Source organism: Falco peregrinus, chromosome 4, assembly GCF_023634155.1.
Source record: "Falco peregrinus isolate bFalPer1 chromosome 4, bFalPer1.pri, whole genome shotgun sequence".
Lineage (NCBI taxonomy): Eukaryota > Metazoa > Chordata > Aves > Falconiformes > Falconidae > Falco > Falco peregrinus.
Window position 1 is genome coordinate 118,816,339 of NC_073724.1, and position 71,240 is coordinate 118,887,578.

A 71,240-nucleotide genomic window follows, 5' to 3' on the forward strand; every position below is an offset into this window, starting at 1 on the left:
CGAAATATTTACAGCTTGCATATTAACCCTGGGTTTGAGTGTTTTATGACTGACTAGAGGAGTAGGATGAAACCCCAGTAAATGCAAAATTGAAGCCCTTTAGACACTCACTGAAAATTTCAGCAGACCTGTAGGGTGCGAGCTGTAAGAGAGATTCATGCCAAGGCATTTTTTTTGGAGGCAGCAGTCTGGGTGAACACGTGCATGGGTGCAATGAACGCATGCATGGTGTAATATAACATAAAATGACAGACTCATAGAGTGCTTTGGGTTGGAAGGGACCTTTAAAGGTCACCTAGTCCAACCCTCCTGCAATGAGCAGGCCCCCCTCCCCCCAGCCCAGGCTGCTCCCAGCCCCGTCCAGCCTGGCCTTGAGCCCTGCCAGGGATGGGGCACCCACAGCTGCTCTGGGCAGCCTGGGCCAGCGCCTCGCCGCCCTCACGGGGAAGGGTTTCTTCCTCATGTCCAACCTAAATCTCCCCTCTCTCAGCTTCAAGCCATTCCCCCCTGTCCCACCACTCCCTGCCCTTGCCCAAAGCCCCTCCCCAGCTTTCCTGTCGGCCCCTCCAGGCACTGGGAGCTGCTCTAAGGTCTCCCCGCAGCCTTCTCCTCCCCAGGCTGCACAGCCCCAGCTCTCCCAGCCTGTCCCCACAGCAGAGGGGCTCCAGCCCTCTGACCAGCTCCGTGGCCTCCGACGGGCCCGCTCCAACAGGTCCGTGTCCTTCTGATGCTGAGGACCCCCGAGCTGGACGCAGCGCTGTGGGGGGGGTCTCAGCAGAGGGGAGCAGAGGGGCAGAGCCCCCTCCCCCGCCCTGCTGGCCACGCTGCTGGGGATGCAGCCCAGGGCACGGGTGGCTTTCTGGGTGTGAGCGCACATTGCCAGGTCATGTCCAGCTTTTCATCCACCAGCACCCCCACACCTCCTTGGCAGGGCTGCGCTCCATCCCATCCTCCCCCTGGCTGTACGGATAGCAGGGGTTGTCCACATGTTGCTGTGCCATGCACATTCACTCCTAATTTTGCAGAAAAGAGAGGAAACGTTACAGGGAGCACAGTGAGGCCTTCTCACTTCAGATAAATTAATTGTGCCCATACTGCCTGGGTAAACAGTGTCATGTAAATATTGATGCCTCATATGTGGTCTTGTAACTGGGGTGATACATATAGCCCTGACCCACAGAGAATGGCTTGTTTGATGCGATCAGTGTGATACAGTTTGGGGAAGATGGGAAGGATTCAGCCACATGAAAAAGAAGCTAAAAGCGACTTTGGGTTTGAGGTTGGTGACTCTTTTAAAAAAAAAAAACAAACAAAACACCACAACACAAAGCAAAACTAATCAGCAACTTAATGCCAGAAAAATTAAACCTCTAGCTCAGAAGCAATATTTTAAAACTCAAATACACTTCAAAGTCATCTGGGTATGGGGTTCCAGTGCAGCTCCCAGCATTTTGTCCTTTTCTCAAGCACAATCAAACCTTTGTGTTGTGTTTGGAGGGAAAAAAAGTGACAAACCATGCTGTTTGGAGAGTACTGGATTTCACTGTGCTCCTGTTTGTGGGGATGCTTTTCGAAGGGTACAAACTTGCCTGTGTCCTGTCTGTATGTGCATGCATGACAAAAGAGAAACACAATCAATTCGCACACTGATTTTAATAATTACCCTTTTTATAAACAGTCCTCTGAGGCTTTTATCTCTTGGAAGTGGAGGAGTTCCCTGGAGTGCATCAGCTGCCAGGGGAAGAGGCATTTTAACTGTCAGCAGCAACCCACTTTGGGGAGGATGCGCCTCGTGTTTCTTGGGTACCAGCCCCTTCCCTCGCCCTACATCCATGTGTCTTTCCTGGCGAAAACCAACCGCTCCAGCATCCACTCTCATTTTGGGGTGAATCCAGGAGATTGAGTTATTATTGCAATGATCAGCTTCACTCCCCATTAAAAATCTCACTCCGTTTAGTAACTACCACTGGGCAAATGCTGTTATATCCCGTTGGCTGCTAGAACTGCTCTGTGCAAGCTCAGATGGATACGTACCTGGCAGCAGCGCAGAGTTATACCTTTCTTTACATAAACTAAAAGTCAATTTTCCCCTGGGGCAGAGGATTTTCCAGCACTTCAAATCACATCCGCCTTGTTTAGTCTCTCCTGCCTTTATCATTTGTTCAACAAAACATCCGTCTGTCCATCCCCACCGCACTGCTGTACACCTCGGCGGGTATCCAGTGAGCTGGGGGAAATAATCCCGCGGTGGCAACCCCTGTGAAATGAAGTCATGGGCTCTCTGGCCGTGGGTCCCCCTTCCCCACCTCCCCCCAATAATACGTTTTGTGATGTGGATTTCTGTCGACAGAGCGAGACGCCCGGCTCTCTCCTCCTGATGAACATGTCCCGCGAGGACAATGATGGAGTTCCTGCGAAATTTTTACCACTGACCTTTTCTCCGCTGTGGAGCGGGAATGCGTCTCCCAGTGAAGGCTGGGGACAGTGGAGAGCATGTTATAATGCTGGAAAATGTGACTCGGTCTTTGTGGAATGCCATTCCTCCCTCCCCCCCCCTTTCTTTCCCTTTCCTTCTCCCCCCCCCCCCCCCTTTAGAAAAACGCAGTGCTGAAAACTCGAAAATTTAATGCAAAAAATTGCTGTCTGCTGCCCCCCTCCCCTTCCCAGCTCCGTCTGAACAAGCAGCCAAGCTGTTAAATGCTTTTACCTGCTGTGTCCAAGTCAAAAGTTAAATAATGTGTGAATGAATGTGGAAGGAAAACAAGAGGCAGAGAGGGAGCGCGGGAGAGAGCCCCTCTTACAACAAGATAATTGTTACATTATGAGAAACAAATAACACGCTGCTCCTCTCTGGGTCTGTGTCCGTGACATCTTGACAGGTACATCTGAAGTTAATTACGTGCCTTTCGCTGTGTTTTGCTCCACCGCTGGGGCTGGATCCTGCAAACACGTGCCCCAGAGCATCACACCCTGGCAGCCAACGCTTGCTTTTCAGAGGTCAGTGAGTTTGCAAGCGGGGTCGATTTGCTTTCCTGGGCCATCACTGCTGCAAAAATGCCATTGGCAAGAGGCTGGAATATCCCAACTGGCCGTGCATGGTGGGTTGCATGCTGGTGTCACGGGACCTGCCTTTCACCCATGCCCACAAAGAGAGGTTTATGGCTCCTGCTGACAGGAGAGGGCTATGTTATTCTTCCTAACTAAATAGTGCAGTTGCCACATCTTTTCTTCCTGGGGCTTGTTTGTGGCTCCCAGATGCTGGAAATGTTTTGCTGTCTAATCCAATGCATTCCTCTTTGCATAGAGATGCTGGTTTAACCCTGCATGTTTCCACTGTTGCTGAATCTCCTTCACCACATCTCAGGTACAACACTCCCTTCTTCTGCAAACCCTCCACCAGATCACCCATCCCACCTTCATCCCCATGGGGGGTGTCCTGAGCATCTGAATTATTTTTAAGTGCTAGTACTTGCATCAATGTGACAAATGAAAGGGCTCTTGGTCCCTTCTGGACATGGATTCATCTCACTTGCATCAGCCACCAGATGTCTTTTGGTACCCTGAGCTGCCTCTGTGTTTGATGGAGAGTTTCTTGGAGAGCAGTTCATCTGTCTTCTTCCATGGCTGCATTTAGGAGAAGAGGTTGTTCAAAGTGTCCCCCTCTCTATGCTGACTATGAGAGAAGCTGGACATGACTACCTCAGATCGAGGGGACATGCTGATGAACATGTTTGGTCAGATGTTTCCTGCCCAATGCATAGAAATGTGTGATGCACTCACTAAAGACACTGATTTGGTCTCCTCTTTGTTTTAATATTGCTTTTATTGCGGTTCACTTTCAAAGAAATGAGGACTTTGATGAGTGGAGGGGTGATATGGGATTTCCTTCAAACTCTTCCCCCAGACATGCATTTGTCATGCTGGATCTGAATTTCTTACGGTGCAAAGAAAGGAGATTGTACATGCATGGTACAAAAGGGCGACGTCTCTTCTCCAGCCCATGTTCGGTGGGATGAGCCCAGGGTCACCAAGGCTGACCCAGCAAAATGGGTTTGTCTGCATTGCTGACCAGGAGGACATCAGAAGTTGAGCTTGAGACCTGATGGTCTACATGGCTCGCCCCCCTTGAGCTTACTCAAAAGTTCTTGTGGGGAAGGAGTGTGAGTCTGAACCTGTTTTGGCCCCTTCTGTCCCATGCATAGACCTATAGCACTATCCCAGCAGGCTTCACACCCTCAAGCATCAGTTTCATGCTAGAAAACAACCACTCCGGTGGTCTGCAGCACAGCCCGCATATTATTTCAGACAGATTAACTTGGCCAAAACACACAAAACTGTTGTTATGTCTTGGGGCTGGAGGGGCAACATAGGAGCTGGGGGAAAGCCGGCACTGTGTGCGGTGTAGGGGGGATGTGCTCCAGACAGGGGCAGCCCTGAGTGGTGTGGACACCCACTGGCCCATACACCTTGGCCTCTGGGCCAGGGACACTCGCTAGGCCTCTGTTATTTGGCAGCATAGACATGATTTACTAATCCCACTGCTAGGAGCTTCTGTGGCTCTTCGTATTGTCTTCATCCATACCCCAACATTAGCCACAGCTCCCTGGGTGAAGACATCTGGCTATGTCCACACCACCTGGCTACACAGAGTGCAAAAGTGCTGAAGATTTTCCATCCACAGTTCAAAGAGGCATTTTTTTGGGCTATAGCCTGGTCCTGTGGACCTGCTCTTGGTCAGCATGTGGTGGGTGCTCCCCTGGAGCGGGTCTTTGGTTTGGGTTTGTTAGGAACTGAAACATCAATGCAGATGCAGACCCTCCCCTTGGAGAAATGTGATGGTGAGGAAGACCATGAAAAGCTCTCCCCTCCCAAGTCCCACCCCAAGCTTCAACTCTGAAGTTCAAATAAAACTAGCAACTTGAAAGAAAACCTCATCCCAAAGCTTCCCAGGGGCAGCTTCACCCTTGCAGCCGTAGTGAGACCACAGGCTGTTTGCTCTTGCTCGGGGCAGCGTACCTTGCCCTACTCTTTCACCGATGCTCAGCAGAGTCTCACTTCCATTTCAGACACCAAATCCAGATGATCTTCATCTGCCCAGAGTTTTTCTTTTTATTTGCACCCCTCTAACAATGATGTTACTATTCCCCTGGCCATCTTCATCAACACAAATGAATGTCTTCTGTGTCTTTTTCTCGGAGGATGAATTTTGATGAGTCCCTTCAGCTATTACTTTGAGGTACATTATGGATTTGCTATGATCAGTGCTTTCTGACTTTCTAACTAGGTTGAAAATCTCCCACAAAGAAAATAATCTTTTGCGAGTAAATAAGCATTGCCACACACTCCACAACAAATTTACGATCTGGATACCCTCAAGACTTCTAAGTAAAGACCACATGTATTTTTTTTTCAAACATTTTATTTGGCAGGTGTTCCTGGAAGACCAGGGCTCAGCGGTGGGGTTGCAAACTGACTGAACAGCACCCGTAACTGTGCTTATGAGATGGCAAGCATTTTTAAGGCTCTTGGAGAAAACACCAAAGAAAATAGTTTGAAATTAAGTTGACGGTGCTTTCTCAAGATTTCTTTTCCCCCAGAGGCAAACTATATCACACAAGACTCTTGTCTTTCTATCGCTTACAGACAGAAAGGAAGGTAACTCATTTGATGTTCACTCCCCTGAGTAGACCTGCCTCTAGCCTACCATGTATTTTTAATATTAGTCCTAAAAACATTCCAGGTACAGTTCTAGATGTTGGAGGGATTTCAGAAATGCTTTTGTGCTGCATGCCAAAATGCTAAAAGCAGGGCTAGATTGTGTCATCAGTTTTCAATCAAGTCTCTCTGTGCCTCTTTTTCTAAGTTGCTAAAAAAGTTGCACATAAAATGGTGAGCAAAGACTTTCCATATAACTTAAAAAATGAGGTTCCTCATCGCAGCTGCTGTAGGTGGTTTTGGTTGTTCTGTGGAAGGACCTGGTCCTGTCTGGGTTCATATGGCAGTGGCAAGAAGAGGGGAATACTTTTGCTTGGCTTAGTTTGCACATTTGCTGTGTTTTGCACCAGATTTGATCATCATATTTTACAATTCCATCCCAGGCAGGAAATCTAGACTATGGATCAGTGGCTGCCCTAATTTTTATTGGCAAATCATGATCTTTATTGGTGGAATTATGAGCTAGCTGGACTTTACAGTCTTTGTGTAATGAAGCCAATATATTACTACTAGTGTGATGTTTTAAATGTAATGTAGCAAAGAACAAAGGTAGCTTTCTTCTTGCTTTCCTTCTCTTTCTCTTTCTTTTTCTTTCTTTCTTTCTTTCTTTCTTTCTTTCTTTCCTTCTTTCTCTCTTTCTGTCTTTCTTTTTTTCCTTCTTTCCTTTTCTCTTGTTCTTTTCTCTTCCTTTCTTCCTTCCTTCCTTCTTTCCTTCCTTCCTTTCTTCCTTCCTTCCTTCCTTCTTTCCTTCCTTCCTTCCTTCCTTCCTTCCTTCCTTCCTTCCTTCCTTCCTTCCTTCCTTCCTTCCTTCCTTCCTTCCTTCCTTCTTTCCTTCCTTCCTTCTTTCCTTCCTTCCTTCCATCTGTCCGTCTGTCCATCCTCCCATCCTTCTGTCCTTCCATCCTTCAAATCATTTAGGTTGGAAAAGACCCTTAAGATCATGAAGTCCAACCATTACCTTAACCATACCAAGTCCACCACTAAGCCATGTCCCTTCTGCATTGACAATAGGTCAGTCACTCCAACATGGACACAGTCACCTTGACAAAAGAGCTCGGTATTAGAAGAAAAAAAGAACCAATACTGTCATGTTGAAGTGTTTTTTTCTGGTGCAGCTGCGGTGAGAACTGCATCTCTACCCAGCTTAGTCCCACTGATCTGTGAGATGGAGGTCTAAGTTCAGAGATCACAGATGCAAAAGTAACTCCGGATTTTCTGTTGCATTTTACAAAGCAGAGATCCACATTTCCAAAAACATGCTGTAGACCTAGTGGTTATGCTAGTCTGAAATGGAAAAAGCTCCCAATTGCCCTTTGGAGCATCCTCTCTCCCTCTACTGACTATGGAAAAGCCAGAGGATCTCAGACAATTACTATAGCTCCTTGAAATTAGCTGGCGTGAATAACTGCCCTCTCTCCACCTCCCCTCAGGCTTTGCCCTGGAGAGTGGAATGAGGATGGGAAGGTCAAGGAAAGGAATAGGGACATGGGGTGAAATCATGGGCTTGGCAACACCCTCCAGTCACTGCTGGAGCAGGGAATGCAGTCCCAGAATCTCCATTTCTAAACCAGGATCAAACCCACTAATTCGCTCAGCAGTGATAAGCTTCAGCAGGACTTCGTGTTTCACTTCCAAAAAGTTAAAAAAAAACAAACCAAACTCAACCCTTTTTATGATTCTTTTTGGTGTTGGTTTTTTTTTTTCAGGATGGGAGTGATCACAGTGGTGATACAAAGAATGAGAAGGATCAGACCCCCGGTGCTGCTGGAGGTGGTGCTGGAGCCAGAGGAGCACATCTGGCTTTTCAGCTCCTGGGATGGGTTGGCAGCACGAGCAGCAAAAAAAAAAGCACCATGTTTTATTTGTAAACCATGCAAAGTCAGAGTGGTGTCACCGCAGCAGAATAAACACTGAGTCCCACAATACCAGTTTTACGGTCTCCATCCAGACCAAAGCCTTGCTTTAATATTGCTTGCACATAATCTTCAGTTTGTAACATTTACCTAATTCCTTATTGTTAAAAACCCCAGAGGAAGAATAGGCTAGTCCTAACCTCTCCTGGACCGCAGCTCTGAGCTATTAATCTGTCATGTCAGCATATTTTATTAATACTGTTTTCCTGCGGATGATAGGTGGAATACATCATAAGTCACTTACCATCTGCTGTGTAAGTGCGTTGTAAAGTATCTTTCTTCCATAGATTATTGCTTTGATAGATTAGGGGTTTGTACAGCCATGATACCTCATCCCATCAATTTTAAGCTCCCAGGAGAGCCTTCATGGCTGAAGTATCTGATCAATGCAAAAGTCTTTAACAGCATCTCACTGTGCCCCCGCAGGCTAGGAAAGTGCTATTACACCCGCTTTCCAGATGAGGACACAGCGTCCCGGTTTTGTGCTGCATTGCTTTAATTAAGAGCCTTTTCTCCTTCTCATCCATCCCTAGGCAATAGGGAGAGATAAAGAGGTCTAGAGGGGAACATCCTTTTCTCCAGACTGCATCGGGGAAGCTTTCTTAGAGGTGCCTTGTAGCATCCCAGACACCATCTGCTCTGCTCTTTTGGAGCTTGAGCACATCTACACCACCAGCTTTTATGGGCAGAGCTGCATCAGCGCAATGGGTGACATACAGACCATCCCAGAGCAGCAGCGTCCGTAGGAGCAAAGCTCAGCCAATGCTGTCAGAATCCACCTCACGCTGATTTAGTTGCATTTAAACCTGCATGCTTAAGTATAAAGAATGGAGTTAAAAAAAACAGAGAGAGGCACCGCAACAGAAAAGGTCTATTTCCAGCCTAGAGAATGTATCTAAAGAAGGTGGGCTGAACTGGAAGTGTGCTTGCTCCATCCCACCATAACTGCAAAATAGTGTCACTCCCTTTCATTGCGCTTTTTTTGCCCCCATAGTTACAGAGATGGGGAATCCGTGGGCAGCTGATACATCAGCGGTTCCCATTCTTTCCCCCGTGATGCAATGTGTCCTGCTGGTGGCTACTGCCCCCCACCCTTGTCCATGACGTAGCTGTGTCAGTGCTGTGCTCAGCTTTATTGAGTCCTTGCCTTGGTTCCTCCTTGAAGAGATGCCTGAAGAGCTGCCTGAGCTGGTGGTAGTCCTGAGACACTGAACGGATGAGTTTGGCCCCAGGAACCAGTGGTTTCTGGTGTGCTGGACCTGCTGTCAGACTTGAAAACCACATGAACTGAAGTGGTGCTTTTGGGAAAATGCAGTCTTTCTGGAGGAGGGCTTGTTTTCCAAGAGCTGATCAAAGGCCTGATTCAGCAAGATATAGAGCAAGGGGGACAAGGTGCTTTTGAGTGACATACATCTGGTAAAAGTTAAGGATTGTGGGGTTTTGTATGAAAGTATGCATTAAATGCAGTAAGAAATTCGGTGTGAAGAGCTCAGGAATAGATCAAATACGAGATACCCATGAGGATGGGGAATAAAGATGTCAGTCAAAGGAATACGGCATATCAGCCTGTAGTCCAAGAGATGCCGAAGAGACCATGGCAGTTGGGATGGGGCATTGCCCAGCTGCATTTTCCCTGCATCCTGGTCTCCAGATACCCTAAACCAAAGTACACCACCCCTCCTTGCTGCCCCTAAGGACTCGTCTCCCACACTTCAGCATGCTCAGCACTGCAAAGCCTTCATCTACCTGAAAGCACTTCAGCATGCTCAGGGTTAAATCAGATTTGGTATCCAACCAAGACCTGGCAGCTGAATTTCAGCCCAGCATGAGTTTTTACGATCAAATTATAGACCCCAGAAAAAGAAAAAAAATGCCAAAAAAAAATCCAGTCCGAGGTTTATAATGGAAATCATGACAGAGCCGTGATTGTAGTAGCAGGAACAGCATCACTGTAACACAGTCATAAACTGGTACTGTCCTGCAGGGTATTATAAAAAGGAAAAAAAAGGCATCTGAAGTGCACTTGGTACCCCCAAAAGGTCTAAGGAGGTGGGTGCCACAACGGGGATGGGGAAAGGGCTACTTGCCAAGATGAACTTTAAAGATTAAATCTCTCCCCTGGTGCAAAATGGCATCCACAGCGTCTCCGTGGCCCCATGTTGAGGGAGGCGAGGTGCTGAACCGGCCCCTTTGCAGGGCTCACACCAGCTCTTTGCACCCCTGAGACGGGGAAAATTAAACGTGTCCATTTCCAGGATGGACCGCTGTCTACATGCAGGTAAACTCAAACTTTATTGGGCTAAGCAATGTTGGATTACAGCGGTTTTTCATAATGTGGGTCTAACAAGGTGGAGGTGCAGCCTTTTCCAACATTTAAGTACAAAAAGAAGTAATAAAGCTTCTGGATCTCATCTTTATTATTATCTGGCCATAAAGGGAGGCAAAGCATTTGTGAGCTGCTTGCAAATCCCAGCTTCTGAACTCCTGCTCTAGATCCTGGGTTTGCAACAGTTTTGGTCCATCCTTTCCAGGACCTCTTAAAAAGATGGAGCAGAAATGATGTTTGGCTCCAGCAGAAAGTGAAAGCCGAGAATGATACAATAAAGGAACAATGGTCACATTTTATTGCCTTACTCACCCATGGTTTCTTGAGTATGACTTATGGAAGCTTTGATTTACACTGGTGCAAGCTTTATCTGCTGCTGTCTTGGCCAGCTCATTCTTAATACCGAGACCTATGGGCCTCTGCTGACTTTCTTAGTTAAATAAATTAAAGAAAATATAAACGTTAATGGAAGCCACTTTATTTATGGCTAGATTGGAGCACTGTCTCTTACACCATGGGTCCAATCCAAAACCCATTAATCCAAAGCCTACTGACATCCCTGCATCAGGCCCTGTCTTTGGGCTTTTACTTCTCACTACGGAAGGGGCAGTTAAAAAATAATTTTAAATAAGATTACATTATCCCACGAAAGCCATTCTGCACAAAACTTTCAACCCTTGGCACCTCTGGGGAGGCAAAGCATTCAGGATATTTTAGTGGCTGTTGTTTGAAGGCTAAAGATACTCCTTCCACAGCAATGCCTCCCCTCCTTTTCCTCTCCATGCCAACCATCCCACCCTCTAAATATCTCCGCGTGAAACATTTTGCAATGCATCATGTGCTGTTTGTGGCCAAACACATTTTTGGCTTTTCTCTGATACAGAACCTCCTTCCAGCTCTTCAGACACTTTCTCAGATTGTTCCTTGCCAAACCTTTAATTCTTTGGCCTGGTCAGATGGGAGAGAGATTTCTGCTGCTTTCATGATCATCATCATCATCATCATTATTATCATTATTATTCTTCTATTGCTATTGTTTATTCAGAGATGCTTTCTGCCACATGTACTTGGATAACTGCTGGCTTGCCATTCCAGTGTCTGCCATAATGCATTCTGTCGCCTTGCCCCCTCTATTTCACCTTCTCCAGTTCAAAAAAATCCCACCAAATAGCCCCAAACCACAACAAAAGCAAGAAAACAAAATAACACCCCAACAACAAAAGCACACTTGCGTGCTCTTTTTGTGCTGAAGACCAGAAGAAAGGAGCAGCACAAAATGTTAAAAAAGTGGAAAAATATAGGAGTTGTCCCACAGAGTACTTGGATGAGTCAGTAATTGAAGCTGTTGTGTTTTCACATGGAAGTAGCAAGTTCTGGGTGTTTTTTGTAGCATAAAGTCTTACTGTTATCACAGCTGTGGGAGGGATAAAAGGAGCAGCGAGGAGGAGGATCAGCTCCTCAGTGAATATGAATTATTATACTTTATTGAGGCTGCAGCTTTTCATGTCTGATCGTGTTCTGTTGATATTAATAGAGCTTTTCCACTGAGTCAAGTGGGGACTGGATTCAGCAGCTGAAAGGCAAGAAGAGAGCATTTGGTTAGACCTCCACAGTGGAGAGGGATGGGGAATCTACCCAAAATGGTTACAGCATCAACCTTCCAACCTCTGCGTGAGCATAAGTGCATCCTTTGGGATGGCATCCAGACTTGGTGGGTTTATAGACAGCATGGTCCTTCCCTACCGGGTCTGTTAAAGCACATGCACACCCAGACATGGTATCCCTGGCTCTGCAGGATTAGAAAGCTGCCAATCTAACAGATCGAGATAATTCAGGGAGGCCTGATGCCTTTGTATCCATGTTCAAAAATAAAGAATAGTATTTATATTGCAGCAGTGGTGTTTGGGGGCCCTGGCTTGCTTTGCTCCAGGCAACTTGTGTGCACGTAGTAAGAGCGATTTTGTACCTAGGACAGTCCACTGTCCCCAGGAGGAGGATGGGAGAGGAGACAAGAGCAGTGAACCTGCACACAAGCAAGTGGGGAACTGGGGAAATCCAAAATTAACCCATCCATTTCTCTCTGACATCTGTCATCCCAAACATTACAAAGACGACATGCCAATGCTGACTCTCAGTACCACCCTCCACACCACCACATGCCTCCAGCAGCTAAGCTTGTGGCGTCTTGGTGAACTTCATGGGTCGTTGAAGGGGGTTTACCAAGCTGGCGCACCATGCTCCTATAGCCCAGCCTACAGGCCACATCTGGGGACTGCTTGCAGTTTGGTTGCACTGTTTCTTACTGAATTAGGATAACAACCCTCAGTTCCAGGGCAAATGGAGTGTTAGGCAGGTGGGCTGGGGTGGGATGTCCCAGAAGCAGCACTATAATCCCACCTAGGTCATGTCAGCATGGCCACCCTCTGCCAGGCACAGACTCTAGAAGCATCCAGAATTCTCCTTAGACCCATCTCACAGTGCTTGGTGATGAGCAAGGATGGAGATGGGGTCAGAAGAGGGGATTTTGCATGGTGCCTTCAGACTTTTGTGGCTGCTCTGCATGCAGCTCAGCATGGGAAAAGTCTGCTGGTATTTTGCCTTCCTCCTTCACACATGTCAGCACTGGTAGGCTGCAGGGATGTGGCCAGGTAAGGCGGCTCAGACAAGGCCACATTTCTCCTCCCCATTACCTCACCTTTATGAACTCCCTATAAGCACCCTGCCAAGCCCTTGACTTTTTGAGCAAAGTGACAAATGGCTTTCAAATCTGCCTTGCATTTTGCTGAGGAGAGAAGGAACTTCATTAACATTTACCCTGCCAATTTTCTCAATTAAAATAGCTTGGTGAACTCTGTAGACTCCATGCAGTTAAGTGAATAAGTGATACGTAACAGCCTATGTTTTTCGAGAGCAGGATAGTGTCTGAGCGATAGCGCAGCAACGCTACAAAGAGGCAAAGGAAAAAGCGCCTCTCTGTGTTTTTATGCCATCCTTTAATTAACCTGTGGAATGGCTCTGGAATAAAATTCAAGTAACTCAGTGCCTAAGTCAGACCCTGAATCCATACTACATCCTCAAAAGTGCTATACCTTGCTCAGCACGTATTTCACAAAATTTTTATGATGGACATACTCCATCATGGAAGAGGAACCAAAGCCTGTAATCAGGTGTTTGTAGGTACACAGAAAGCCTAACTGAACTGTCAAGGTGGAAACAGAGAGAAATCCCATCAGGGTCAGAGAGAAATCACTCAGGAAAAAAAAAATCTCCGCTGACAACAAAAAGGACTAATCTCCAACAATTTCCTGGCAGTTTTACATAAAAACAACCAAACCTGGGTGTTCCTGGGAAAGGATGAAGGGTTTTCATAGGAACCCCTTGAAGACCATTCTTTAATAAAACCAAAGGGAAGGGAAGATAACTCAAGCTGGTTGTCTTAAAAATATCTTAAGGATATCTTAAAGGATGCCTAAGAAAATCAGAGACCAGGTTTTTGGAAGCTGGGCTCCCGGCAGAGCAAGCAGATGAGCAGCTCTGGGTCACCATAGCTGTGATCCAGCCAGGCAGGTTTTTAGGAGAAACTAGCACCCTAATTTAGAGAAGAGCCATGTATTAGCGGGATATAAATGGGGTGTGGATGCTTGAAAATTGGATCCCACCTGAGCTGTCCAGAGGAGCTTCAAATTTACATCTCCAAGAGAGGTAAGGGGTGAGCGACACAGATCATAGAATCATAGAATTATAGAATCATCTAGGTTGGAAAAGACCTTTAAGAACATCAAGTCCATCTGTAATATTTTTTTGTAAAAATATAAAAACCTGGTGTTAACTATCGTTTATGATTACATAGAGCAGAGTGTGTCTGGGAGAGGTTTTCCGTGTCCAAATGGTTCCAGGCTGAGTTTCAAAGCATGGTACCTTGTTTGATACCTTGCCAGCTCTTGTCAAATTAGGTCAGAAGGCGATTATTGCCATTAATCTCCTTGCTGTCCCAAATCTCCATCAAAAAGCTCCTTTTTCTCACAGTTGCAAATAGAAATACTTGGCTAAGCTGAGGCATTGTGGGTTCCTTTGGGATACTTCCCCCAGCCTGGGGGCTGTACAATCTCCACTCAAAGCTGTGGATTGCAACTAACCAAGGTGACCCATGTCCCATCTCGGGTTTGCTTTGTTTTGCCTTGTCTGAAAATGTTTCTTCAGCAGAGCAATTCGTGTCTAAATCTTCAGACATGTTCAGCCCCTTTGGTCACAGCTGGGTTTGCAGAGGTTCTCAGCTCCCCCTTAGGCAACAGAAATCCTGATTTTGCAGGATGTTCACACAAACAGCATTCAAATATCTGCCCAGGAGCTGTGGCAGCAGGATAATAGAATCATAGACTCACAGAATGGTTTGGGTTGGAAGGGACCTTCAGGACCACCCAGTCCCACCCCCGGCCAGGGGCAGGGCCCCCTCCCCCCAGCCCAGGCTGCTCCCAGCCCCGTCCAGCCTGGCCTTGAGCCCTGCCAGGGATGGGGCACCCACAGCTGCTCTGGGCAGCCTGGGCCAGCGCCTCGCCACCCTCATAGGAAGGATTTCTTTCTATTATCTAATCTAAATCTCCCTTCTTTTATCTTAAAACCACTCCCCCTTGTCTTATCGATACATGCCTTTGCAGGGCTGTCTTGAGCCCTGCAAAAAGTCTACCTTCTTTTCTGCAAGTCAGTCTTGTCTGAAAACCTCTCCAAAAGCCCTTTGGATAACCTGGCCCTCATGCTGCCGCGCACGAGATGTTCCCAAGACCCACTGAGTCAGAGCAAAACCTGGCACAGCTTTCTCCTCGTCCCTGCTTCCCATCACAGAGTCTGAATGAATGTCGGGATCAGGGACTAGATTAAAAATGGGCAGAAATAAGGATGTCTAACAAATGTCTTGCTCACAGATGAGGTGTTTTTACCCTCAGCCAGCATTTACAAAGTTGGGACCATAATGGCAGACACTCCGCTGAACATTTTACAGTATTCCTCCTATTCCAAAAAGACTATTCAGGCGCTTTATCCCTTCCAGTTGGTTTCCATCTCTCCACTCTTGCAAATCACTGTTATCAGTTGGCCTCCTCTGTGAGGAAGACTCCAGCTTCAACACCGCAGCAAAGGAGGGGTTACTGGACTTCTTTGTAGGGAAGAGAAAGCACTACCCCACCCTGTAGGGATCATTCAGCTTTGGAGAGAGGAGCTGACAGCTGTTTTTTATTAGGATGGAGGCCTTTAAAAAGCAGTGTTGGAGTAGGGGTGGGACCTTTGGTCCGGAAAGGAAGCATGTTCTGCTCAGTCCCAGGGCTGGAAGGTTGGGCTTGCATGGTGTTCGGCCAAATGGCATAAGAGTCAAGAAGCTCTGCTTTGTTTTCCTTCTGGCTGGTGAGGGGAGCTGGACTGGTGCAGTGGGACAAGAGTTGGCCACTGCTGTGGCTGGGACTGGGCATGGACTGGGCACTCCTACAGCATAGGTGATGAGTGATGATATTAAAGACAAGGTGAAGGAGACAAACACCACTGAAACTCAGGGAAAATAAACTGTTGGCTACAGCTCTGAATCCTGCTCCTTTGCAGGCATATAAACAGGTTGTTAGTGCACAAAAATCCCTGCTACTTAAGGGCAGGGTAGGGGGAGAAGAGAGGGATAGTAAAGCAGAGCTGTGAGGCTTCGGGCTTGCATTTCACCCTGGAAAATGCTATAATCTTCTGCAAAATGTCTGGTGGGGGAGAGATCTCAGGTTGCTGTGATCTTCCTGCTTTACAGGGGTGGCCTTGCATGCCAGAGGAAGGACAGAGTGGCCTCATCCCCTTTTAAAGCTCTCTATCCCATAGGTACAAAGGAGTTTGTATATAGCCTTTGTAGGATCTAGTCTCCATCACCAGGGTTTGGGCACTACAAGGAGACCCATAAAGTCTTCACTTCCCTCTGACTGCATCTTCTTGGGACAAACCCCTCATTTCTGTCATTTGCCTTACAGCTGCTGAGACATAACTGAGCTGCATCCCCTCCGTGCAGGTGGTGGTGTAGCTGTGGGCTGTGACAGATGCTCACACATTGCTCCTCTGCACTCCAGTCCTTGCTCCGTGCCTGCCAAAGTGTATTCTTGTTTTAACCCCCTGTCTGGCTTCAGAGCAACCTCCTGTTAAAAAAAAAATAATCCATGCATCAGAAGCTATTTTCCTCTTCCTAGAGATGTAGCATTTCTCCCTGGATGCTGTATGGACAAGGAAGGGCCATATCCCATCTTGTACCAGTATATTTACCCCTCAGGGGTACCAATGCTTGCTATGAGGCAGTCCGGAAAAAACACTCAAGTATAATGCACCATTCTTGATGTCATTTGGAGGAACCTCAGTTACTGAGTCATTACTTTGATATATGCTCCTGCTCTTCAGCATTTTGCAAAAGATTTTAGCATCAAACCATCTTTGTTTGTTCTTCCTGCCAGAAGAAAAAGCATGTGGCTGAACACTCAAAACTTTTACAATAATGATTTTGGTTATTTTTTTTTTTATTAGGTGGAGAAGCCTTAAAAAAAAAGTCCCTATCAATGCTTGAAATTAAAACTTAAGAGACCCAGTGGAAAACTTACACCTCCTTCAACTAGTATCTACATAGGGTAAAAGGCACAAACCTGGTCACTGACCTATAATTTATTATTAATTGGCATTGCTCACCAAAAAAACACTCACCAAAGTCTGGGCAGGGGTTGGGGGACCTAAAAGAGATGTTTCCCAGTGCAGAGTGTGGATGTGGTCACCCTGTTTTGGGCAATGGAGCTTAGGTTTCCATGCCAGTTGTGCATCGGGCCAGTAAATAGCCACTAGCCCGAAGTTATTTATATTTATAGCTGGAGCCTGTGTCTGAAGATGGACAGAATACCTGTTGAAAATGGAGGAATGGCATCCTGTCACGGGGCATGCAGTCAGGTGCCTGGCACCTTCCAGACGCTGGTCCCCGTTATATAATTTAAAAAAAACCTCCAGGACATTTATCAATGGCTCCTTTGACTGTCACGTGCAGAACACATGCTAACGCCGGGTGAAGTGCTACCCTAACCCCCCTGCGGGTGAGATGGCTTTCGTGGCTCATTCATAGCACATCTTGAAACTCACTGATAAAACTGTAATACCATACCCCACAGCACACATAACTATGTCATATTAATAAATATTTGCAGAGTGCCACATCTTGGCACAGCCCTTTAGAGGTTTTTTTAAATAAAGGAGCATGCCCCCCCTGCTCCGGGAGAGCTTACACTCAGGTCCTGGGTCTGCCTATGTGTCATGCTATCCTAAGTCATCTGCGGAGGGTCTTCCCCTCTTGCGGGGAGATGGAAGAAGAGAGGGTAAGGAGACACATGCATAAAAATGAATGATAAACGATACTACCGAAGGCAGCAGGGGTGGGCTCAGGGCATTAGTAATGCACTATTCCTTTTTTGCATCTATATAGTTGATAGAAATCCAGGTGAGATCCTCAGCACCTGGATGGCATCCCTCTCCCAGTGTAAGTGTTATGGTGCATGTAGCATCAATCTGGTGAGGTCTGCAACAGAATTAGGACTTTTGCAAGGGGCTGCAGGACACATTCCTTCTTGCTTCTGAGTTACATGTGAGGCCAGGGACAGATGTAGCTTTGGTCTGGGTGGCAGGAGTCTCACCTGTGCTGCTTTGGAAGTCTGATGTCTCAGCTCTGTAGGCACTCCTGGTAAATCCTGCAAGGACTTGCTGGCAGATTCAGGAAGGTTTCAAGTTTTGGAGGTTACTGCATCTGCTGCAACAGATGACAACAAAGACTCATTTTCCAGCCCAGTATCTTTCTGACATACTAAAAAAAATTTTTATACCTCCCCAAATATATTTCTAAAAATTGACAAGAAGATGATTTTCCCAACATTTCTGTAAGTCTAGTAATTAGGTCAATTAGCAAATGCAATCCAGACAATATCATCCAAATGCCTCCACTTCTAATAATGGGTGGATACATCCATACCCTACATAAAGCCCGTGTCTTTGCAGGCTGCGAAAACAAAGAGGGTTGTTTGCTCAACAACCACTTGTTTCCCCTGGGGCTTATATGCTTTTGGACAGCCCCAGCTCTGGTTTATTTATTGTCACACTGGTGTGGCCGGTTCTTTTTTACGAAAACCCCATGGAAAATGGTGAATCAATTTGTCTTCTGCCGATGAAAATGGTAACAGCTTTGACCCACAGAAGCAGCAGGAAAGATAATGATTGCTAAACTTTTAGATTTAGGGCCCTGGTTCAGCACTCAGGCCCTGTGAAATAAAACCCCACGTGCACACCAAGGCAGCTCCCCACTTCCCAGGTGTCCATAAAGCATCCACGCTGTGCCACCAGACCCACACCCTGCTGTGTGCATGAGGAGCCGGAGACAAAGACCCGCAACGTTTCTGCAAGGAATACCCCCGATTCATCAAAGCACTTAGAGCCCAATGTGTCACACAGAGATTAGGAGGATTTAAACATGTGCTGAAATATTTCGGCATATCAGGGCTGGGGGTGGAGGCTGCTTGTCTGTGCATGAAATTGTCTCAGATTAAAGGTTTGGGCTGGTTTTAAAGTTCCTGAAGCTCTTCCTGAGTAACTTCCTATATGCGTGTGGTTAGTCCAGAGCATGTTTACCCTATATCCTTTATGTATACATCCTTTCTCACTAGCCTTCTGGTTTCTTACTCTTTATCCCACCTTTTGACTTCTATCTCCTATGCCCTTGTGTCCTGATGAACACCGTGGACAAGCAGCTCTCATGAACGCCACAAGGAGTAGATACTTGTGCTCCCAGTGCCATTTTTTTGTAATGATTCCCCGGCATGTTGTCCCCTCGCAAGAAACCTTAAAAAACTGTTAGGGCTCAAGACAACCACGCAGACTGGAACCTTCTTTCCTTCTTTCCATAGCCCTCCTCCCCACCATCATTTCTGGCCATTCAAGTCTCAGCACCGATATTTAGACCGTGAAGGTCTGGTGATGGGACTTGCCTTGCTGTGTGGTGTTTGCACAGCTCCGAGCACAGCAGGTGCCTACTGCAAAATCAGGAGTATATAACTACTGCTACTTACTGCTGCTGCTCCTATTGATTAATAACAACTTCGTTTTCCCAACAGCCCTTTAAAGATTAAGATAATTCGGAAAAAGGCTGTTTATACAGAAATCAGGGTGTTTGCACAGCAAGCCGGACTGCAATAGATATTCCAGGCTATTTCCCCATGTAAATAAGTCCTCCTTGGAGAACTCTGACAAAACCTCCTCCTCATAGGTACGTGTTTCTGGGGGGCAGTGGGGTGGGAGGGGGGCTGGGGAAATGGGTCTTGAGAAGTTTGAGCACTTATGGGCAACTGTCACACAAAGAAAAATGGACATACTGTGCAAAGCTGCTGGCAAAACTGGGTCTTAAACAAGTAATATAGCAGCCTTGGGAATTTGGGATTGTGTATACAGGGTTCTTTGCAGTTCACTTAGGAAAGCCCATTAGCGACTTGTGTATATGAACGCAATCTTTCCGGCACAGGGACACGTACATAAAAATATTATCCTATATAATAGCTGTTCCGAAAATAGACCTTTAGGAAATTTATTCTGAGTCTCTTGGTCCTGAGACTAAAGCATTTATTCTCTTCTTTCCTTTCACCTGAAACCCATAATTAAACTGCATGATTGAAATGACACTGGTACTTTTGTAACCAGCATCCAGTTGTTCACAGCCCACAGCTGACACAGACGTCTTAAATTCAGACTCATGAGGCTTGAGGTTGAGAAGCCAGTGGTGTTTTCTTTCTCAAGGGTTTTTTTTCTTAACTCTTCTATTTCTTTATCTCTTTTTCTCTTTTTCTTTTTCTCTTTTTCGTTTTTCTCTTTTTGTTATTTCTTTTTCTTTTTTCCTGTTTCTTTCTTCTTTTCACCTTTTTCTTTTCTGTTTTACTTTTTTCCTCTTCCTTTTTTCCTGTTTCTTTTTTACTTTTTTCTTTTCTCTTTTTTTTCCTTTTTGCTCCTTTTCTTTTTCCTTTTTCTTTTTTTTCCTGTTTCTTTCATCATTTTTTCCTTTTTATTTTCCCTTTCCCTTTTTCTCCCTTTCTTTATTCCTTTTTTCTTTCTTTTTATTTCCTTTTTCTCTTTTTCTTTTTCTCCTTTTCTTTTTTCCTTTTCCTTTCTCTTTGTTTTCCTTTTCTTTTTTCCTTTTTTTTTTCCTTTTTCTCCTTTTATTTTTCTCCATTCCCCCCCCCCCCATTTTTTCCTTTTCTTTTTCCTTTTCTCCTTTTCCCTTTTCTCTTTTTTCTCTTTCCTTTTCCTTTTCGCGCCTTTTCTTTTTTCCTTTTCCTTTTCTCCTTTCCTTTTTCTACCACGCAATCGCCAATCCTCCACCCCCGATACTGGCGTGAAAGCGAAAATCAGATCCCAACATCTGAACTTTCCACCGATAGAAGTAAAAGACAGGTCAAAGAGAGGAAAAAAAAAACCAACCCGGACTAAGCTTGGGCAGCCCGAGGGCTGCCAGCGGGACGCGGTGAGGCAGGACCCAGGAGCGCGGGCAGCGGTCCCCCAGCCCCGCGGGAGGAGCAGCCCACCTGCCAGCCCCGGGCAGCAGCAGCAGCGCTGTGCCTTACCGGGGAAGGGGCCGCGCACCCCCGGGCTCAGCACCCTCCGCCGGGGCAGCCCTTTAAAAGTTTCCGGTGAAAACACGGAAAACACGAACCGGCGATTTTTCCTGCTAATCATTAACCGCTCATTAGAATAACGCCCCTCACCACGGCGGCACCGGCTCCAGGTCCCGGCCGTCCCGGGGGGTCGACGCCGGGTCCCCCCCCCGGCAGCGCCGGCCGCCCCCGCGGAGCCGTGCGGGGGGCGCTGCCGGGCGGGGGGCGCCTCCCCGTGCGCGGAGCCCCGCGGAGCCCCGGCCCTGCCCGCGGGGGGATCCGCGGGGCGCGGAACGCTCCTCGCCGGGCCCTTTGTTATGCTAATCCGGGCTGACATCACGCCGCATATCAAAGCCGAGGGGGCCGCATATAAGGCGGCTCCGCGGGCCGCCCCGCCAGAGCAGCCCCGGCCCCCGCGCAGCCCCGCCGCGCCCGCGCAGCCCGGGCGGAGGTAAGCGGCGGGCGGGCGGGGGGTGGGTGTGTGAGCCGCTGCCCGGAGCTGTGGGAGGGGACGATGCCCCGGCCGGAGCCCTCCGAAACGCCGAAGGTGTGGGGGTGGCTGAGAGCAGGGGGTCTGCGGGGAGAGGGGAGAGCAGGCGGGAGGCTGGGAGGCTGCAAGGGGAGAGCCGGGGGGATGCAGGGAGAGGGGAGGCTGCAAGGGAGAGGGAAGAGCCGGGGGGGATGCAGAGAGAGGGGAGGCTGCAAGGGGAGAGCCGGGGGGATGCAGGGAGAGGGGAGGCTGCAAGGGGAGAGCCGGGGGGATGCAGGGAGAGGGGAGGCTGCAAGGGAGAGGGAAGAGCCGGGGGGGATGCAGAGAGAGGGGAGGCTGCAAGGGGAGAGCCGGGGGGGATGCAGAGAGAGGGGAGGCTGCAAGGGGAGAGCCGGGGGGATGCAGGGAGAGGGGAGGCTGCAAGGGGAGAGCCGGGGGGATGCAGGGAGAGGGGAGGCTGCAAGGGAGAGGGAAGAGCCGGGGGGATGCAGGGAGAGGGGAGGCTGCAAGGGGAGAGCCGGGGGGATGCAGGGAGAGGGGAGGCTGCAAGGGGAGAGCCGGGGGGATGCAGGGAGAGGGGAGGCTGCAAGGGGAGAGCCGGGGGGATGCAGGGAGAGGGGAGGCTGCAAGGGAGAGGGAAGAGCCGGGGGGGGATGCAGAGAGAGGGGAGGCTGCAAGGGGAGAGCCGGGGGGATGCAGGGAGAGGGGAGGCTGCAAGGGGAGAGCCGGGGGGATGCAGGGAGAGGGGAGGCTGCAAGGGAGAGGGAAGAGCCGGGGGGGATGCAGAGAGAGGGGAGGCTGCAAGGGGAGAGCCGGGGGGATGCAGGGAGAGGGGAGGCTGCAAGGGGAGAGCCGGGGGGATGCAGGGAGAGGGGAGGCTGCAAGGGGAGAGCCGGGGGGATGCAGGGAGAGGGGAGGCTGCAAGGGGAGAGCCGGGGGGATGCAGGGAGAGGGGAGGCTGCAAGGGGAGAGCCGGGGGGATGCAGGGAGAGGGGAGGCTGCAAGGGGAGAGCCGGGGGGATGCAGGGAGAGGGGAGGCTGCAAGGGGAGAGCCGGGGGGATGCAGGGAGAGGGGAGGCTGCAAGGGGAGAGCCGGGGGGATGCAGGGAGGTGGAAGATACGGTGCGTGCAGGGAGGAGAATTGGAGGCTGCATTAGCGACCTGAGGCCCGGTGGGGTGCAGAAGAGAGGGGGAACCCAAGGGCTGCAAGGGAGAAGAAGACCTGGAGGGTGTAGAGAGACCAGAGACCCATGTGCTGCAGGGGAGAGGGGAGACCCAAGAGCTGCAAGGGATACTGGACGCCCCGAGAGCTGAAGTGAGAGGGGAGGCCCGGGGGCTTAAAGGGAGGGGGAGATGCAGAAGGGTGTAGGGTATAGCCTAAGATCCGGGGTCTGCAAGGAAGAGGGAAGATTCAGGGCTGCAAGTGTAAAGGGAGATGCAGGGGGCTGCAGTGGAGAGGGGAGACCAGGAGACCGTGGGGTAGCAGGGACACCCAGGGGTTACAATGGTGGAGGGAGATGCAGAGGGCTGCAAAGGAGAGGGGAGACCTGAGGGCTGGAATCGGCTCCCCTCACACCCCCACCCCACCCGCCCCCCGCCTCCATTCCTTGCCCCTGCTTCCCATCCTTACTGCAGGTCATCTGGGGATGCGCTACCCCTAAACCAGGCTCCGGTGCTCCCGGGGAGAGCTGCAGGCTGGCGGCGGGGGCAGGTGGATACCTCTCCTTCCTGGGTGGGAAAGTTGCAAAAATGTGAGATGGATACTCACATGTTTTTATGTACTTCATATTGTGCTATGCCTGGGACCGGGCTCTCAGAGGTGTCAGATAGGAGCGTTTTCTGTCTGCAAGAGTGGGGCTGGCTGCACAGAGGCTCGGGGTGAAGAGAAAAAAGCCTTGAGCTCAAAACAGCTCCGTTTTTTAGGAGTCCGCAGGCCACTTGCTGCTGGTTTGATCAGTGACCCAGAGCTCTCCAGAGCTGTAAACATCACGTCTGCCCCAAAGAGTCTCCCTCCCTCCCCTCCCCTTGCAAATTCCTCTTGCAAACGTAACCTGTGCTGGGCTAAGTGGAAAAAGGCATTATTACCTCCCCAAATAACAGGGGTGCGATTGCAGGCCAAGCTTGCAGCTCTTGGGGGGTGGGGGGGAGCGTTAGATCACTTCTATTCATCCCTGGGGGCTGGGAAAAAAAACAAACTGTGACTTTTTCAAGGCAAGGGGCAAAGCAGAAGATGATGTTGGCTCATCAGGGTTAGCGAGAGGGGTTTAAACCATCTGAGGCATTTTACACCCAAGTCTTGTGTTGTTGAGCAGTTCACGGGAGGGAGATAAGGGGTCTGAAATATCTAAACAGACACTAAAAGTCACGGGCAGGATTAGGGATTGAAGGTTTCCAGTGTGCTTGTGCTGGGGTGGGAAGAAAAGAGCTTCCAAAGATGAAAAGATACAGAAATATCCTGAAACAAGAAGTATGCCTGGATGCTCGTGGGAGCACTGCCTTCAAGGGACACATCAAACCCCAACCCGTGTGGGCATTAAAGCAAAACAACCCATGGCGATGAAATCCTGCCTCCCTTGTAGTCAGCCAGAGTTTTGTCTCGGACTTCAAGGGAGCCGGGAACTCGCCCCTAGAGGTTATTAAAATCCTTTGTAATAACAGCACTTCTCTGGTAACCCTTTACACCAGGCGCTGGGGTTGGGATAGCCAAAAAGCAGCCTAAATGGAAAAATACACTGCAGATGGCAGAGAAAACACTCAGAAATTTTCCTTCCCCCCTCTCCAACCCAATTGCTCCTCAAACGAGGGTATCGAGGCAGAAAGCTGCAGCTGGGTTATATCCAGAGCTGGGGGTCAGGTGGGACATGTTTTTCCCAGGGTAAGGGGTTCCCCGAAGTGATGCTGACTGCTCCAGTCATTCCCGGTCCCATCCCAAACCACTTTGAGGGGGAGACCGGGGTGGGGGTGGGGGGGGTGGGGGTGGGGAGAGACCGGGGGTGTGTGTGGCAAGGGGGGGGGATGCGTGGTCACAGCTTGGGGATGCCAGCGTGCCATATGATGGGCTGTGAGAATCCAGAGGTGCAATGTGGTGGGCAGGTTTTCCAGTTTATTTTATTATTGGCTTTCTCGTGGGGTGGGAAACCACCGCAAAGACCACAAAGAGCAGCCTGGAGCGGTGTCTGAAGTGAATAACTGAAGGGAAACCCATTTACTGCTATTAATACCACTGCTAAAATAAGCAAGCTGTGCCCTGGAGACAAAGAGGACCCCTCTAAGAATTTAAGTCCTGCACCTGGTTTGTTTATCTGTTTGGACTGAAGAAGGGGAAAACAACAAAAGAAAAAAAAAAGGGGGGGGGGGGGGGAGGGGGAAATCTTTGAGAGCTTTTTGTCTCCTCCTGGCTGCTCTCCAGAGACAGAAATGTGATTTTATGTTTACGAAGTTGCAGCCCTTTCCTTGAGCTCCAGGTGCCCGAGGACTTGGAAGAAGTGAGAGGCAGAGTTAATGAGGTGAGAAGGAAAGCAGAAGGGAAAGAGCAAAACACATTTGTTGTAACAGATCAGACCGAAACATCTGCAGGGCACGGGCACCTGCGTTAAGTTGGGAAATGCACTTTTTATAACTTGTCTTCTCTGCAGGAAAAAAAAAAGGGGGGGGGGAATAAAAAAAAAAATCTGGAGAGAAGGAAGGGAGAGATGAATAGCTGAAGATTTGGGCTCGTCTAAAGATATTTTTTTCCCCTTCTTCCCGAGCAGTTACACAAACCTTTTGGAGAGGGGGGGTAAAAAAGTGAAGCAGCGAATGAAGTCTTGCCATGTGCAGGGTTAAATGGAAACACACAATCAGACCATAACTCAGGGTGTAATTCAAGCCATACGGTTTGTCTGTCTGTTGACTCGAAAGGTTGTATCAAGGCTTGGCGAGGGAGGAGACTGAGAGGGAATAATCCAAACTTTTTCGTGATTCATAAACCACTCCTTTGCAATTTGGATAATAGATCTCTCTCTCACAACGACTCACTAAACTTCAGAGTTAACTGTAGCTTGTGCTCTTTCTCTCTTTCCTTTCAGGTTGTTCATCTCTGAGGACGAGCAACACCCAAACTGAAGGGAAATACATTGTGCAGAAAATTAAGAAAACTCCTTTTTTTTTCTTTGGAGAAGCTGATTTCCTTCAGCAAGTGGGGGACGGTGGAGAAAATGAAGCTGAGTCCGCAATTCTTCTTAGCTGGTTTTCTGTCTTTGATTCTGCAGACGGGACTTTGCTATGGGATAAAATGGATGTAAGTACCTGGCTATCTCTCTGCATTTTTAAAGTCTGTGTAGGCATTGCTGGTTTCGTACCCGTTTTTGCAACTGCTGTTTGAGGCACACCGTAAAGCCGTTTAAAGAGCAGTGAGCGCTGTATTTCTCCAGGCATTCATTGATTTCAAGTGTGTGTGCTAGGGGCTTGTGCTAACAATACGTCTCCATCTTCTCGTCAAAAAATGCATGATTTAAGCTTGCTTTTTCTTCTCATTGATACCAAAGGAAAGGCACACACTTCAACGCTCACATGAGCCACTTAATGCAGTTTCTAGCGTTAGCCCCTGCCGCTCTGGGAAACTCTTCCACTGGGACCACTGGTCGTGCTGCATAGGAGCTGAGAGCAGGAGGCAGGCAGCTAAGATAATGCCACCAATCTCCAACCACAGGGGATGCTTGACAGATAACATGTTTTTTTTGTGGACCTTTTAACCTTTGGGTTTTGTGAAGGGTGTTAAAAATGGAGGGGGGGGGGGGAGGAAGTGGGGGAAGGAGGATGAAGAAATATCAAGGAACGTGGTCAAGTCTGGATCGAGTTTCCTCAGAGGTAATGTCACTGCAAACAAAGTGAAAACATCACTATCATTTCTTTGCTTAAGCAAGCAATCAATTAGTTGCTTACGGCAAAATAAACAAACCCCTTCAACACCCATCTGGTTTCATGTCCTCGATGAGTGATCTGTCATTTCTACTCTTGTTTGAAGTTGTGTGCAAAATAAATACGGGGTTGTGGGCTTAGCCTCAAATGAGCATCTTCTGTAAAAGAAAAGACACAATGAAATGCAATGCCATTCTGTTATGTAGGGTATAGTCGAGGTGAGGATCTGCAGGTTAGGAGGGGAAACTGGGACAAGAGGTTCCTGTTTTGTGCCTCCTTCTGCACAGCATCTGTGCTACATCTCATTCCCATTCCACTGTCCCAACAGTTGTCATTTGAGTCTCTCCCCATGCCGCCTTTTATAAAGAGTCTCTTAAATCTGGATATCTGCAAATTAAGATGTCTTGTTGGAGCCAGTGTTTTCACTGCTCTTACATGCAGCTGAGGGGAGAGAGGACCTTCCAGATGGCGATTTGTCCTCTCCAAAGAGAGACATCCAACACAAATGTCCTCTTGGAGATGCCATGCAGGGAGCTGGTTGAAACCACACATCCACCTTTTATATGGATAAAAAGAAGCAGGGTGAATCCTTCCACAGGGTGTTTAAATGCACGTGGCCAGGTAGGAGGAATAGTCACTTACTTTAGGGCATCTTTCATTTGCTGTCTCCGTACTCTAAGGACCACCTTGGAATTAGAGGAGAGTCAGGATCTGACTTGCTCTTCACTGTCTTGGCTTTATACCTTGTAGCAGTCACCTCTGCTAAATTAGATAGCCCAGCTATTTCTTTCTGCCAGCTTCGTTGAGTATTTAGGCTCTCAGATCTGCATACATCCAGAATCTTGCACAGGGCAGGCATCTTCTCCTGGCAGGGCATTTAGCAACATGCCCATGGGCTGGCAGAGCCTGGACTCGCTTGTAACCTTTATTTCTATGCAGCACAGAAATAAAGCTGTTTTGTGGCACCCTGATTCATCAGGCACTTATGTACAGACCCATAACTGAGCAGAGGGGCTCGCTCATGTGCTTGGCTTTAGGCTCTTGCTTAAGCAAGGTGCTAAATCCCAAGCAAAGGGCTTGGGTTCTTCCAAAGGGCAGGGTGAGATGAGCTTCAGAGGGAACCTGATAGCATGGTGACAAGCCATAGACATAAAAGAAGGCTGGAAGGCAGGGCAAGATCCCTAATAGCTTTGTTGGTAAAAGCAGCCTTTCGGCTGGTAAGTGGTTAAGCTGGGAGAGTTGCTTTTGGGGATGGGGTAGGGGAATAAGAAGCTGGAGGAAAGAAGGTGCAGTTGCTGCTCCTCCCCTTCCCAGCAGACATATCCCTTCTATCGAAAAGCAATTGGGAAGATGAAAGCTGGGATTAAAATGGCATTTGAAGCATGAGCTGCATCCAGATGCGCTGCTGGGGCTCCCCTCACACCTGTTTAAAACCTGGTGGAGACCTGCACTCCCTGTCCCGGGGCACTTCACCACTGGGATGCTGCCAGCTGGGATTTCATAAAATTATGGGTTTTTTTTATTTTCATTTGCTGTTTCTCCTCCCTTTCCCAGCACTGTTTTTCTATGGAAAAATGGGCCAGTTTTCCCCCCTTCCGCATCACCTCTCTTCCCTGCTGCAGCAGTGCTGCGCTGCCATCCTTGGGGCTAGGGGAGCATCCTTGGAAGTCTCGTAGGTAAATTCTTGGTGGACAGAGACTGATGCTACCAAATACCGAGTAAATACCTCAGAGCTGCAATCCCAGCCCTGGACTCACATGCTGGGTGCAGTACAACCAAACCCTGCCCCTTCCCACTTGTGCTTATAGGTGGAGGGGCAGAGGAGGAGAAAAGACAGGATGAAGAGGGAGGAAAGTGCTATGAGATGTTTTCAGTCATGGGCTTGTCTCAGCAGCCTGCCTGCTGTGTCGTTGTTGGCATGGTGCCAGAGACAAACTTCAAAGAGGATTTGGGAAGGGAGGGGGAAGATAAGGAGGTGGCTTTTGCCAGCCTGGGGAAGAGGGAGTGACTGATATGAAAGGCGATAGGAAATTCAATTTTGATTCAGTGTGTGATGTAATTGTGGGGGGAGGGGGAAAAGAAAAACACACTTTCCAGCCGCTTAGGACTTCCCTGTAACACAAATATCCCTTGTAAATTAGCAAAAGTGGGGAGAACGTAAAAGGGAGCTATTTGTTTTATTTTATTTGGCTTATTTTTACGAGTTCTGTGGTCCAGATCCCCAGCTGCTATAAATCAGCACAGTGCCCTTCCCTGCCATGGAGGCGCGCACCGCTGAGCAATCAGCGCAGTGCATGGATGGTCAGCATCTCGTAAACCAGCTCTTGCTGCTGGAGAAGCTTCATATTTTGGCCTCTTCTATCCAAGTTCCAGGGAGCTGCTCAGGTGAAAAGTCAGGGTACAAACAGATCTTTGCAGGATCAGAGCTGTCATGGAAAGGCAACCTTTCCATTCAATGCACATGAGATCCTGAGTCTTATTTTTGCATGCAGGTTTTTGGGAAACACTTTCCCATCCTCTTTTGGAGTTTTTTGCATCGCTTTGTGGTCCTCAGTGCTTGTTTTTCATCACAGAGGCTGGGGAGGTAAGGCAGCTGTCAGTTTCAGTGGGAGATGCCTTAGGGCCAGTGCATGCAGGAACTCTATTGCCTTATCTATCTCTTGCACATCCTTTAGCTTTCTGAGGAGGGCTTGGGTTTGGCCAAGCAGGTTGCTGAAGCAACTTGGTTCTGTAGAGCCGAATAACAGATGAACACTAGAGGGAGTTGTGGCCAGATGTGCATGCTGCAGAGGTCTGCAGATGTTGGGATGTCCAGGCAGAGTGGCTTTTGAGGCACTTCTGCCTCCCTGGGGGTTGGCATCTCCTCTGCCCACAGGCCAAGACACAGATTGGGCTGTCCTTCTGTATTGGGGCTGGAGCGCACCCGCAGTGGGTTTGCAGAGGACACGAGCTGGGGGCAGTGTGACCTGCTGGGGGGCAGGGGGCTCTGCAGGGGGTCTGGGCAGGCCGGGCCGAGGGGCCGAGGCCAGTTGTATGAGGCCCAACAGGGCTGAGTGCCGGGCCCTGCCCGTGGGTCACACCAGCCCCCCACAGCGCTGCGGGCTGGGGGCAGGGGGCTGGGAACTGCCCGGCGGGGAAGGGCCTGGGGGGGCTGGTCGGCAGCCGGCTGGGCATGAGCCCCCAGTGTGCCCAGGTGGCCACGGCGGCCAGCAGCGCCCTGGCCGGTGTCAGCAGCAGCGTGGCCAGCAGGGCCAGGCAGTGCCCGTCCCCCTGTGCCGGGCCCTGGTGCGGCCGCCCCTCGAGCCCTGGGCTCAGCGTTGGGCCCCTCACCCCCCAGGCAGACCCGGAGGGGCTGGAGCGTGTCCAGAGCCGGGCAGGGGCTGGGGAAGGGGCTGCGGCACAGCTCGGGGGGGGTGGGGGGAGCTGGGGGGGCTCAGCCTGGGGAAAAGGGGGCTCAGGGGGGACCTTCTGGCTCTCTACAGCTGCCTGGCAGGGGGTTGTAGTGAGGTGGGGTCAGCCTCTTCTCCCAAGGAACCAGTGACAGGATGAGAGGAGACAGGCTCAAGTTGCACCAGGGGAGGTTTAAATTCGATATTGGGAAGAATGTCTTCCCTGAAAGGGTTGTGAAGCACTGGAACAGGCTGCCCAGGGATGTTGTGGAGTCACTATCACTGGAGGTGTTTAAAAGATGTGGAAATGTGGCATTTTAGGACATGGTTTAGTGGTGGACTTGGCAGTGCTGGGTTAACTGTTTGACTTGATCTCAGAGGTCTTTTCCAACTTAAACGATTCTATGATTCTGTTGTCACCTTCAATGCAAGAGTGTTTGTAAAGAAGCCAAATGCAGCAAGTGGGCTTTTTTGCATGGCTTGCAGGAGCAACCCATGACAGCGAGTGGTGATATTAGGAATCCCATCATTTTTAGGTGGATCTTGGTCACTTTGGGGAGTCCCTGCCTATGCCTGTTGTGGTAGCCTGGACATGCCCCATGCCCTCTGGAGCCATTGCTAGCTGAGTGCCTTTCCCAGCTAGGATAGGAGGTCATCCTTGCTGCACAGTTCCCCTGGTTAAATCACAACCCTTCAGGAGCGAAAGGGTGCATAGCCATGCGTTTTGATGAACCCAGGGATGTCCCCCAGCTCACCATCCTGGAGCAGCACCACAGCCTTCCTGCAGCCAACAGAAAATGGAAGAAAATGGAAAGATTTTGTGTTTCCCAGCAGCGCCTGCTTCTCTGCTTTAACCGGGGCGGGGGGAGCTAGGACACTGGGACACGGACGCCTGCGAGGAGACCGTCTGCCTGGCAAGGGGGCTGCTAGATGAGCTGCTGTGAAAGGACTGCAGGATGGGGACGGCAGGAGGGGAGCAGGCTGGGGTGAGGAAGGAGGGGGGACAACAGCTTTGAAGTTTGCTCTTCGCTCCGTAGGCAGCTTGGGAAAACTTGACAAAGCTCCATGGCCTTCCTCGGTGCTCAGTGAGCCAACTTGCCGCTGGCATCGACTTCAGTCGAGCTTGGGCTGGAAGTCAATGGCCTTGTGCCCACTACTGCCAGCGCTGGATTTGGCACCGTATCTGAAAGCAGCTCTTATTTTAGGCTTTTACTTCAGGGTTGGTCCCTCCTCCCCCCACCTCCTCTCTATTTCGTTTTGGGGTTGTGGCATTTTTGGTTTGGGTTTTGTTTTGGTTTGGTTTTTGGGGTTTTTTTTGCTATATAAATCCCGCTTCTCTGTTTGAAAAGGCTTTGCAGAACCAGTGGAAGCATTTACCAGGGGATGTGGTAGCTTTCCCAGAGCTTGTGGTCCCCAGACCAGGACTAATGCAGGGCATGGTGGCAGGGACATGGGCTGCCTCTGACTACCAGGAGCTTAGAGAAGGTTATTGTAACAGTCCTGCAAGCCTTTTCCAGTTGAAAACCTGAGAAAATGAGGCTCCTACAGATTAAAAACCTTCAGTGAGATCAAATGCAAAAAAACACCCTGTCTATGCCTCTCTTTATTGAAGTTTATCACACATTTTGACCTCCACAGCCATGCAAGTTTGTCTAGATCTTTTTGTTTCACTCAAATCCCTGCAAGATTAAAGGGTTTAAGAACAGGCATAAAAAAGAGAGTGTCTTCGCAGAAAGTAACGTGGGAAATTTGGAGCAGAAGTTCATGGTTTCACCAGTAGTCCCTCTGTGAGACCTTCCTCTGTCACATCACACAAGGGAGCATGGGGAGATGCCCTCCAGCGAGAGCCCGTATCAGAAAAAGATGAGATCCTTCCACCTTTTAAGGGTGTTTTAAAGGGCACCAGTGCTTCACTGCTCGATTCAAGCAGTTTTTCTCCCTTTGGCTTGACCAGGAGCAGTGTCTTACTCACAGCCATCCTTGTAAGCCAAATAATGTATGGCTTTCACTGATACCTGCTCAGACCTGAAGGTACTTCTCCCAAGCTGCTGCTCCTCCTATGAATAGTCTTCTCATGGAGCCCAGATCTGCAGGATCATACCTCTCAAAGGCCCATACCTCTCAAAGGACCCAACACTGCAGAGCATTCATGTTTTCAAATGAATTTATTAACTGCCTGAGATAATTAAAAGAGTAAACGAAAGTCATAATCCATCCATGCATCACATTTCCTCTCTAATTACGTTTATGGTTTGCTGTCAGTATCCATAACTTCAATCAAAAGTGCTGATATGCTATATATAAAGCAGGAGATGTTTGGTTTAGAGCCTGTTTATTTAAAGGGATGGGTCAAATATGTATATTAAAAAAAAACCCAAAACAACCGCCCCTCAGTTGTCCTCAGCTTTCTGGAGAATGAAGGATGAGGCAGGAGAGTCAAGGGAGGGGAGCATGACGTTAGCAGGAGGAAACAGTGAAAAGCAGCATTTATAGGGTGTTAGCAGGTAAAATCCCCATGTGCTTCTTCTCAGATGAAGGGTATGAGTCCCAGGAAAGATGCTTATCAGAGACTTTTTTTTCCCAATTTAAGAACTAAAAGCTGTTCTTCTAACTACGCCCTCGAGGGCTGCTTTATTCTGGCTGGCGGTGCCCCTTTGGCTCTGGTTTCCCTCCCAGTGCTGGTGGTCAGTGGAGACTGGGTGGAGGTAGGATAGCGACCTGCCACTGAACCCTGCCATGGACAATGCTCTTCTGGGGGAAGGTGATCTCCTTTCCTCTGCCCCACAAATGGACTTTGTTCCCCAACAATGTCCTTTGGAGGTGGTGAGCATCCCTCTCTGGTACTGCCAGAATTTGGGGAGCAGGGAGGGTTGGTGCCTTTCCACAGGGAGGGTTTAAAGCGACAAGGGGTGGAGAAGGCATTTCTGAATGCAGGGTAGACTAAGCAAACCTGGGCTGTCAGGGCATGGGCTAGATGACCTAATAGGCCTCTCACATTCCTGATCTGTGATTTATAAATGCACTTTTTGGTCTCGGCAAGTGACTCCAGTAACTGTGAGTTTTCTTTTCCATCTCCATTACCCTTTACTTTTTCCTCCCGGTGCTTGGAGATGTTTCCAATTATAGGTTCTCACAAGCAAAGGCATGAAGTTCAGGCCTGGGAGATGTTCAGAAAACACCTTCCTGAGTCTCGCATTTTTATTCTTGGTGGGTTCCCTGGAGCTCGGCTCAGTTGGTGGGAAACAGCCATTGCTGTCATTTACTGCGTTCTCCCCAACGGGGCTGCGATCTTTCCTCTCTTGACCATCTGGCAGATATTTCTCCCTGTTCCATGAAGCAAATTTCTTTTTTGTTGCATTGTAAATCTGCTTCTCTAATGGTGATCATTTCAGGCCATCTGTAATAACATGATCTTGTTGTATCACATCCCCTTTTTTCACAATGGGGATGAATTTCAGTCTGAATTCAACTCTCATCCCAACTTGTAGGTGCTTATTTCTGCTGTTCCTGACTTGTCTGTAATGGTGAGATGCAGGTGCCTCAGTGGAGGCTTCCAGGTCCTTTAAAGATCCTGAAGACCTCTATACAGGATTAGAAAATGTGGTACAGGACCTAGGAAGTCTCTGCATCCTTCTGGAGGGCCAGGTGAAACATCCCAAGACCTCTGAAGTGTCCTTTGGCACCTCTGATTAGAAAATTGAGGGTGGTGCCCCATAGTACAGCAACTCTCAGAGACCTGGAATGTTCCTCATTTGCCCAAAGTCCAGGCCGTGAAGCTCTCTTATTTCGTGTGCCTCATGCTGCCTGCTTATTTTGCTGCTGGGACATACTGTGCCGGAGTATTTATCATTTCTGCTCTATTAGTGACGAGCTGCATTGGCCTTTTGCCTGATTTGCATTTCAGCCCATTCCTGAGAGTTGCTGATAGGCTTTCTGGGATAAGTTTTCACAGGTTTCTGGTGCCAAGTACTAGGGGTTGGACACATCTCACCCAGCTCTGTGTCTATGCAGTCCAGATGTCTGCATCTGAGCTTGGTGCCTGAGTTCCCTCTATAGACAGTGCAGAAAATGAGCACTTCTAGGGTGTGATGTTTTCCTACTGTAGATCTCAAAAGTACATCAGGCTAATTACTCCCTAGACATGGCTTTTTCTTTCCATGGGCTGAAGAAGGCCCCTGAAGGACTACCATAAGACCCACACTGTAGAGGTTTGCAGTCAGGTGACATTCACACTGTCCAGGCTCATGCCTCTACTTTCAAGGACATGATGTATCTGAGATACCTTAGCACCAACAGTATCACCCACAGGTTTTGTCTCCACCAGCTCAGGTCCAGCACTGGTTCCCATCTGAGGCAGGATGAGCTGCCTTCTGGAGCTGCCCCTCTCAAGACAAGGAGCAGTGCATGAGCAACAGCATGCAAGGGACTGAGATGAACTACAGGGCAGAATTCTGACATTTAAATACTCCACTTTTTCCTTTCCCTTGAAATTCACTGGCCAAAACTTCTATTCGCGGTATATTTAATGGACCTCTTTAAATATATGTATGATGTATATATTTACATGACTAGCAGAGTGGTGGTTTCCCTTCCAAGTTTACCACTGATTATCTAGTGCCAGAAATGCCAAACTCTAACCACCTGGGAATTTGTCAGTGCAGACCTACTCAGCCCCAGCAAGGATCGTAGCTCTTCCCTGCTGGAAGAGCAGTTGGGGTTAGCAGTTATGCACAGCCCAGAGAGAACTCCAACATACACAGCAGCTGGTTCAAACCAACCTTGAGGGAGCTGGTGGAACATAGATGTGTTTTCCTGAAAACCAGAGATCAGAGCTAAGACCTCTGATCTTGGTTAGGGCTCAATTTTAGCTCCATTTCCATCTCATTTAACTTCTGAAGGATATGGATGTTACAGTAATAAAGTGAAATGCACCCCGAAATGTGTCTGCTAATAAGCCAAACTAACCAAGATGGCTTAGGATGAAACTGAAAGGCAACACATTTAACAAGGAGAGAAGGAAATATGTGTTAAGGCAGTTGTGTTGCCAGGATCAGATGCCAGTTACTGATGCAGCCAGCTAGAAAGTTGTTTTATGGGAATGAATAACATTTATGACTACCCTAAGCAGGTCATAAAGATACAGAGAGAGTTACACACCAGGCTTCTGCTGATCGCTGTGGGTGCTTAGGGAAGAAAAGCACAGCCCTGTATGATGCATGGCAGCGTTTTTTGCCTTTTTACCTGGAAACATCGGCAATTGCATGCTAGAAGAACCAGTGGGGTCTTTGGGGTGTTGTTGGTTTCTCCCGTGGTAACATAGGTGCTGGTGCTGGTGGATCGCCTCTCAGTTTTGGTCATGGTACTCTCCCTGAATGTACTGTCATCGTGCTTCTGCACTACATTTTTTGAGATTAGAGAAATGGACTTATCTACGTGCAACAGTGATGGAATTGGTGGAGGCCCTTGGCCTTAACTGTAAGGGAAAGCATCTGTCTTGCAAACTTGGTGGCTTTTCCCTAGGCTATGCAGGGGATTTTCTCCATAATTAATTACATGACATTTAGCATAATCCTTAGAGAGTGTGTGAGACAGATGCTGAATGCAAAACACTGATAACACCAACTTCACTTCCCCCCCCCCCCCCCCCCCCCGAATACCACAGTCTTGGAAGATCCAGCTTTCTGTTATCGTGGAACTGATGGGTCATTTTTTACTCTGTTGGGAGGTCCATCCTTTTCATTCTTCAGAAAAAAATCTTTCCATAAGGATTTACACATTCAGTCAACTTGGCATATGCCCCAGGAGCTTTGTGCTCCCCTAGACGATGGAGAGAAATGCACGCTTTTGGAGGGTGTTTCTTCCCACCTACTTTAAACACCTACTTCAGATGAGATAAATCACTCTTCATAGTTGCCCATCCTTCTCACCAGCTAAAACTAAGCACCTATTTACAGGTAGATAAAGTTAAGTCAGATGAACACAGGCCAAAGCATTCACTGGGTTGGAGGTAGTGGAGAATTTAATAGTGACCTGAAGATTAACTTTTTTGCAGGTTTTAATGCCTTTTTGCATGTGCTTGTCTCCTCAGAGCTCTGTCCAAGACTCCTTCAGCTTTGGCCCTGAATCAAACCCAGCACTGCAAGCAGCTTGAAGGCTTGGTGGTTTCCCAGGTGCAGCTGTGCCGCAGCAACCTGGAGCTAATGCAGACCATCATCCAGGCGGCACGGGAAGTGATAAAGACCTGCCGTAAAACTTTCTCAGACATGCGGTGGAACTGCTCTTCCATTGAGCTGGCTCCTAACTACCTGCTGGACTTAGAGAGAGGTAAACTGCACTGCTGGCTTGGCCGGGGACATGAGTGAGTAGAGTCAGCCAGTGTGTGTATGCGTGCTGGGGTTGGGAAGGGTCTTGCTACCAGGGGCGACATGGAGAGCTTGCATAGCCTAGTTGTCCTGTTTTCTAAGACCATGTTCATTGTTACGGTGCCACTCATGCCCAGGAGCTCTCAAGGCCAAGACCTAGTCTCCCTCAGCTCTTACAAAGCATGCCACCAGCCTGGTCTGCTCATCTCATGGTTAGGAGGACTCATGCTGCATTTGCTGACAGCCATGGAGCTGTTGTTCAGGGCATGCAGGCTTGTCAAGCAGCACACGTTACACGTGAGGCTGCAGTCAGCTTTCATGGGCCAGAGCATCCTTGCATGCTCTTGCTGCAGGTCTTTGGCCTTCCACCACCTCCCCCAGCTCCATGCATGCCTGCTCCATGACCTGCCAGCAAGCTACATTCAGCACAGGGGGAAAGGGCAGTAGGAGAGTCCGTGGCAGGGGCTTCTTCATGTGCTCCAAGAGCAGATTATACCACAGTGCACAAGCTGCATAAGTCCATGTGCCTTCTTACCCTGCTGGGATGTTGCCTCATGCTGAAGAGCTCAACTAGGAGGTGTGCCTCAAGCTGGTGATGCCATAGGAGGTCTCAGCTGCAGTGAGTTGGTGTGTTTGCTGCTCTGTTGGGCACAGATTGTGTAGGTCTCTTTTGGAGGAACATTTGGCTGTCCCAGGAGGCTGAGCTGGAGTTCTTGTTTCTTCCAGGCACAAGGGAGTCAGCATTTGTGTATGCCCTTTCTGCTGCTGCCATCAGCCATACCATTGCCAGAGCCTGCACCACCGGGGACCTCCCTGGCTGTTCCTGTGGTCCCATCCCAGGTGAGACACCTGGACCTGGGTATCGATGGGGAGGATGTGCAGACAACCTCAACTATGGTCTTATCATGGGGTCCAAATTTTCAGATGCTCCCATGAAGATGAAAAAATCAGGATCACAAGCCAATAAACTGATGCATCTGCACAACAGTGAAGTAGGGAGACAGGTAACAAAACCACGAGAGTTATTGTAATTGTACAATCATCTGTAGTGGTCGGTTGCTCTGTAAGGTTCAGTGCCTCTATCAGCTAGCGAAAGGAGCAGGTTTCTCCCAGATTGCTCTGAACTCCTTTGGCCTGCTGAAGACTGTGGCTTTGTAACTCACTCTGGGAATCAGGAGGTCCTGAATGCTATTATCAGCCCTGTATAACCGTGGGTGGGAAGTTCATTGCCACCCTTTCCACAGCCAAGGATGGCTCTGGCTTGCTTACCCCAGGAGGTGTGGTAGGGATGGTTCCCGTTGTGCTCTGCCAAGGGCGTTGCACAGGCGAATTGCTGTGTAAGCGTGGAGGATCATCATCTGCCAGATGCATCCAGCAGCAGCTGCCTCCCAGCCATTCCTGCAGCCAGGAGGGCTGATTTTTCCTTTTCAAACTGCTTCGCTAGTGATTATTCCCATATCTGGCAGAAGCCGCTTTTAACAGCTTGCATCCAGTGGAGGGATAATGCTTACCATGTGCAGTGCTTGGTGTGCACCGAGGTGCAAATCCCTATCGCAGCCCTCCATGCAGCTGGAGAAGTGGGTGGAGGACTGTAAAGCTGACCCCTGCACCCATCTCTGGGGCTGCAGCAGCTCTCTAGGCTGGTCCTACTACACAGCTTGGTCCTTCCAGGCTGCCTGTGCTTGGGCACTGGAGCAGAAAAAACATGGAGCACGTTGAGCTCATTTGCAGCTTACTGTGTAGCTACAGGCTGAACTCCCCTTTGCAGAGCACAACCATGCCGAACTTGCCTCCCCTGGGTTTTTTTCTCTACCATTCCCACTCTATCTGGATTTCTTTTATTTTCATAATGTCTTGAGGGTTTTTTTTCATTGCAATGGGCCAATTTTGGTTTGGGACATTGCATTGCCATGGCTGGTGCATTCAGCCCTGCCTGGCAGCATCCTACCATGTCCCACAGAAATGAGACTAGTGCAGAATCAAAGTAAAAGGCTCCTTTAGCCCCATGGCCAGCAGAAAGGCAGGGTGAGGGCACCCTGAATTCATCAGAGCCTTGACATCTCTGTTACCCAAAGCCCCAAAGCTGCTGGAGGCAGAAATGGATGTTAAATACTTATTTAGGGATTGCTTTGATTTTCAGCTCTTTAGGTATTTAGAGGGTGGAAATGCAGCCCTATATTGTTATCTGACCAAAATTCAAAATACTCTTCTGTCTGCTGGCTGCAGAGGTGCCTTGGTAAAAGTAGCCCTGGGCTGACAGTGATCACCGAGGTGCTCTGGGATCTCATTCCCTTCGCACAGTAGCTACTTTAGAGTTACTGTGCAGAAATCAGAGCAGCAGTCCTTTTCTGTAGCAGTCCCTGCTAAGAAAGTGCCTTCTTTAGCAAGCTTGTGGGACGTTCAGAGGTAAGAGAAGGGCATTTCCTAACTCCTGCATTCCTTTTTGCAGGTCTTGAAAGCCTCTCTTGAAATGAAATGTAAGTGCCATGGAGTTTCTGGGTCATGCTCTATCAAGACCTGTTGGAAAGGCCTTCAAGAGCTGCGAGACATTGCATTGGACCTCAAAAACAAGTATTTATCAGCCACCAAGGTCGTTCACCGGCCCATGGGCACACGCAAATACCTCGTGCCAAAGGATATTGATATCAGGCCGGTTAAAGAGACAGAGCTGATATACCTGCAGAGCTCACCCGATTTCTGCATGAAGAATGAAAAAGTGGGGTCACACGGGACCCAGGACAGGTGAGGGTTTCTTCAGCAGGTGCTGACTGCACTCTTGAGTCCCAAAGAGGGAGGGGCAGAGGGGAACGTGTGAATAAGAGGCAAATAACTGGGCTGGTAGCACATGCGTGCAGGTAAAGGACATCTCTAACATACGGTATGGTCTACAGATGCCTAAGCCTGCTAGTGGTGGCTGTGGCCAAGACAGGGCTGCAGCCACCTTTTGCATTATACAGGCAGGTACAAGATACCTTTTGACATTTCCCAGGCAGCTCACCTCCACGGGAGCTTGTAATGATCAAGCAGCTGCTTTATGCTGTGTTGAGTCTCTCCAAGTCATTTCTTGCAGTCACTGCTGATGTGATGGGTTATTACTCTACTGTGAGGCTCCTCTAAGTAGCCAAGTGTCAACCCAATTAGGACCAGTGCTCCTAAGCAGTCCTGAAAAATCTCTGGAAACTACGAAGGTGATTTTTTAAGATTTCTTTTCCACTGCATTTTAAAAATCCAGGTTTGTTTGTATTGCTTATGGCTCTGCAGAGGAATTTCATCATCTCATCGATATTAGTGACTTAAAGTCATCATACCCAGCCACCACTGGGCATGGTGCTGTCCCCTTTCACAGGCAGCAGACATGCCTGTCTCTTCCCATCATCTGTTTAATTCCCTCCAAGAGAAACCAATTCCACGTTTCAGCAGTCTGAGCATCTCTAGGTGGGCAGCAGACCCTTTGACAGCCAAATAGCTGTGTATTTCCAGAATTTTGCAGAATTTCCAGAATTTTTGTTAGGTGGCTGCAATGGCTGGATTTCAAGCTGTCTCATTACTTGCTGCCTGCTGGTTTGGCTTTCTTCAGATTGTTCTCATAATTCTTTGCTCTTTGTGTTACTTTGTGGTGGAGACTCAGACAGTCAAGTTGCAAGGAGCATGCACCTACCCTTTTGTAGGTTGTCTTCATTTTAACTCTTGTTGGTCGTAGTGGTATTTGGATCGCTTAGGTTCAATGGAGAGAAGGTTTTGCTCTAGTGGAAATGAAGTAAATGATGGAAATGCATAAAAGGTATTCCCTGGATCCCTTTGATTCATATGAAGTTTGGTGAGGGGACTTCAGAAGCTATCCTTTGGCAATGGCCATTTCATCTGGAACTGCAACTCTGTATACAGTACATCAGCATTTAACTGGTGGAGCTGATCAGGAAATGACGACAGTTGAGTAAGACAAGTGTGTTCTTTTTGTCCTCTGATGTTTTGTGGTAGTTACAGTTTTGTATCATCCAAAACCATTGGCTGGACTGCTCTGCAGCAGCACTTACCTGGCAGCTTTGTGGTGGGAACACCAGGCTGACGTTCATCACCAGCCCAGTGGTGGAGCAGTAATTAGCAAGTGAAGATGTTTATGAGTCACCAAGGACTGTAGGGAAAAAGCATGTGTTGTAACTGGTTTCTGAAGGAAAATGTGATATGAGTGGAAGCAATGTTTCTGTGGATTTGTATGGATTTTGACAAATGTGTGTCTTGAAAAAGACCTCTTTGTTGTACCACTCAGTTTTGTAATGAAAAAAATTGTGGAAGCTATTTGGAAATTAGTTTTATAGGAATTGTGTGAAATCACAGGTTGTGTCAAAAATAAGCTGAATCTGTTACAGATTTGCTAAGTAAAACATTTTCCACAAACTGAAATCCTTTCAATGGGGAGGGAGACATGACTTCTTCTTCATCTAATTTCATTTTACAGCAGATTTTGCCTTTTTATCCCAGCTAGGGATGAAAAATATGTCAAAGTCTTGAATTTTTTTATTTATTTTTTTTTCTTCCAAGGCTAGGAAAATATGTATCGCAGGCATCCATTTATCCCAAGCTGGGCGACAGCAGTGATTGTGAGCAAGCCAGGCAAGGGTCTGTGGGAAGTGAGACTGAGTGAGGATTTAGAGGACCAAGATATTAAGGCAGGAGGGGATGACTTTCAAAAGAAATCTGTCAAGAAATAACTCATTCTTGGATGTGCAGCACGGTGATGGCCATGGGAGGGGAGGAGGGTGAGATAGTCCTGTGTTGAGCTGTAAGATTCTCTCAGGCCAAGTCTTAAAGTGATGTGTAGCTACACTCATGTTCATTGCAATCCATCCGCAGGCTCTTGAGAAGCTGCCTGGTGTCTCAAAATTGGCATGTGCAACACAAGCCATAGCATCCCCCTTTCTGCATTAAATTAGTAGAGGAAATAAGTGTAAAATGCACACAAAGTGTTTGCAGATCAGTCCGTTCTTCCTGGGGGCAGTGGCAAAGAGGAGGGATCTTCCCCAATTTCCTCCTCCCATGGTTGCCTGTCTCCCTTCGAAATTTTTCTCTCACGAAGAGGACATCTAAATGTATTTTAAACGCGGTGGCTCTGTTCCAGCCAGCCGCAGGGCTGCAGAGATAGCACCTAATGACAGGGATGAGGGAGAAGGAACACAAAAGGGATGCTGTTACAGAGGGCAGGGAAAAATGAGGTTCGTACTTACTCCACAAAGACATAAAAACACTTGCATGGGAATAGCCCAAACAGGTTTTTATTTTATAAGTCAAATCTGCAGGTATCTTAACATTTTTTTTCTCGGGGTAGGGCCCACTATTTCCGACTAGGCTAAGTTTTAAGGTCTTTTATGGCAAATATGATCAAAGAGGGATTTTTAGTGGTGGACCCTCAGTTTGTTTTCTTTCTTCTTCCACCACCTGCATATTCCCTCTTTGGCCTTTTTCTGGCCATGAGCATGGGTGCAGGGCTCAGCCCATGGGGTATTACAGTGCAGACCCCTATCAGCACAGTCCAGGAGACTTCAGTCTGGGCATCTCCAGCAGCTTTCCAGCCCCACTTTCTGCCTCCGGAGGGAAGGAGACCCCATTAACAGCCCCTTTTCCTGTTACTGAATTTAAAAATTCAGATTGCTGCATTTTTGTTACAAAAAATGAGTAGTCTTGCATCATATGGAGAAAAAGGCCTTTCCCCCCGCCCTCTCCCCCAGGTCTGATTCTTGCTCAGAGCACGCTGGAAGCAGGACAGAGGGTGATGGCTAAGTTGCAAGACCTTGGACATACTGGGTTTCAGCATATGCTGTAGGGAACAATCCTGCATCGGCAGGTGGGTGGAAGGGATAATCTAATTGGTGGCTTCCATCTCTCCAATTATCCCTCGCGTTATGTGGACTTATTGTTTCTTTTTCAGGCAGGAAATTGAATTACCTTGTAGTGGAACTGTGTGAAAATCCATGCAGAAAATGTGCACCCGCTTACTCAGAAGCTTTTCAGAGCTCTTTGCTGAAAGGATTTCAAAGCCTTCTTCGGAACAAGCCTGAAATGTTTTCTAAGACACCTTGGCCTTTCCTGGTTTGTTGAAATTAGAAATGGTTTGGAAATCTGCATGCCTCCAAGCACTTGGGGTGTATCCAGATTTCAAAGTCAGGGAGCTGAACCCAAACCTGAGATTCAAAGCCTCTTTGAAGTGCTCAAAATCTGATTAAGGAGCTGAGTTTTGCAGCTGGTGTCCAAGGCTTCTGCAAACTGGCTGGCTGCAGCCGCAGCCCTCATCGACTCCAGCCAAACTCCATGTGCTGATATGCCACCATCACGCTTTCATAGCCAATAAAAAATGGTCTGGAGAAAAATTTAAAGAAGCTGATCTGTGGAGCAGCAAGCAGATCGTACAACTTTCTATACAAGAAGTTAACCACTGGGAAAAAATTTACATGTTCCCGTTCCAGAGCTGTCATGGGCAAAAGCACCCTATATCTCATTTTTTAACAAGGTAGTTCAGTTTCTCCTGCCTGAAAAATTTCTTATCAACTTTGAGTAAATGATAAATAATAGCAGATTATAAAATTGAGATCTCTTGTGAGAAAAGAAGCAAAAGTATTAACCTTCTTTATCAGCAGGGTGCAATGTATCATATTTCAAAGGCTGTTTAAGGTCCCTTAAGGAATCCGAGGAAAGGGATATTCTGCCATGCGTGCAAAAGCCTCCAGCCCCTGAAGCCTTGCAGAGATAACTGAGCTGTTTATTATGATCTTTCCCAGAGCAGCCTTGGGACCAAGTGAATGCTGCTCCCTCCCTGCTGAAGATGGGAAGGAGCTCTCTTAACACTGCAGAAATGGGGCTGCAGTGTTGCACCGCAGCTAAGCTGGGCTGCTCAGCCACAGCCCCTGAGCAGACTCACTTTGGCACCGAATGGGGACATTCTTCGATGGTTGCTCCTTCCCAAGCATTCGTTCTTTTCTGCAACATAAAATATTAGTCTTAATTGTCTCCCAAGGTGTCTTAGGCTGGTGTGTTTTCTTGGATAAACACATGCATGAAATCAGGTGAGCATGCCACTGTTGCTTGGTGGTGACTGCAAAAACTTAGACACAAGCACAGAATGGTTTGGGTTGGAAGGGACCTTAAATATCATCTTGTTCCACCCCCCTGCCATGGGCAGGGACACCTGCCACTAGATGAGGCTGCTTACAGCCCCGTCCAACCTGGCCTTGAACACTTCCAAGGACGAGGCATCCACAACTTAATAGCTGGTGGTCACCTCTTTGGCATCTTGGTGGTCCCAATAGCAGGGCTGATTAAGTGCTGCAGAGAAAGGGTGTAGTGGTTCTCAGTGTTCAGTGGCAGCCCTTGATACCACTTGTTTCCTGTCACCCTGAAAATATGCTTGTCATTGCGTGATTATGTGGACAACAAAATTTCTTAGCAGAAGCACTCGTGTTTAGGTAGGGAGGAGTGGTACTTATGGGTAGACAACAACATTTGGTGCTTGGTTTTTGTTCAGCCTCTTTTAGTTTCCATCACTCAGTGAGGGCACGAGAAGCGACATGATGAACTTTGGCTTTGAGTAGGTTATTGTGTGTATGATGATTTAGTAATTTTTGGAGCTGTTATCAGGTGTGCCACCTTTTTTTCATGGGATCCAACGAATGATGAACAACAAATAGCAAATAGTTCTTCTGTGAGTGTCCCAGAATGGGACTGGTGGAAAGTCAGAAAAATGGTAGCTTTCTGTTCCTCTCACCTGCCATGCTATTTCTACTTTGCCAGGGCAATGTGCTCATAGCTGGTGCCCATTTTGGTAGCTGGGCAAGCTGTGCTTCTTTGGACTTTTTCTCAGTTAACCCCTGGGGAAGTTTGAATCCTTCCCACATTGAGAGACCTGGATTTGACCGTAAAGTTTCCTGAACAGATTTGTGAATAATAAATTTATTGGTGGAAAGAGTAATTTCACACAGTAGAAGTGCAGTGGGTAGTGACTTCAGGGGATAAAAACCTGCAGCCAGCCCTCCTAAGTGCCTTTAGTCCCTCTGCATCAAAACAGTGTTGGAGCTAGGGAGTATCAGGGCTGGGAATGACTTTCCACAGAGCCTGATCTTTTTAGGAGCAAAACTCCACGGAGACCACCTAGACTGTTATTGAAGATACTTGTCTACTCTGGCCTTCAAAACAGTTTCCCTAAACAACCTGTTCCAGGGTTTTACTATTCTCAAAGTTACGTTTTTCTTAATCTAAAATCAAACTAATAATTTCTTGTCCTCCTTCCTCATTTCTTCTCTCTCCTTTTTGCAATAATCTTTTATAGATGGGAAGACACCTCTTCTTACAAACTTCTCTGAATCAGTTCCTTCATAATTCTCTACTTTCTGAACTGCTCATCTGACTCTCTGGGGAACATTCCCACATTAATCTGGATTTTTCTCGAAGTGTGTTGCTTACTTTGCATTTTAATCCACTCTCCAAAATGCTCTCAGCTCCTTTGCCCCAGTGTTATCCCAAATTTTTAAGCTTCCTCTCTACTCCTCCTGAATGAAAATACAGGCTGGTTCCAGGATCTCCCTTGACATCTCCTTGCTGACATGTACTATTGATAACTCTCCTTCGTACAGTTGTTCAGTGTCAGCCTCTAGACGTTCCTTGTGGATGAGAAAGCAATTTAAAAGCAGTTAAGATTCTGCCCTCAAAATCTTATATGAAGCTATGCACTTTGATGTATTTTTAGCAATGTCCACTGTGTTACATACCCCCTGGGGGCTTTGAATTATTTTTCTCTTTCTTTTATATACTGCTGTATGACTTGACATTACTGGAGCAAGGGGCACTAAAGAAATTAATAGAAATTTGATTTAAAAGAGAAAAATTAAATTATTTCTTTTCACAGCAGTCCTGTCTTCTGGGACTTGTGGCTGCTGGAGTTCATGGGGGCAGCTGCTTTCCCTGAGGTCAGAAAGGGATGAGACAAATGCATGGCCAAGATGCCCACGAGGGGTTACTGAGATGTCTAGGCAGGAACATACCTTCTGTTATACCTAATGCAACAGCTCAGGTGCTGGTGGTGTATGAGGAAAAGGACTACAGAAAGTGTCCAGATTTGTGTTTTCCTCCCTGAACAGCATCTCCCACAGTCATTGGGAGATGTACTGGGCCAGGCAGGCAGCTGCTGTGACCCAGAATGTCTTTTCTTATGCGCTCATAGCATCTTCCACTTATCAATAGGAGTGATGGAGTGAGGTCCCAATGGACATCTGGCCCACCCCTGTCATCATGTGTCATTTCTGTAGGTGACACGGTGCAGAGTGGGCCTCAGTTTGGTTCTTGGATGCCAGGTGGGCAATCAAAATGATCATCTGCTGATGGGACAGAGGTGAACTAAGATCCACAGTGAAATTAAGCGTGACATCTCGCTATAGCTTTCAAAATTAAAATCCCCTAGGAAGTAACTGTGAGCTTAACCTCTACATCTGGGGGAAGACTCTTAGAAGTGCTGGGATGTCCTTCACCATCTCTGCTGAGGAGCCACCCCCATGATGAGGCTGTGTGATGTACCACAGTGTTTCAGCAAATGAGAGCTGGAAAAGGGAGATTTTGGACAGGGATATTGAGTGGGATTTGACCAGTCAGCAGGGTTGGCCTCCTCCCTTCTTGCATAAAGAAGGAAAAAGTGCTGTGACAATGTGAAAGCCTGTTCCTGAGCCAGGACCTTGGCTGGGATTACCACTGAAGCATCATTTTTCACCCGTCTTCCAAGTGCTTCTAGAGGTTACGGTGTTGTGTTAAGATGCAATCGCCTGCCTTCGTATTTTCTCTCTGAGGCTCAGGAGGAGGGCATTTCTCTGAGTTGCTGGAATCGTGCTGGACCAGGCCCAAAACAAATGAGATTGAACTTAACCCATCAGCGGGGAGCCTGGTGAGATTGCATCCATGGGCTCTGAAAGCAGATGCTCAGGGCAGCTTCTGTGGGTAAACAAGTCTTTGGGCTCCTTTGTCTTCACCCACTTGCTTTTTATATGAATAGATACAGCTGAGAAACTACCTCTGTTTCAGCTTGTTTAAAGAGAAAAAAAGATAATTAATCCAAACCTATGCTTTAAAACAGAAATCAGAATCTCTGGTTAGTGGCCTTCTCAGGAAAGTTTTCTAGAAGCCCATTTAGGTTCAGGATGGGGTCAAAAGCTTTGTTTTAGCTATTCAACCCCTCCATTCAGAATGCCCCTGTTCCTTTATCTAAAACTGAGGGGAGCTTGGGGACTTACTTTTAATATGATTTCATTTTATTCCTTTATTTCAGGCTGAGTGGGACAGGGACAGCTATGGAAATATATATCTCCTAGCAGATCCACTTTTGTTTTGCAGGCCACAGGAGTGGGTACAAGGAAAGGGAGATTCCCAGGTCTCAATACAGCAGGCAGAAGAGTTTTGCTCTCTGTTTGAATGGGGCAAATTTGACTGTCGGGTGCTTTGTACGTTTGGGGAGTGAATGTCATCAATGGTGAACTGGAGTCAGAGTGGACCCCTATTCATTTGCTTGGCCATTTTAATGAGCTGTCAGCACAAGGTGGCACGGATGCACTGCACATCCATCACCATGCTTCTGCAAACTCCCCATCCTCCCTAGGTGAACCTCCGGGCAACAACCTTTACATCCACTGGTAAAGCTGAGTAAGGCTGTCAAATACCCTCCCCTCTTCTAATGTCAACACGCCTATATTTGAACCTTTGCTCCAAATATTTAATGCATTTACTAATACATTTATGAGGAGTCATTCGGAGGTTTCCTGGCGGAGGGGCCCCGGCTCACAGGGGCAGTAACAACACCTTTGGTTCAGCGTTAGGCAAACACGCTCAGTGTGGCTGCAGACTTCAGCTTTGGTAGGGGCTTTCAAACGTTTGTAAATATTTACACACACTCCTGAATGAGGGGGAGCGGGGGGGGGGGGGGGCCTTTAAACACTGAACCTGGAGAGGAATGCGAGTCAGAAATAACAAACAGGAGGCCCGCCTGAGTCAGAAAAAAATAAAGGAAGAACAAGAACAAAATCTCAACACCTCATTAATCCAGTAACTTCTCCTAAAACATTACCTCATGAGGAATTCCTATAAATCTCATGGATTTGTTTTCATCTATTAATGGAGTGCTCAGCTCAAGGGTCCGACTCATGCTCCTCTCTCCTTTCCCTGTCCCAAACCAGCCTTAGAGTGTTTCTGTCCAAAATAGCCATGCAGAATAAGATTTAGGAGAGATATCAGCAATTGCCCCACTCTCCAAACCACCTTTCTTACAGTAGCTTCAAGACTCCATCAAGTTCACAGCCCCACACTGTTGGATGCATAATGAGATCTGTTATCCTACAGTGCTAGTGTCTAGCCAAGCATCTGACCAAACATCTGTACAGCCCCTGGAGAAACAGCATCTCTAGGGCATGACTCATCTCATCCAAAAGTCAATGTTTGTCGTGCTCTCATGTCCAGTGACCCAGCTTGGAGTATTTTAGGAGAATGAGATTGCTGTTTTTTGAGAATGGCTGTGGATCCGTGATCAATGGATCAATGAGACAGATTCCCCAATTCATGAGTTACTTCTGAAAACCTCAAGGCAGCCACTTGCAAGTGGACAAAGCAAGGGATCCCAAGACAATGGACAACTTATCCTGACAAGTCTGGCTTTAATTAGCAGAAAAGCAGAAGCAAAACAAGCAATGGCAGTCTGTGTGATATTTGACGACTTGTCATCCTACACTGTGCTCCTGCCGTGCTGCCTGCTCCTGGGTCAGGACTCGGGGTGTTACAGGGCCATCTCCCCGGCTGCTCATGCCCTGCTGGGTGACACTCGGGCACAGGAAAAGTGCAGTCCGGCCCTACTAGCATCGGTCATGATTTCCCTGATAGGGTCAGGGCTGGACAGTGGCTGTAACAGTCTGCTCTGCACTTTCCCAGCCCAGGATCATTGGCATGGAGCCTGTGCAAATACTTTGTGGCTGCAGGGTTCCTTCTCCATCCTTTTCAGGTTAGGTAGCATTGGACAAACACCGGTGTTTGTTCTTTAGGGTATCATCTTCTTCCACCTCCTTTCAGACAGCTTTGGAGCCTGTCTAGGAACACAGATTGCTAGGGACTATGAATTTTGGTGGAGTTATCATGACAGCTTTGCTTCTCTTCCTGTACAGCAACTTGGTCCTGCCTGCCCTTCCTCACAGGCAGCATGAATGACGCTGAGCCTGAACTGAGAGTTAGAACAGGAATTCAATGTTATTTTGACTGTCACAGCAGGTGATGAAAGTGCAGTCCTGGGCATCAGAGCAGGTGATGCGAGCGCAGCCCTGGGGCTCTCCCTGCCTCCCTTGGAGGTGCAGAGGGCTGCTTGGTGGGGTGCTCACCCTTGCCATGTGCTTGCTGCAGCTGATATGCAACCGCACGGGCTTCCTCAGCACCTTGCTGAGCTGTCAGGGCCCAGCACCACCACAAGGCGGGTTTGGAAAGCCTTGCAGGGATCTGCATTTGCTCACTGCATTTTCTTTCTTCCAGGCAATGCAACAAGACCTCCAACGGGAGCGACAGCTGTGACTTGATGTGCTGTGGCAGAGGCTACAACCCCTACATGGACAAAGTAGTGGAGCGATGCCACTGCAAGTACCACTGGTGCTGCTACGTGACCTGTAAAAAGTGCGAGAGGACTGTTGAGAGATATGTGTGCAAATGAAAACCCTCCTCTCTCCACCCGGGAGCTGAGACGCCAGTGGCACCCTAGCACTATTCAGAGAAGAGAAAACTTTCCCTGACTAGAAGTCATTTATCTTGTAAAGACATGGACTGGAAGAAAGATGGTAGGAGGGAAAAAAAGCAATCACACCAGTAAAAATAAGATCCTTAAAAAACCCCACCAACAACCCACAAATGTTTCCCCACGAATAAAATGCTCTCTGAGAAGACAAAAACTCATTTGGGATGGTATCTTCTTCCAAAATATTTCCTATAGTTGCCAATGACGTCCAGCCATCAAGTGCCTTAGTATTTTGAGAAACAAAAGTAGAAACTTTTCCCTGGGAAGAAAAGCAACTCTTGTTTGAAAATAACTAAGGCTCACACCTGCCCATGCCTTCTAGCACAGGTACTGAGTCTGCAATAAAAGACTTTCCCAGAAGGAAAAATGCTACAACTTTCCAGCAATAACTGCCTTGGTTGCCAAAGACTTAATTTTTGGCAGGGAAGCATCTACTTCGGATGGTAAAGGTGGAAAGATTTCAGGTCAATCACCTGAAATGAACAACTCATTTTAACCTTTCTTTTATGCAGGTCTGCGACTTTGAAGTTACTGCTGCAGCTGTCCTTGATTTGTCCAGGCTCGATGGGGTTTCAAATTCAGCTGTGCAAAATGTCCCCTGAGATCCTGAAGGCAGTGAGAACAGGGTACCCTGAGGAGGACTTTATGGGGTCAATGAGATAGTAGTGGAGCCGTTAGGATAAAATAACAAAGTGAAGTCAAAATCCAGTAGGAAAGTATAAAAAACCCAAACAGCTCCTGCTCTCTTTCTCTCTTGCTGTTTGGGGGTGATGCCCTTAGTCACCAGTGTTCTACCACATTGGGCCATCGAGTCCTTAGGGAAATATGCCGCTGCCTCTTTTACCCCGGTAAAACCGTTGATGCAGCCCCAAGCAACTGCAGAGAGCGGCGCAGGTCCAGTCCCGGCTGCAGGTAGTGCAGCCATGCAGGGCAGCAGCTATTCCCAGCAGAAGGGAATGGGAATGTGTCAGTCCTTCACGTGGCCCTGCCCTGACTCAGCAGAGAACCACTATCTGTGGCTGTACATACTTTCTCTTGTATGCGGACGTACAGAAATATTTATATCTCAAGCTTTCATCTACTCTACTTCCTACATAAATATATCTATATATTATAAACAAGCATTAACAATATTATGAAATAAATGCTGAAGTTACTGGTGCAACAGCAAAATGTTAGATTATTATGTTTCACTCTCCTACTTGGAAAGCAACCCTGGTTTTCTTCCCAAGGACGGGAGGAGAGCATGGCTCGAGGCACTCGCTGGCGTGGGATAGATAAGTTCCTTTATTCCCTGTCTCCCCAGTCTCTTCATTTTGAGCATAATTAGCCAAGATACAGTCAAGACAACGAAACAGAGCACTTGGAGAAAGGAAGAGTTACCATTCTTGTTTTGCTTTTTATATCAGTGATCACTCTCATCGGTAAAATATCCCAGTGCCCCCAAGGAGCTTAATGACAAACGTGACTAATACCTCTCATGGGTGGTTTGCTCCCCGCTCCTGCATGTGGAGAGAAGTTGCTGTGCAAGGGAGTTTTTAGCTTAGGTTACATTCCGTTCCTTTTTTCTTTTGCCTTGGGCATCCAGCTCAATGTCCCCGCTAGGAAAGGTGATGTTGGAGAAAGATGTCTGCACCAGGAGCAGAAGGCAGCAGAGCCTGTGAGGTCCTTCAGATCATTTTTGGGCACCCCATTCCCCAAGCAAAGTGCTGTAAGCAGCCAGAAGATCACTCCTGCACAAATGTAGGGGGACAGCAGCACTTTCCTAGGGGGAAATACATCCACATATGCGGAAGACCGCAGTCTTCCTCCAAATCCCTTTTTTTCCCCACCCAGCCGCTCTTTAGGAGGCAACTGCCTCTGCCATGTCTCTGAGCAGTCCTGAGGAGCTGGAGGAGAGAAGTGTCATGGGCTTTAGAGCAAAATTAGAGAAGTTTTGTTCTCCTCAGCTACTTGCTTTGCTGTAATGGGTTTGGTCTCCTTACCTTTTTCCCTCCCCTAGCCACAAGCATGCAAAAAGAGGCCTTTGGTAGTTTGTCAGTGGTTTGCGTTATTGTCACCCCATAAAAGCTGGTGGACTAAAACGTCTCCACAGTGCAGTGTGATGAGTGGTGGGTGTCTTTAGGCTGACATGCAGACAGGCTGGTGGCACAAATCCCATTGCTCTCCAAAGCCAGAATTTGGCTTCGTTTGATATGTAAAGAAGTGCTCTACGTTCATTCTTTTAAGGATTTTTATTTCCAGTTTCTGATGAAGCCCACAAGGCAGGGATGTTCTGACTGAAGAAAAATGTGAACATTTCAATGCTATTCTGTAATGACTCTTTTTCTTGCTCCCTTGCTGATGTCTTGAGTCTTTCTGCTTGGCGAAAAAATAGTGAGATAGAAGAAATGCTCTATATGCACATTGTTTTCAGCTGCATTTCACTCCTCCAGTGTCAGACCTGTGTTCCTCAGCTGGTTTTCTCATGTCAGAAGAAACCATAACTTTGTAGAGCATGAAAAGATGTGAGTAAGCCCACCAGGCATCTGCAGGTCCATCAGGTGCGAAATGACCCCTCAGCAGACCTTTAGCCATGGTGGTACCTCACGCTTTGTGCCTGCCTCTGCCCACAGTTGTCTGTTACTGAAGATGCTGAACTGAAATGGCTGCAGTGTTGGGAGGTTTGCAGTTTGGGGTGTCCAGGCTCAAAATCTCTGCTGACTTCTCTAGATAATCCTCCACGGGCTTCATTTTAATTTTGTTTCTTTGAGCTAAGAGCCTGTGTGGCCCCAGCCCATGTCCTAGGCTGTTGGTCTGTGAATTAACAATTACACCACTTTTACCGTAACTCCAAAGTTTCCGGGACCTTTTCTTCTCTGGAGCAGCTGCAGCCTGTGTTAGCAATGTGCCCAGGGTGGTTGCCATATGATGAGAATCATGCACAGGACAAGGTCCAGTAAACTGCAGCTTCTCTTGTTACACAGCCCTGCTTCATTCAGCTAATTAGTGTCATCTCCCTCCTGATGCTCTGGCATTCTCTCATTTTTCAGAAAATGGCTTTCTATGAGTGGGAGACAGCACTTTCCTTTTTCTTTCCCTTTTAATGCAAATAAGAATAAAAAGAAAGTCTATAACACGGGACCATACCGGTGGAACATCTCATGGTGCATCTTGCTCTTTGCACCTGGCTCTGATGCTTTCCTCCTAGCATCAGCAGCAAGAGGTCAGAAGAGAGAAGTCCTTGCTCTCAGCTGCACTTCTTGGTGCAACAGGACTCCAAAATGTAGTTGCCAAATTATTTTGTGCGCATGTGTGGTCTGAAAGTTATTTGGGAAATGTTTGTTACAAACCAGTTTTGCAAGGAGAGTATATCCCTAATGGCAGGGCAAGACCTTAATGTACCAGTCTCCTTCCCTCTCCTAGCCCCTCAGCAACCAGTTTTCAAGGCTTTGCTCTGAAACACTGAGGTCTTTCAGCTTCTGAATGAAATGGCTTTAATTACTGTGAATGTCTCTGTCAGGTGATGCTACAGTTCCCTCTCTTATGTCATGCCCTACCAGATCCTAACAGCTGGTATAATTTGGCCCAGCTCCATGTCCTACTACACAGCTCTGTTGATTTACACTAGCTGGGAAAATACAGCTGATATATTCCCATAAATACTATTATTTCAAAATATTACACTATTACCCCTGAAGGAAAAGGGCACACTCTTGAAAAGTATTATGCCAGTGGCTTTGTAGTATTTATTAATTTGAAAAAATATCTGCGATTTAATAAAACAGTTTGGACTGAACGCTATTTGCAAAGCTGAGGGTTTAGACCTTGTGTTCATCCAGCTGGCTTTATATTTTTTGAATGAATTCCCTCCATCCTCACCCCCTTCCAGTTTTATATCATTTAGGTTTCTCCCCAAGGTAGGCAAATTACATTTATTATAGAAAACTCCCATCTGGCTGTTTTAGTCTGCAAAACACAAAGCACCTGAATCATGCTAAAGCAGGCAGCCCACGAGTGTTTCATGTGCAGCTACAAAAGCCCTTGTGGAGGGGAAGCAGGGCAGGGAAAGGTAGCAAAAATCTGAATACAATTAACAGTGTCTTTGTCAGGAAAGTGATAAAAGCATCCCTGAGGGGCCATCCCTTTTCCTGCTAGAAAACAGATCCGTGTAGACAACCATTAGCATCCTCCATGTGAGCTAGGCTTGTGCTGCCCAGCTCCGGGCTACCTGTGTGGGGAAGATGCTGAGAAAAGGCTCTGGAGGTACTGGGGAGCAAGAGGAAAATTCAGTCCTGGGATCGCTTGTCCTTAATACCCTCACTCCATCACCAAGTATTTGCTTCTCTGCATCAGGCAGAGGGTGGCGAAACACCGTGGCTTTGCTCCCAAGAGCTGGACACAGCCAGCACAGGCATGACTTTGTCCTCTACACATGGGAGATGGAGCAGAAAACAAGATTTGGGAGAGGGGGAGAAAGAAAAGGAAACTTAAAATCCACCTGAGATTAATGACTTTAACATGTACAACATGTTTTGTTTTGTTTTGTTTTCCCCTCAGGACCAGTTTCATCAGTCAGAGTTTGATTAAATATCTCAGCAGAGCCATGGTTTATTCATCTAAAGCAAAAGTTACCCCCTGTTCAGGGAAGCAGCATTAGCTTTGTTTTCTAATTGTAAAAGCAACAGTAATAATAAAAATAATAACAATAGCATGCACTGTGGATCGTCTTTATTTGCTTTTAGTTGGGAGTAAGTGGACTGTACTTTCTCTGTTTTGTAAAGATAAAATCAGTTATTTTAAAGATCTTTTCTGGGCTGTGTGAAGGTTTCTTTTCTCTTTTAAGTGGAATTTTCCCAGAACCGCATGGTCTCAAAATTTCTCATAAGAAAAAAAGGCAGAAAAGGGTGTCATGTAATTGTCCGATTTCAGGAGCTGGGACCTGAAGGGATGCGCTGCAAAGGCTGCAGAGCTTATGAGAAAGCCACTGGATCCGTAACGCTGCACTGGGGCTCTTGTGCTGCCATCCGTGCAGGGATGAGCTTCAGACCTAAAAATTGCCACGGGTTAAGTTACTTTGGGAGTCCGCCCTGTTGTACGACACAGTGACAACTCAAATAGCTCAGGATAGCCGGCACGCTTAGGGCTAAACATGTGTGTAAGTGTTTTTCTGGATCAGGGCCAAAGTGCTAGAATTGGATCCTTTAAATGCCAGTTATCGATAGCTCAGATCTCTCTAAGTGGCAACTGCTGACAAACACGGGCTTTTTAGAATGGAGACGTGTGTTTCTCTCAGATTTTCTAATGCCAGGTCCCAAATTCACTCAGTCCGGGATCAGGTCTGCAGCATTGCTCAGTGATGATGAATGATGAACCCAGGCTGGAGCAAAGGTGGGACTGTAACATAAAGCCAGGTAAAGCTGGGCGCTTACAACCCCGTTTTTGTCTGAAGCTCTAGGGATGTGTGACAGCTCAACGTCAACACCCTTGAGGATTGGCTGCTTTCTCAAAGTCATACTGAATATTAGAGGAGAGATTTTAAGTCCATCGTTCTAGGAGGCTTCCTTCCTTCCCTGTTATTTCACATCCTAAATTTCAATCAATTTAGGTGTATCCTAAAATAGGTTGGGATTTAGGATGAGATGCTATAATCTGGGTCATTATGAAAGTCATTGATAGCAGCAACTTCATCACCAAAGAAAACAAACCGATGGGCATATCTCACATCAAGTGCCCTCCAGGTCCAGGAGGTTGCTTGTGCAAAGGAGGATCCAGAACTTTCCCTGCTGCATGCAGACACTGAAAACACGCACCACCTGCAGCTGCTTTCCACTCCGCTACCTGCTCAATACGCAATTAATTTTACAAAGTGCTGCACATGTTTACCAGGGCCTGACTCGGGCAGGAAAACTGTTTTCTTTTCTGAACTCCTGCTTTGTCCAGGGCTGCTCTCCTCATCTGGCTTGGACAGATTAAAATACCACCTCGGTGCTCACCTCTGCAGGTGCTTCCTTCCTCGCTGCAGGCAGCGCGTGAGCTGCGGGGGGTGTGAGCTGGAAGTATCTTTGCATTTGGGGAAAGTTTGAAACGATGGCTAGCAACTCCCTGTATATCCACGCTTGAGGAGCAGCCCTCGGCGTGACAGAAAAGCATCAGGCTGACAGTTGCAAAGAATTGGCTGATTTAAGGCAGCCGAAACTCCCCAGCTCACCCTGAGCCCTGCTGATAACTCTTCCTCCTCTGGACACAGGGCTCCTCTCATCAGTCTGCAGTGAAGCATCTGGTACCATCTGAAGCTTTGCACAGGACTTCAGAGTGACCTTGGCCCCAGGGGAGTCACCTGTTCCTGGAAGAGGAACATCAAGGGAATAGACAAATGCATTTCAGATAGTATTGACATTTAAGCAACGGAATTGCATCCCTGCATCTGGTGATGCAAGGACTCGAGGACACTTTCTTCCTTCCACAACGCTGGTCCAAAGGGCTCTTCCAGGTCCACTTTGACCAACAAACTGAGTGGCCCTCGAAAATGAGCTCTGCAAAGCCATCGGGATGATTCTGCCTCATAATTGCCCTTGACACACAGAGGCCAGGTCGGACCTCCAGGTCTGGTCCTTACAGCCCCAAATCACCAAGAGGGGCTTCTGAGTTAAACAGGACCTTAGGGAAAAGTCCCAAGTTGTTGAATGGATTCCCCCAGGAAGAATTCACCTCCTCTGACATTGTACAGGTTGTGGAACAAGCAGTCCTCAGCTCCCTGTGCTGTCAATAAAAATATTTCTAGAGTGCTGGAAGCATGGCATGCCTCCAAAGAGGGGATCAGAAGATGAACTGTGACCATTGGGCCTTTTCATGTGTGGCCCTTTTCATGTAGACATCCACAGCGCAGATGTCAGAAGCCGGGTGAGATTTATCCTTAGCCTGATGCTTCTTGTAGAGGTCCTTCTGTTTTGAAGTTTGGTCTTGTTATAAAGCAAGCTAATTAATTGTTAAGCATAGCTGGACTATTAGCATGAGAGCGTGATCCTATATAACTCCTATAGCCAAAATCTTTACAGCTGGCATCTATTATTTTACATAAAATGCTTAAAGACACTTCCAAATAAAACAATGGAACTGAATGGATGAAACCAAGCTTTGTAATCATGTAAATGTAGCTGGTTAGATTTACTTTTTCCTTTTCTCTCCATTAGAGGGAACATTTACATTTTGGGATTTGCACATAATTCGAAAGAAACTAAAAAGTTACTTTTTGTGGAGTTTATAAAGAAAAACAAACCATTTGAACGCACTGTCCATTTTGTGGTTCAAATCAAATGTCAGACTCGAGGCCCCTGAACTTGACTCGTATTTTTAATCGCTGTGGTACAAAGGAACGTTTTTTCCCAACCATTAAAGAGGCTATTCTAGATAATACAGCGTAAACAAAGAAACTTCAAAGAACAAAATGAATACTATACAGTAACTGCGTTTTACATGAACACTGAATTGCTGGTAAAGGATTTCTCCTTGCAAAATATTTTCTGTTACTCTGTGTAGTCTGGTTAATAGCCTAAGTGCCCTGGCTTACCTTTAGGAGTCTTAGATAAGCTAAGAGATCTTCCTGCACAGAAATACACTGATCGTCCTTTCAACATCATCCTTTTTCTCCACAAAATGATTTTGGCCAGTCTAACAAGATTGACCTTCTTTCTTGTGGCTGATATCCTGCTGGTACTTTTGAACACTTCTCTCAATGATGTGTGTACTGCATGAAATACACAAGAATAAAGGAATCGTGGAGAATGAACTGAAATACTCCAAAGCAAAAAATAAAATAATAATTAAAAAAATCAGCACTTGGGGAAGATGCTCCCAAGTGCCTTTTAGGCACCTAAATTCAATAGTGAGAACTGAGTGCCTCAGTGACTAATATATTATCGTACATTTTGTCCTTTTTTAGTTGAGATCAATTGTTCCTTCCCAGCTTTACAACTAATGTGGGTATATAAATAGGGTATATAGAAAGGAATCAGGTCTGGGAATTCACTAACCTTTTCATTAAATAAAATTCCCACCTTCTTTTAGCACAACCAAATGCAACTCCATGGACCTCACAACCCATCCAAGTTTTCCTTCTGCACCATATCCCACATATTTTCAGGTGTTCTCATGCAGAGAGACACCCCAGGTGCTCATGCAGCTTCAGGTGACAGTGATGGAGATACCTACATCTGAGCTAACCCAGCACCACCTTCATGATGGATGGGTGCGAGGAAGGGATGAACTGGCTGTGCTCCCTCTGTTATTCTACTTTTTAGCCTAGTCTGGGGTAGGAACATATGATTTGTGTTTTACCTGGTTTGCCTCTGAGATCTGGCCAGCCTCACCTAGTTCTGGATTATAATTGAATCCAGGACAGGTTCTGCTGGGTTTCATGCTAAGGGACTTTTCACCACTCTAGCTGAGGCTAGGTAATGGAGTTATGTTATGTTAGAAATCCGGTGGAGGTGGGTTTATATTTATCATCACCCTGTAACTAGGACTGACACAAAAAAGATTAAAGCAATAAACCCAAAATAGAACATCTTCTTGCAGGGTTGTTTTTTTTTTTTTTTTAAAAAAAAAAAAAAGGGTCCAAAGTTTTCAACTAGGATTTGTCTTGACAGGATAAAATACATTTTCAGACTCGGCTTCTTAATGGGCTACATCTGCTTAATGTAATTTTGCATTTGAACTGTGTGTCTTGTCAGATGCAAGCACAGTCAGAGCTGCACTCAGTGGTACTCACTTTCCCTGGAATCAGATAAACTCAGCCCAATAAATTAGTTTTACTGCTCTCGGTATCACCCTGTTATCATTGTGAGTGATTTAGTCTGGGCTTCCCAAACTTTCCCAATGAAAGGAATTGAGCTCCCAAAATAAATAAAAATTATGTCTTTCTTTCTCTTTCCTTTCCCTTCCTTTTCTTTTTCTGTCTTCTGCTCTCTTTTGGTCTTTCTCCCTTTCTCTTGCTTTCTTTCTGACTGACTTTCTCGCTTTCTCTCTCTTTCCATCGATGGGCTATATAAAGTAATTCACAGTTACACTTCTTAAAAGTATAGGTTTTACTCAAAGAGAAGCAATTTAATTAGGCAATTGTGACCTGGTTCTCAGCTGGTGTAAATCAGCAGCAGTGATTTATACCAGCTGAACATATGAATTCTGGTGTTTGGTAGCAGGTTTTAGAGGGCTTGCCTTGTAAAGTGCATTGGACTGTGTATTATATTAGCTACAAGAACATTTTGTAAAAATACAGTTGTGTTTTATGCCATCTTTTTTTCATATCCTTTATATTCCCACATTGTTTGCATGATTAAACAAGAGGAAAGATGGACTTGTCGTTGCAAGGCAGACCAGGAGTTGGGTGATAATGGTTTAAGCTCCCTCTTACATCATGGCCAAGTCATTTGAAGCTGAGGTGCTGAATATCCCATATGAGGTATTGACAGTTTGCAAGCCCCGCTGGAGCCCACGGTGCTTTACAGAGATCTAAGGGGCCTCCAGAGGCAACTGGAGCTGTGATGGATACAGCCCACAGTTTGGATACTCAGGAGGGAAGAAAGTGGGAATAGGTGTCCACCCACCATGGTGATGGATGGGAAAGACAGTGCAGTGTGAGGGCAAACAGGAAGTAGCATTTGGGTTTTGGGGGGGGATTTCTTTCATTTTCTCAGGAAGACTGATGGATCTGTTCCTGGAGCAAATGAATTCAACGAGTGACAATCAATATCTGGACCTCTGATTAAGGGCATCTGAAAATGTCGTGAACATCTGCCCCTCTCGCGGGGTTAGCTAGGTCTGGCAGAGGGTTAGAAAAGGAATTAACATTTGGGAGTGGTGATATCCTAAATCTCCGAGCAAACTTGGCTGGAGTTTGTCTATCAGAACTGAGAGTTGTAGGAGAGGTGGCAAGTTCTAGTGAGCTGGAGGGACTGTGATTTAGACCCTCATTTGCTAAAGATATAAGACTTTTGCAACATTCTTCTTCTGCCTTCTTCAACGCCTCTGTGTCCATCCTCTGTCCTTTCAGATGCCTTCTGCACTCAGTGGCCAGTTCCAGCAAACTTTATCAGGGGGCTGAGGTTTCAAAAGCATCAAAGGTAGATGCTATCCCATCTGCCTAGATGTGCTAGTTCCGTCATTGAGCTAGTTTGTCCTGGACTCCCTCTATAAGCAGTGATTAGAAATTGGCGTCAGGGGCATGTTTCATCCTTGTGTAAAATAGTTCAGCACTTCTCTGATTAAGGTAGCACACTGCCATGGTATTTCAGCATTAGTCTACTAAATGTTCAATTATACTTGGGATACTTAGAAGAAAACTGTAGTCTTTGTAGAGCTAGGTAAATTAATTTAGTAATAATAATCCCAGAACTCTTGGAGCTGAGTTCCTGTCTAAATTGCCTTTGAAACATGTTAAATCTATTGGCATAATAAGTTGAAGAAAGGTATTTCTCTACGAAACACCGATTTGTTTTCCTGCTCTCCTTTATGCTCGGTTATAACCAGGATTTCATAAGAGTGTGCTTGAGAGTGGAAAACTCTATTATCCTTTAAATACGGTGTCCCAGCTACAGCTGAACTTTCTGTTTGGCCTTTGACCAAGCTGCTGGGCTTAAATCCGAGCTCTGAGCTACCAGATGGACCACATTATTCTCACTTGCAGAAACCCCATCAGACAAACTGTTTTGACCAGAACAGGTCTGCTGCTCATGGAAGATGCAAAATTCTAATGGAATGTTGTGTTCCTGCCGTGGGTGCCACATTCCTTCTGGTACCCATCCCAGCTTGCATCATAATATGTTTTTTAAAATTCCCTGGATCACGGGAATGAGGAAGGTCTAGTGGAGTCACAGCTCTGCTAGCTGATGGGGCAAGGCCAGATGGACATGCCTAAATGAGGACCACTGGCACCTCAGCATCACAGCAGCCTGAAGTACTTCACAGGGGAATGTCTCAGCCCAGCCAACAGGCACTGCCAAAGAGAGAGACGTGTTGGAAATCACACTTCTTTCTTGGACTCAAACGCCTGTGTACAGCCCCAACATACCTGCATCTTTGGCTGTGTTTGACTAGTAAATAAACCCGGCTGGAATCTGTTCACTGGCTGCCCATGGCAAGTGGCACAGCAGAACTTGCAACCAGATGGTTTTTATTGCCCAAACAAATGACTTCACCCCTACCAAGCTTTGTCAATGATCCTTGCCCTTTGCAAGTATGACCATGCCTGGATGTTGTCTGGACTCACTAGCTGGTGTGAGCCTCAGACATAATGGGGAGAAAGCTAAGATTTAAGCAGTCTGGATGATCATGGAACAGAGTTGGAGACATTGCTCCAGCTCTAGCTGGCTCTTTAATACAGACATTACCTTGGAAGCTTAAAACATTTCATAACCCTTTGGTTTCCCTTTCCTGAAATCATACATTCTCCCCTTGATCACCTGTCACCTCTTCATATCCTAGCAGACAGTCCTGCAGTTCACCTCTCTGTTGGCTGAAGAGCTAACTCCCGTTGTGAACCTGGCTCCCAACAGCTTAGTTTGGTGTTCCTTAGTCCTTCTACAAGAGAAGGTTCTGAAAGAGATCTCCCTTCATCCCTCCTGGATGTTACCAGGACATTCTCTCATTTTCGTGTAGCTATCACCCTCATAACCCTGAAGGATGCATAACAGAGGCATAAGGGGGTTATCCTGCTACAGCTGTAGCCGGTAGTCAAGCAACACACAGGCTGTAGATCTCTGTTTTTATCCCTCCTGAGAAATAAGCCCTTGCAGCTTTTTGACTGTGAGAAGCAGGGGGTCACTGTGATGTCCATCCAGGCTTCCCTTACTGGGGATAACAAAAGTAGGACAGCATCACATTTGCTTATTTTTCTTGTCCCAATATATACCAGGAGATTTCATACCCAAAGGAGAGAGAGCTTAGACAGTGGTCCTGGGCCACGACATGGCGAAGGGCCAGGAGAAAGGCAAAGAACTTTTTTTCATGTAAAAAGCACCAATGTCTCAACCAAAAGACATGGACCACATCATCCTCACTGGTGATACCAGGTCAGATTTTGATTTAGTTATTCACCTTCTTGCTTAATAAATTGAAGGCTGAGGGAGGAGACTGAGAAAGAAGTGGCAGATCCTTTACTGGTCCTCCTGAGCTTTTTCTCCATGGCCCTTTGCAGACAGGCAGAGAAGATGGGGGTGATGGCAAGCCCTGAACCCCCCATAGTAGGCTGGGAACAAAATTCAGTGCTTTGCCTGCATGTAGCTGGAAAGGCTGCCCGGTCAAATGTTCTTCTGGAGTAAACCACACCTGTATCACCCTGGGGAGTAGTAACAGAGCACACAAGATTCCTTTCCTTCCACATCTCTTAATGCAACAAAAGAATAAGACAGCTATCCTGGAAGGGCTAGCAGCAAACTGCTCTTTTCCCCATCTCTCAGGAAACCTCTGCACCTCTGTTATACTTCTTCCCCATTCAGGAGATCCTTTCATATGCTGCTCGGGAACAGAAGCACACGAGGACCAGAGATTGAACCCAAAATGCTTCAGGAGCAGGTAGCTTCCCCGTCTCCTCAGCTCAGCGGACTTTGGGCACTGGAGGTTCAAGAACAAACTCCTGAGAGGTTCATTGCATGGGGTTCATCTGGCCACAGAGGTCTGTGCTTCAACTGGAGGTCTTAGCACCATCCCTGAGACGACGGAGGCATGTTCAGGTATCACAATGTGAGGTCTTCAGGGGAAGCAGAGGCCTCCCTGTCTTGAGAAACTGGGCAGGGGGCTGGTGAATCAGTTTAACAAGACTTTCACGGCACCACCAAACCTCAGCAGTGTCCAACACCCTCCATTCTTGGTGCATGGATAGGAGGGTGGGGAGCTGAGCTCCACAAGCATCTGGGGAAATAAAAAAAAAACGGGGTTTTTTGGCTTCATGTCAAGATGGAAAACAGATGGAATCCTTGTACTGTGTCTTTCTTCTTCCCTGGCGAGCAGATGTTGTAACCTTTTCTAGAGTGGGCTGGAGAAACATGCCTCGTTCTCCAAGAGCTGGCCAGGCTCCCCACCAGGAGAAGGAAGATTAAGAGATACAGACCTCTTCTTAGCCCACTTGACAGCCTGAAGCCTGACTGGCCTGCAAAGAGAGTGCAAAAGGGTGTGTATGGGGGCACTGACACCCACTGCATCATTGCTTTGCATCCGTGGGAAAGGATCTGCAAAGAGAATCATGAGTGTTGGTTGGCTCAAGGTGGAGTTCCTTGCACAGCCTGTGTGGGTCTTTTTAAGCATGTGTAATCAATTGTGACCTGGCTGTAGAAGTGAGTGGGAACTCTGGGTCCTTTCTGTGCACAAAAAAGCAGGTAGTAGGTTTAAGGGTGGGCTGGAAGGCAGAGGGTTGGGAACCATGAAGAAAAGAAAGTGTAACAATCAAGGAAAAGAAGGGAATGAAGTCACTGATTGCTTCTCAAGGCTGTATTTTAAAATGTCACCTGATGGGTTTTCAAGCCAGAAAGGTTTCAGGTCCAGTGGGTTTCCAGTAATGATGGTAAAATAAGGAGGAGCATTGAAAGGAATTTGTAAACTTTGTATTTCTTTCCCAGTTTTTTAAAGTTTCATGAAAAGGACTTTTGTCCTTCCTGGCTTGGAATCAAACTTGGGAGTAAAAACCTGTCTATGTTCACCAAGAGAAAAGGCTTTTTCTCAGCAAGATTTCCAATACATGGATTAGTGACATTGAAGGCTTTTTTTTCTTTTTTTTTTTTTTAGGAAGAAACGTTTCGCTGTATCTATGTTTTGCAAAACTTCATGTTGTACTCACTGGTCAGTGTGGAAACAGCCTTTCTGTAGGCAAAGTCCTCAGAGCCCCAGGTTTCCACCTCGAGGAAGGGATTGAGACATTTGCAAGGAAAATCCAATGCTGCCACCTCGATCATTTGAAGATAGCATTGCAAAGTGCATGGCCATCTTCCAATTGATCTGTGCTCCATCAGCTGGAGCAGTGCAACCACAGACCAAGGGCTTTTCTTGGTCTGCCTTTCTCCAGCCACAGCTAGTGCCAGAGCAACCCACAAAGATGTGCAGTAGTGAGTTTTGGAGCCCCCACTAAACCATATCATTATGCCATACCAATGCACTTTATGTGACACCATAGAGCGGAGACAACTAGAAAACAAGAGGATGAGTCAGTAGGCACCTCAGCTCGTAGATAAGTAGGGAGAACCCAGACCCTACTAGCTCTGCAAAAAACACTGTTACTGTCTGAACCTAAACCACTTATTAAATGTCATAATCAAGCCTGTGGTTTCTGCAAAGGTTTCTTTTCTAGAGAAGGAAATATGACTTCATCATGCTAGCAAGTATCAGAGAAAGAATCATGGACCAGGGTCCATGGGATATTCAGGAATCCAAAACATGCAGAGCCAAGGACAGGATTGCTGGAACGGAGAATATCGCGTAACTCTAGCCTGGCAGGTTGATCCAACACTAGTCCTGGAGACTCACCTGCAAACCAAGCTGAGCACCACCAGCTTATGCAGACCCCAAACCAGAGGGAATTGGCTCGTATGTGCTTAGTGTGGAACAGCTTGGAAGGGATTTGGTGAATCCAACTTAATTTCCATGTGTCTTCTGATGAAATCTGTATTGAAGTCATTATGATAGTGCAGGCTTTTCCAGATGTGACAGTAAATGTCTGCAGGCACACTTTTTAACAGTCTGCAGGGTTAGGAAGACATTTTATGATCTAGGTGGACGAGGCTGTTTAATGTCTGAGTAAAAAAAAAATAATAGCAAAGAGCTGCCTAACAAGCCTTTTTCTCAGTGATTGCTAGCCAGGCTAATGTATATTTGGTCATAAACCAGCTGGGACATTTGGGATGTATTAGCTAACTTTTGCATAGCATATGCAGGAAGATGCTGAGAAGATATAACTGGTATGTTACGGTGTTGTAAAAAACTATTGAGGTACATGGTACAAAATTTGAGTTTGACAAGATGAGGTGTCCACTGGTGTGGACATGGTTCATGTGAGAGGCATAGATTTTTGGTGTGACCTTTTCTTAAGATATTTCATCTGTATTTCCCTTTTTTCCCCCCTTGTCTGCAAAATAAGGTTTTTACTTTCCTGTCCTCTTGAGGATCATTCAGATATGGCAGTAATGAGAGGCAGACACTTACCTCCAAGGCAGCGGGCCCACTTTATTTTAGTGGCAGGAGACCAGTGGCTGCTTTCTCATTGGAGAGTGCTGACTTTGCTACTCTCATGTGAAACTACACTTTTTAATAATAGCCTTGTTTAGTAATGGTGTTGTCTGTTGGAATGGCCTATGGAAAGGGCAACTAGAAGATGCGGTGGTCTTCCCTTCTGGAGTGCCCTTGTACTTGAAGGTGGATGGTGCTGCTGCTGTTGTGTTCAATGAAGGAGAGCTGGGCAACCATCTAATCTCAGTTTGCATTATAGAATACAATCTGAAGTCCTTTAGCAGGCCCCATAGGACTGTCATTGCTGCTTCTAAGCCATGGAGGAGCTGGTTTAAAGATCCCTGAAATAATTTGTGGGATCTCAGGGTATATCTTTACTGCTAAGTAAGAGAGCTCCATGGTGCAAGCTCTGGTCTTGGAGCATCAGTTGTCCATGCTGCTTCACCATTAGCTCACTCCCAAACCCTGCTCTAAGGCAGAGGAGAGCCAAGGTGTTTGGACACAAGCCATGCTGTGACACTTGGCCTCAGGGCCAGCAAATCAGCCCCGGACAGCTTTATTTAGTAGAGTAGGTGTTGCTGATGAGACTGCACCACTTTTGGCTCCCTCTTCCCTGCACAGTCCTTCAATACCGTCCCGGCAAGCTTTGCACCTTCAAACACCCCCACAAGTCTTTATGCCACATCTCAGAGCTCGTAACACCTACCCTTGGTTTCTTGCTATAAAAACATTACTCTGGCAGGCTGCAGCACAGCCCACTTAATATTTCAGACACTTTGAACTGAACCCCCCATCTGTCCTCCAATAATTACTATGAACTGGGGCCATGGGGCATCACACAGGACCCAGAGGAGGCTGAAGGCCAAATGCCATGTGCTGCGGACCAGTCCGTCTGCTGGCAACCCCAAGCTGTGTGTGGCGATACAAACCAGGCTGCACAACTGGACTTCAAGGCTAGATGGGAGTACAGCCCTCTGCTTTAGCACTACAGAAGAAATCATTGTGGATTTAGGGGAACCATGCCCTTAGAAGGCAAAAAATACTTTTGCTGGTGCAGACATTGGAAATAGTTTGTGAGATATAAGTTCATCTGACTGACTTCCCAGCTCATTTTCATGTGATGAAAATTGTGGCTCAGAGAAATCTTCCTTTGGTAAGACATGTGACAACACTCAAAACCCAGCAAGTTTCCATAAATATCCCTGGTTAAGTTCCTAGCATGACAGAGTTGTTTAATAGGGTTATCAAACGCAAGGTAAGCCGTGACAGCCAAATATGAGGTCATTCACATCAACTCAGCTTACCATGCAGAAGTGTCCAGCTTCTGCTTGCCTTGTATGGAGAACGTGCACTGGGATAGTTATCACAACTCAGCCAACATGTGGCGATGCCATATGGGCTACCATGACTGGGTTGTGTGTTTGAACCCTGGCATCCAGCTGTTCACAGATGATGGGTTGCGTCTCCACAAAGGTGTGGCAGATGTGGACTGCTCTTTCAGAGAGAAACCCCAGCTTGCCTTTAATCCAGAGTGCATGGGTTTGACATTCCAGGCATATCTTAACATTGCTGCAGATATTACAGCAAACCTCTAGGCCCCCATGCAATGTGAGCACGGATGGGTTGTTATATATACAAAAGGATCTTGTGCCAAAATGCTTGTGGTCTAAATCTGATAGCCTGGATGTGGTCTACAGACATATGAGTGACTTGACTTCATAGGCAAAGGTAGGCAGGTAGGTGCCTTAGGCAATGACTTGGTATAAAATCATGGACACAGTATGGACTGTTTGCTTAAGAAGCAAATGACTGAAAGTTCACTACTGAAAAAGCCAACCTGGCTTTGACCTGAGGAATTTGCATCTCTTGACACAATGACCTTTGCTGTTGGCCTAGAAGAGCCAGCCTGTGGAGGTCTGAAAGCCAACAACTCATCTCCCAGCCAGACAACTTCATGAGCTTTTTCCTTTAGCCCTGAGAGTACAAGGGCACTGCTGTCCCATTTCTGTGGGTGCTGGGACAAAATCCCTCAAACCTTGTATTTGGCCCACCCCAAAGAAGATAGCTGTTCCCATATTTTGTCTTCCAGCATCACTGTGTGAAGTTGCTCTGGAGATCCCAAGTCAAACAAGACAGGCAGTTCATCTGCAAGAGTGGAAGCGGTGTGCCTCGGTCAAGCTCGATACGTCTTCAGAGATAATGTGGAAGAGAAGCCATCTCACTTGCAGGGAGCATGGAGGAAGAAGCAGCTCCTTCAGCGCCCACCTCTCTGCTGACACGGAGATCACAGAGGGTAACTGTGGCTTTTATAAGATGGACATGTCTACTTACTGACTCCAGGCAGTGAGGAGATGGCAGACTTTCACTGCTATCAAACAAGGGTGGATTTGAACGAGCATCCAAAACATACCCCAGCAGACTTACAAGCCCCTGAATGTCTCCCTTCTGTGCAGTGCTTGGCTCTTGGAGGCCATGGGTGTTACCACTATAATAAACATTCATGTTGCCTCTCTATCTGCCAGGTATGTTGCACTTTAGAAATGCCACGTGTATTCTCAGCTTTTAGGAATTTCCCAAATCCTACCCATTCAAAACAGACCCCACAGCTGCTTCCCTTCCAAAAATCCAGATGCATCTTCTATTGTGCCTTTACAGTGAGTATCAGATTTTCTTCCAGTTTAGTAGAGCTGCAGCTTATACAATCTTGACCTCTGAAGCATGCAGAGAAAGAAGAAAATAGCAGGGCACAATGTCTTCTTTAGCTATTATTCCACCAGGGCCAGCCAAGCTACTGAAAGGGAAATCCCTGCAGAAATTAAGGAAATTCAGATATTTCTTTCATTCTAAGAGGCATTCCCGACAGAGCCAGGGCTTGTTTCCAAAGACATGGCTGCATTCCAGACTGAGAGAAACTGTATTATGCAAATATTGACCAGTGTTGAAGGAAACAGCAATAAAAAATTGTCAAAGGTGACAAAAGCTATTCAGCTTGGGCTGTAATATCTGAAGCCAAAATTTGGGAGCATTGTTTCACTGATGAGATGGCTTTTGCAAGTAGAAGGTAGCAGCAGATGGTCTGTGTTCCTTCCTTTTTTTCTTTCTATTTTTTTCTTTTTTTTCTTTTCTTCTTACTTGGTTTTAATTGGGGAAATTTTAGTCCTGGAAACGATGACGGAAACACTAACGAATGCACAGAATCTTGTTATTGTCCAGGACTCAGTCTCACAATGATCCAAACAATGATCCAACACGTAGACCAAAACTAATAAAGACCTACCTGGCAGGAAGACGAAGAGGAACATTATGCATTATGGACTGGCCCCAGGAATGAGAGTGCTGTGTGGAAGAATATTGGAAAAAGATGGGAACTCCATCTCCAGTGAAGCTGATGGAAAAGTCCAAAGGAGGCCCAGGAATGATGGGGCAGGAACTCAGTAATGATATACAAGTTGTAAGGTTTAAGGCAAAAGTCAGGGGTCACACAGATGAGGGTTTAAGTTACACGTTGGTGAGGGAGAGCCAAGAAATCTGAATATTTGCAGCTTATGTGCAGAGGGGCTGGAGAAGACATGAGGATACAGCACAACTGCACAGGCTGTGTAGGTGTGAGTCAGGGCAACATCTTGCCCTTAAAATGACTTCACCTGCCTCCACAGCAGAGCTGAATTAAATCTTCACAAGCTGGGGAGAGACAATTTTAAAAGTCATCTCTGTAGAGAACCTGGTCCTTACAAATTAATGATAAAAGAATGACTACATTTGACCATACGTACGCAGATAGCATCCTACTCAGCTGTAGCCAGAAACAAATGTTTGGAAAAGTATTTAAAAAACCAAGTAATGACACCTCTTTCCTTTGCAATACCCTCCTAATTTCTGGCATGAGTGAGTCTAGGGAACAGTTTTATTGTATTCAAATGCAAATATACCAGACCCACATTTCATCCTTAGGAACTCCTGTGGAAGCTGAAGGAGAATTTGGCTCTGAGCTAAGGGCTACTTTAACTGATACTCTTTTCTGCTACTTATCTACTTCTGTTAGAACTGCCAACTCTAGGCCATGCTCACCTCAGCAGTATATAGGCACTTCCCAATAGCTCTGTAAGATACCTTCATTTATTCAGAAAAGATGTCTTCCTTTTCCCTTCAAGCTCCCCTCATCATATATATTTTTAGCATCACAGACAGTGTGGAAAATAGAGTTTATACCCCATCCCTGAGCTGGCATATGAATCAGAAGCCAAGGATGGGCATTGCTTTTAAATTGTCGTCTGCATTCCCTCAATACCTCCTCTTCAATACGTGACCATGGTGAATAAACTGTCCTCTTGCATTGCCCACTTGTTCCACTGATTATAGACACAGTATAGTTGGTGCTGCACCAAATGCTAATTTGTCATGACAATTAGAAAATTACTCCAAAAGTTCACAGAGGGCACAAGCTTTCCATGACCCCCCGACTTCCTGTGTGTGCATGGGATCAAGCGCTTGTTCAACCACATGATGCCACCTTGATCCACATACAATATCACTCTTTGGGTTTGACATCTGGGAGTGGTTTCAGTGCAAAATGTTAATTTGGACCTTTGGGATTGTCACAGGTCCTTCAAAAGCAGCCTGGTGTTCATGGCTGAGACTCACAAAATGTATGTTGTGGTTTAACCCCAGCTGGCAACTAAGCCCCACACAGCTGCTTGCTCACCCCTGCCTCCCGGTGGGATGGGGGAGAGAATCGGAAGGGTAAAAGTTAGAAAACTCGTGAATTGAGATATAGACAGTTTAACGGGTAAAGCAAAAGCCGCATGTGCAAGCAAATCAAACAAGGAATTTATTCACCACTTCCTATCAGCAGGCAGGCGTTCAGCCGTCCCAGGAAAGCCAGGCTCCATCACGCATGATGTTGGCTCGTGGAAGATAAACACCATCACTCCAGATGTCATAGAATCATCGAATGGGTTGGGTTGGAAGGGACCTTTAAAGGTCATCTAGTCCAACCCCCCTGCCATGGGTGGGAACACGTTCCACTACACCAGGTTGCTAACAGCCCCATCCAGCCTGGCCTTGAACGTTTCCATGGATGGGGCAGCTACTACCTCTCTGGGCAACCTGTGCCAGTGTCTTACCACCCTCAGCATAAAACATTTCTTCTTTACAGCTAGTCTGACTCTGTCCTTTTTTAGTTTAAAACCATTACCCCTTGTTTTATCACAAGAGACCCAACTAAAAAATTGTCCCCATCTTTCTTATAAGCCCCCTTCATGTACTGGGAACTGCTCTAAGGTCTCCCCAGAGCCTTCTCTTCTCCAGGCTGAACAATCCCAGCTCTCTCAGCCTGTTCTCATAGGAGAGGTGCTCCAGCCCTCTGATTATTTTTGTGGGCTTCCTAAATCCCGCCTCCTTCCTTCTTCCCCCAGTTTATATGCTGAGCATGGTGCCCTATGGTACAGAATATCCCTTGGGTCAGTTGGGGTCGGCTGTCCTGGCTGTGTCCCGTCCCAACTCCTTGTGACCCTTGGCCTGCTCGCTGTGGGGTGGGGTGAGGAGCAGCAAAGACCTTGACTCTGTGTAAGCACTGCTCAGTAATAATGAAAACATCCCTGTGTTATCAACACTGTTTTCAGCACAAATGCAAAACAGAGCCCTGTACTAGCTGCTATGAAGAAGATGAATCTGTTCCAGCCAAAGCCAGTACAATGTGGCACCTTATATGCTGTTACTGCCCAAAATCCCTATGAAGATGTGAACCAGGAGTTTACTCCTGGAAAATCCTGGTCTAAGGCTGTGCTGCTGCTATATGTTCAATTTGCTTACTAAGGAAAGTGTAACTCTGAGCTGGTGCTGGTCACTGTGTCTCTGCACAAGCAAGTTCTGTTACCTGCAGAACTGGTTACCTCATGGTTCAGGAAAATGGGGAGAAAAGGTCTAACACTGAGTCTCTGCAAATGCAGTGAAAGGAAATAGATGCTGGTGCTTCTTTAGCAACTTTCAACGTTTCTCAGTGCTGCATGTTCAGAGCTGGCAAGGGGACACAGCATGCCAGCTCATCTCCCCGCGGCTCTCTCTCCCCTTCCCCGTCCTATTTATTTAGGTGTAGGAGGCTGGTCTGGCTCTGAGGAGCACTCTGTCTAACCTGGTGTGGTCTCAGAAGAAAGAGATGGGCAAAATATTTTACTTTACATTTGATGGGAGGCAAGGGGGAGGGGGGGGGGGGGGAGGGGCATGGGTGGTATCAATCTGCAAGTACACCCCCAGGAAGATGGGATTTAGAGGGGAAAAGGTAGAGGTATAGGGTTTTCTTCTTGCTACGTACCGGGGACAAAGTGGTCCAGGGAGCTTTAACAGTAAGAATAACACACATACACACACACACAAAAAGATGCAGAGGAGTCTAGACTTGTTAAAGCCTTTTTCTTGCTGTCTTTGTCTGGCAGAGCCTGAGTTTTAAAATACCAATGCCTTTTCTTGTCACTCTCAGCTTTAATTTATTATTTTTTAAAATCAATAAATATCCCTCCACTCCTCCATCTGGAGGATTCCTCCTTCATCCCACCACTGCCAAGCTGATCAGAGCCACCTATGCAATGCCATTTGATCCAGAACATATTTCAATCTTGGCCCGTTCTCAGCCTCATAAATTCCTGACATGATTCGGGAGGCATTTCTGTTGGAAATAGCTCTCCGCTCCGCTGTTGTATTTATAGAGATTGCCGCTGCCTCTGATCTGAGGCCAAACGTTAGGAATAATTGCAGCAGGAAGCAGGACAGAGCTCGACATATTGTTTGTCTGGATTGTTTTAATTTCAAGATCATGGAAGTACCCCCACTTACTGATGTTCAGAGAGGAAAAAAAAAAAGGAGAAAAGAAAATAAAAGCATTGTTCAGGAATTTTCTATTTTAATTTTTTTTTCTTTTTATTGCTTTTGTTAGAGGCAAAGAGGGAATCATTACGCTTGCTGCTGAGGACAGGGAGGTGAATTAGATGTTGGTGACTTATTAATTCAGGAATCCTGTCCCTGCAGATTAGACTAGAGGTTCCCACTTTTTTATTTTCTGCTTGTTGAAACAAAGCCAGGAAATGCACATGGCTCTGCGTACGCATATGTGTGTCTGTGTGTGCATGATGGGAGGGAGGGGGTTGCAGAGCTGTAGGTGGGCCCCCAGGAACCTTGTCCATCTGCAGCTTCAGCCCTGGCCAGCACAGCCACACCACCATGCCAGTCGGGGCTGAAGCTGCACACGGACAAGGTGCTAACTCTGGCAATTTGGAAAAGGCCACATATCCAGGCAGGCAATGGCCCATACTCAAGGTGTGAAGTCCTTGGCCATGAGGCTCAGAGCTGAGTAGGAAAGATGCAGGATGTGGATGCCAGGAGCCTTCAGACACACTGTGTCTGAACTGGGGTAGCTGTGTTTGGAAGTGAGAGACACATGCACATGCTGGGAGCCTGAGCTGAAGCCCATTGAAGTAGACAGAAAAACATTTTTCACTTCAGTAGGTT

The 71,240-nt window shown here is 47.1% G+C and overlaps 1 protein-coding gene across 1 annotated transcript; it reads left to right on the forward strand.

The window, feature by feature from the left end:
- The first annotated feature begins 21,007 nt into the window (after positions 1-21,007).
- Positions 21,008-49,678, forward strand: WNT11 (Wnt family member 11). The gene is made up of 6 exons (XM_055802467.1): positions 21,008-21,075; positions 25,182-25,393; positions 35,491-35,726; positions 36,491-36,768; positions 38,214-38,506; positions 48,296-49,678. The coding sequence occupies exons 2-6, from the start codon at positions 25,311-25,313 to the stop codon at positions 48,468-48,470; spliced, it is 1,065 nt and encodes a 354-aa protein (XP_055658442.1). The 5' UTR covers positions 21,008-21,075; positions 25,182-25,310; the 3' UTR covers positions 48,471-49,678.
- The last annotated feature ends 21,562 nt before the right edge of the window (positions 49,679-71,240 follow it).

Excerpts from the sequence above, each read along its gene's own strand:
- WNT11 (XM_055802467.1), top strand. The coding sequence starts at position 25,311 with ATGAAGCTGAGTCCGCAATTCTTCTTAGCTGGTTTTCTGTCTTTGATT. Across the intron at positions 35,727-36,490 it reads CCTGCTGGACTTAGAGAGAG|GCACAAGGGAGTCAGCATTT; the intron begins GTAAACTGCACT and ends TGTTTCTTCCAG. Across the intron at positions 36,769-38,213 it reads ACAGTGAAGTAGGGAGACAG|GTCTTGAAAGCCTCTCTTGA; the intron begins GTAACAAAACCA and ends TCCTTTTTGCAG.